Raw genomic sequence first — 72,089 nt, forward strand, 5'->3', positions numbered from 1 at the left:
AAAATTTGTAAAACAACCAATCATGTGTAACCGCACAAAAATGCAACCAATCATGTGTAAGCTCACGAAAATGCAACCAATCATGTGTAACCACGGGAAAATTCCTCCCTTTCCCCACCCTGTGCTATAAGAAAAGCCTTTCAGCTTGCTGGCCTTTTGTCAAAATTCTGTTCCTGAGTGGACGAGCAGTTTTGACTTTGGCTAGCCAACTCTCCCCAATAAACCTCTGCTGATTGCATCCAGGTATGGTTTCTTATGATTTTTGGGTGACTGTGATTTTCTGAGACTTGAGGAAGGGTCTCCTGAGTTTGGAGTTCTGCAGAGCTAGGTCAGGGAAGCTGGCCCAGATGTTTTGGTCATCCTGGTAAGCCCTTAGAAACAGTGATCACATGAGTGTTCACATAATTAAGTTTGGTGCCTTGCTTGTTCTTTGATTATTTGTGTTTATTGTCTTGCTTGTTACTGGAATATTTGTATCTATTGTATTGCTAGTTCCTCAACCTAGTAGTGACCTTAATACTTACATGTAATTAAAATTGTATAAAAGCCAAATGAAAGAGGGGAATGTGATAGGGGGCTCTAGGGAGAAGAAATAGGGAAAGAGGATGGCATCTGAAATGTAAATAAATGAAATATCCAATAAAAAAGCTCCTTAAAGGCAGCATCTGCTGTCTTCTCCTCCATGTTGTCTCTACATTCTTAAATATACTTACTGATTTTTCCCAGATAAACTATTCTAACATTTTAATGCAAATTTTACTTAGTTCTCAGTTTTTTCTTTCTGAACCAGATACTTCATTATAAGAAGTAGTTTGTGCTGTCTTATTTAATATGCTAAGCATATAACATATCCCTTAATATAAGGTACACAAATATTATGCATGATTTGATTATGTGTATTTATTGAATTAGTAAAACTATAAATAATGTGAAAGTATATGTTGGGGTTGTTGAAATCACCATTCAAATCAAACAAATGTTGATCCCAGCTAAGCAAGAACAGTTTATTGAATGCACACCATAATACTTGATATACAGGCCTGCAAAAAAGGAATCACGAGCTGTAGGATTTTAGGTCTCAGTTTAAACTTAAAATTGAAATCCCACTGTTCCGGAACACATTCCTGAAGCAGCACATTCCTTAGACAGAGGACACTTGCTGCATTAACATTCAGAGAAAGAAGGGAGAGGCTGATTAACATTCCTCAGACCACAGGGTAGGGAACCCACCTGCAGGTGAGGAAGGCCTAGAGCATGTAGACACATTCCAGGAGAGGGGCTCAGGATCGAAGGTGGTCAGGAAGCTGGGCCCTTAATTTAATAAGCCTGGGCAAATGGAAGACACTCATTGTCATAAAAATAATGTGCAAATCTGAGTCACCTAGAGACTGGACCTGGGAAGGTCAGCCTTTGTGGTTGCCCTCATGAACTCTTTATATAAACTGCTCTCAACTTTGGTTTGGGTTTCCTCTTGTCTGTGTACAGGGAAGCCCCAGTGCACTGGTTATAATTATCATTAAACCTCATATTTTTGCTGTGAATCTCTGTCTGTGAGTGTTTATGTGGGAGCTCACCTCCTGGTTTTGGATCCTTGGGTCCAACAGAGCCTAATTATAGTTTTAGTCTGCTTTCAATGTAGACTTTTTATAGGAAAAAAATAGGCTCAAAAGTTTAAAGGGAAAGAGGAGAACAGTTGGCTTACTAGCAAAATGTTATCAGCTAACCTTTAAGCTGATTGGTCCTGAATACAGTAAGGAGATTGGTTCATGGGTAGTGAACAGGGGAATTTCAGAACATTGAGATAACAGAGCATGAGTATTATAATCACAGCTTTTTTGGCTTATTAGTATCATTCTGTAGAGTCAGTCACAAGAACTATGGTGAACTCATAAGTAGCTGCAGGAAAAGCTGACTGGTGGTCAACTCTGACTCAAGCCATTTAGACATAATCGTTCATATTGACTTTTGCTTTGATGGGTCCTTTGTAAAGCTTTATGGAATTTCTTAAAATTAGCAAATATCATACAGATCATTCAGAATATAGGATGAGGATTTTATCCCCAAATTTGAGGTATTCCTAATAAATTCATTACTTATTAAACCCATAAGGCTATCAGACCACAGACCACAACTTGAGCTGTAAGGATAGAGACATCACTAGAATAATTGGAATCATGTGGGATTACACAATAGAAAAAATGGATTGTAACTAATAAGCTATAACAAACACTGAAACTTGCCTTATGATGTCACAAAGGCATTAGCTTTGCAAGCAAGAAGCACTTTATCCAGCAACTGAGAAGAGTGTGGTATTACAAATCTTTCCAGCTATACAGCTTCATATATGTTCATTGCCCTTCCTAAGTACCCACGTTCAGTTACAACACCAGGTATTATGGAACAGAGTTTAACAGAATCATATATCCAACCAGTTTTGATCTAAGATACTGTATTATAAAAGCTGAAAATATCCTGTATGATCCTCAGTTCACTTTGAACAACTTTAAGAATCTTATTAAGAATGTAGAGATATTTTCAAAAGCGGATTCTTAGTAAGGCCTTCTTTTTTATTTTGTCACTAAAATTTTAAAGCATTCATAATGTGAATAAGTATAAATTGCTTTAGTATTATAAACAAATGAAAATGAAGAATAAAATTTTATTGTATTTATAATCTACAGTATACAACCAGAAAGAAAATCATGTATCAATTTGCTTTTTTATAAAGAAAAAAATATTCAGAAGCAAAGTAACAATTCAAACCCTGTTTCTTATATATGCCTACTTTGTTACCCAGAGTCTCATGTAGTATATGAAAAATGACATAAAATGAAAACAAATTGGCTTCCCATGAGGGCAACTTAATGTATGTGAAGTCTCAGCACAAAACACATTCAAAATATGTTTGTATCCCCAAGTATATGCTCAGTTTCCAAAATCTTTAAGGTACAAAGTATATGACAGGGGGGAAAGTATTTACTTTAGCTTGAGTGAATTGGATGTGAATGGAGAAGAATCAGGCAAAATATTGAGCAGTATACTTGAAATCTAGAGAATCTAACATGTCTCGTTTAGGTGGTGTTATTTTAATTATAGCTGAAGAAGGTACATTTATAAAAATCATGATATTAACTATTTAGCAGAAATTGGATATGGGTTTTATACAGAGAGAAGATTTTCAAAAGAGCCTCTTTAAGGAAACTGTGTCTGAGTACTCAGGAACCAGAAAACAAAAAGATATTGAAGATCTGAACAAAAATCATAATACACAGAATACAGGAGCCTGGGAACAAATAAAATGAAGTATTTGCATCTATCTATCTGTCAACTATCTTTTACATCTATTACATTATGCATTATCTATCATTCATATGTCAACTGTCTGAAGGCAAAGATGCCTTCGTCATCTATGTCTTTATGTATCTACCTATTTATCATTAATATACCATCTATTATCTATTTCTTAATAACACATCAGAAGACTTCAACAAATAATATAGATTTGTAAGTATTGACATGCCTGTCTTTTGTGTATTTATTAAGGAGGGATTATTTGGATGGGAAATTTGTGGACTCTTCTGAATTCTATTAAAAAATATTAAGGATTATGAAAAAAGAAATCAATGTAAGAGTATGTTAAGAGAGTCACTCTATTTTTATATAAATTGTATTGTACTGGTTTCTGATGTATTATATAAAAACATTAATGAGAGCTTTATATATGACTTACCAACTTCTTTATAGCTATCAGCATGAACTGTTTGTTGCTGAGTATAATTTCAAATACTAGCAATTATTTTTATAATTCCTAATTTCAAAAAACTAAATTAAAGATTAAAAAGGTAATTTAAAGAAGTAAAGCAAAGATTAGGGCTTTTACCAAGATTTTTCAGCTTTTTGAAAGGACACAGTTATTAGTATTTTTGTTTACTGTCATTGTTTATATAAGCTGACAGTGAGCCTTACCTTTATTCATGAGTGATTATTGTCATGGCTAGTCTTGTACAAGCCCAATAAGTTGAGTTAAAAACAGCTATTGTTAACTGATAATAGCAATAGCTGTGTTATGCATAAATAATGCCAGATCTTTCCTTTATCTTTCAAAGTTTACATTTGTTCTGCTTAGATATATTTTCAGTTTTTTTTTATTATTTCCATATCATTTTTTAATTTATTTATTTTTCAGAATTTTTCATTGGTGTCAGGGAGGCTAATAATTTAGCTGTGACAATTTTATATCTTTCCAATTTATTTTAAGTGTTTACTACTTTTGTGTAAAGTACAACTGCAAATCTTACTAAACTGAGCATACCATCCACCTATTACCTGAATTGGAATTTTTGTTGTTTATTTTTTTATTGTATTTGATTTAGTTTTGTCTTTTCATAATTATCTTTTATTGATTATTTTGTTTATTCATATTTTAAAGGTTATGCTTGTTAGTTGTTAGAAGTCTGACCGCAGTTCAGAAAAGACCACACAGTTCCGGGGGGGGTGGAGTTTATTCAGGAGCTAGGGCAAAGGTGGGGGGAAGAAGATGGAAGAAGAGAGAATAAGAGGAAGAAGAGAAGTAGAGGCCAGCCATGACCACATGGAGAGAGAGGAAGAGAAGGGGGGAGGGGACAGAGAGGCAAAAGAGTAAGGTAGTAAGAGTAAGAGATTAAGAGAGTAAAGGTAAGAGATTAAGAGAGTAAGAGAGAGAGGAGGGGGCAAGCAGTCCCTTTTATAGTGGACCAGGCCTACCTGGCTATTGCCAGATAACTGTGGGGAGGAGCATACCTGGCTATTGCCAGGTAACTGTGGAGGTGGAGTTTAGACAGAATACTAACAATGCCCATTCCCTGTTTCCCCTCCACAAGCCATGCCCCTACACTCTGCTTCTATGAGGGTGCTCTCTCACCCACCCACTCACTCCCAGCTCACTGCCCTGACATTCTTTTATGTTGGAGCATCAGGCATCTACAAGACCAAAGGCCTCCCCTTCCATTAATGACATATATGCTCATTCTTTGCTACATATGTTGCTTGGGCTAAGGGTCCTCCTTGTGTACTTTTTGGTTGGTGGTTTAATCTCTTGGAGCTCTGGAGGTTCTGGTTTGTTGAAATAATTGTTTTTCCTGCGGAGTTCCAAACCTCTTCAGCTCCTTCATTCCTTCCCCTAACTCCTCCATTGGGATCCCTTTGCTTAGTCTGATTGTTGGATGTAAGCATCCATATCAGTATTGGCCAATCTCTAGCAGAGCCTTTCAAGGAACAACTATACCAAGCAAATACTTCTTGGCATCAGTAATAGTGTCTGGGTTTGGTGCCAGCAGATGGAATGGATTCTCTGTGGGGGCAGGGAAAGGGGCAGTCTCAGGATGATCTTTCCTTCAATCTCTGTTCCACTCTTTGTCCCTGTACTTATTTTAGGCAGAAGACATTCTGGGTTAATATTTTTGAGATGGATGGATCACCCCATTCCTCAACTCCATGCCTAACCTCTGTATATGGTCTCTACAGGTTCTCCCTCCCCTTTTTGGGTATTTCATCTAATCTCATCACCACTGGGTCCTGGGAGCCTCTTGTTCTCCTGGCATCTTGGACTATCTAGTGGCTACTCCCAGTTCCTCAACTCTCATTGCTACCCACCTCTGTTCAATTTCCTGACCCTCTGTACTCCCCCATCTCTTCCCACACCTCGTCCTGTCTCCTTTTTTTTCTCCCACTCATCTCTCTTTCCCAGGACCCTCCCTCCCTTTACCTCCTATGATTATTTTGTTCCCCATTTTAAATGAGACTGAAGCATCCACACTTTGGTCTTCCTTTTTTTTAAGCTTCATATGGTCTGTGAGTTGTATCATGTATAGTCCAAGCATTTTTCCTAAAAGACCTCAGATGATAGAAAGATCTCTCATGCACGTGGATCAGCAGTATTAATATAGTTTTTACTCTTTAAATTTTTTATGGGCAGTTTACCAAAAGCAATCTATGAATTCAATGTAATCCCCATCAAAATTCCACCTCAATTTTTTACAGAGATAGAAAGAGCAATTCTCAAATTCATCTGAAAAAAAAATATAGGATAGCAAAAAACTATTCTCAACAATAAAAGAACTTTTGGGGAAATCACCATTTCTGTCCTCAAGCTCTACTACAGAGTAGTACTTACAAAAACTGCCTAATATTGGTACAGAGACAGAAAGGTAGATCAATGGAATAGCACTGAAGATCCAGAATTAAGTCCACACACATAGGGCCACTTGATATTTGAGAAAAAAGCTAAAACCATACAGTGGAAAAAAGACAGCATATTCAACAAATGTCGCTGTCTCAAGTGATGGTTGGCATGTAAAGGAAGATAAATTGATACATTCTTATCTCCTTGTATAAAGCTCAAGTCTAAGTAGATAAAATACCTCCATATAAAACCAGATACAATGAAACTAATAGAAGAGAGAGTGGAAAAAAAACCCTCAAACATATTAGCACAGGAGAAATTTTCCTGTAAAGAATACCAATGTCTCAGAATCTAAGGTCAACTATAGACAAATGGGATCTCATAAGACTGAAAAGTTTCTGTAAGGCAAAGGAAAAAAACAAGAGAAAATAATGCTAGCCTAGTGTTTGGGAAAAGATCTTTACCAATCCTATATCTGATAGAGGGCTAATATTTAATATACACAAAGAACTCATGAAGTTAGACTCCAGATAACCAAATAACCCTATTAAAATGGAGTACAAAGCTAAATTCATACAACTGAGGAATACTGAATGGCCCAGAAGCACCTAAAGAAATGTTCAACATTCTTAGTCATCAGAGAAATGCAAATCAAAATAACCCTGAGATTCCACCTCACACCAGTCAGAATAGCTAAGATCAAAAACTCAGGTGATAGCAGATGCTGGTGAGGATGTGGAGAAAGAGAAATACTCCTCCATTTTTGGTGTGTTTGCAAGCTAGTGCAACCACTCTGGAAATCAGTCTGGTGGTTCCTCAGAAAATTGGACATAGTATTACCTGAGGACCCAGCTATACCAGTCCTGGGCATATACCCAAAAGATTCTCCAATATACAACAAGGACAGATGCCCCCCTGTGTTCATAGCAGCCTTATATATAATAGGCAGAAGCTGGAAAACACCCAGACATACTACAACAGAGGAATGGATACAGAAAATGTTGTACATTTACACAGTGGAGTACTACTCAGCTATTAAAAACAATGAATTCGTGAAATTCACAGGCAAATGGATGGAAGTATTAAAAATCATCCTGATTGTGGTAATCCAGTCAGAAAAGAAAATACATGGTATATACTCACCGATAAGTGGATATTAGGAAAAGTCTTAGAATACCCAAATTATCATCTTTATAGACCTTTATATATAGAATCAAATCAAAGGGAAATAAAATAATCACAGAAATATCTTTTATCATCCCATGTTCATGTGTTTTTATGTCTTCCTCTTTATTTCTTGCTTTAGCTAAGCCTTCAAACATTATATTAAATAGTGTATTAAATAAACAGTATTGTCATGTCTCTGATATTTGTGTTAGTGTTTTAATGTTTTTTCCATTTGGCATTATATTACTTGTAGCTTTTTATAAGTAACTTTTATATGTTGAAGAAACTCCTCCTTCCCTTGTCTTTCCATTACCTTTACTTGATGAAATTAATAGAAAAGTTTTCAAACTTATTTATTATGATAATTACATAATTGATTGCTCTGAGCACATATGTGTGACAAGTTATAATTCAGGAAAACTTTTTTCAAAATCTCATAATAAAGCAACTTGAATATGACAAATTATTTTAACTTGTTCTCAAATTTTATTTGAAATTGCTGCACTAGATATGTTTACATTTGGGATTTCCTCTTATATCTTACCTTCCCTGGTTGGTGAGACCTCTGTGGGCACCTGTGGCCAGTTTGCTTTGCCCAGCTGGCCTTCATTCTCCTGCCACTTCTCCAACCACCACCATCAGAACTGTGGCTATCAAAGCACACAGACCAACTGACCTAGAGTCACAGAGTGCAAGGATACCTATCAGAATCCTGCCATACCCGGACAATCAAGGTTAACCCCCCTCCCAATACCTACTATAACAGGAACTTTCAGTGACTAAAGTCAACCAGATGGCTAAAGGTTCTTCAAATATTAACATAATAAAAAAATCCAGGGTGCTATTTCACCTTCAGAGCACAGCCACCCTACTGTTGAAAGGCCTGTATGTCCTAGTACAACTTAAACCCAGGATATTGACCGTAGTTCCAACCTTATAAAGATGTTAAAGACCTTTAAAGAATAAATGAAGAAACTCTTAAACCTATAAGTCTTTAAAGATGAATCAAAAGAAATACTAAAAAAATGCAATTAAACAGATGAAGGAAATAAAACAGCTCACAACCTGAAAATGGAAATGGAAGCAACAAAGAAAACACAAACTGAGGGCATCCTAGATGTGAAAAATCTAGGGAAGAGAATAGGAACTATGGATGTAAGCATCACCAACAGAACATAAGAGAAAGAAGAGATTGTCTCAGAAACAAAAGACACAAAAATATAAATTAACACATCAGTCAAAGAAAATGTTAAATAGAAAAAAAAAAAAAAAACCTGACACAAAACACTTAGAAAATTTGGAATACTATAAAATGACCTTACCTGAGAATAATAGGAATACAAAAATGTTGAGAATCCAAAGTCCAAAAAAAAAAAAAAAAAAGAAAAAAGAAAGAAAGAAAATATTTTAACACAATCATAAAAGAAAACGTATTTAACCTAGAAAAAAAGTCTATAAACATACAAGAAATATACATAACACCAATTAGATTGGAACAGAAAAGAAAATGTCTCTAATACATGAAACTCAAAACACAAAATCTGCCAAAAAAAAAAAAAAAGAATATTAATGGCAACAAGGAATAAAGGCCAGGTAATACACAAAGGCAGACCTATCAGAATTACACCCAACTTCTTAACATAGATTATAAAATATAGCATGACCTAGATAGATATCTTATAATCTCAAAAATAGCAGAGATGTAATCTAAACTGCACTATAAACAGCAAAATTCTCAATCACATAAATAGAGAAAATAAAATATTTCAAAACAAATCAAAATTTAAACAATATATATCCAGAAATCTAATACTGCAGAAATTATTAAAAGGAAAACTCCAAACCAAGTAGAATAAATATATCCAAAAACACAAGAAATAAGTAAAACAAGCAAAAACAAGGGAAACACACACACACACACACACACACACACACACACACAGAGAGAGAGAGAGAGAGAGAGAGAGAGAGAGAGAGAGAGAGAGAGAAACACCATAAATAACAAAATAACAGAAAAAAACAATCACTTGACATTAATATCTCTTAGCATCATTGAACTCAATTCTTTAATAAAAAGACATAGGCTAACTGAACAAATATGAAAACAGGATTTCATCATTCTGCTACATAAAAGAAGCACACCTCAGCATTAAAGATAGACATTCTGTCAATGTAAATGGCTTGAAAGTGTTTTTTAAGCAAACAGATCAAAGAATTATAATAGCAATTATAATATCTAATAAAATAAAAGTCAAACAAAAATTAATCAAAAGATACAGGGGAGGACACTTAATACTCATCAAAGGAAAAATCTACCAAGATGTTACCTCATTTCTGAACATCTATGTTCCAGACACAAAGGCACTTCTATTTGTAAAAGAAACATTACTAAAGCTTAAAACACACATCAAGTCCCACTCATAAATAGTGGAATACTTCAACACTACACTCACAGCATTTAACCTAGACAAAAATCAAACAAAGAAATAATGAAACTGGCTGACAAACGGATCTAACAGACCTTTACAGATTATTTCACCCAAACAGAAAAGAATATATTTTTTTTTCTCAGCACCTTGTTTATCCTCCTTAAAAATTGTCTTTATAGCTGTTCACAAAGCAGGATACAAGAAAATTAAAATAACAACTTGTGTCTTACTAGACCATTATGGATTAAAGGTAGATCTCAAAAGCAACAGAAACAACAAAATGTCTATTCACACATAGAAACTGATTAACTTTCTACTCGATGATCTCTGAGCCAGGGAAGAAATAAATAAAGAAATTAAAGAATTTCTACACTTCACTGAAAATGAAGGCACAACATATCCAAATGTTTCAGACACAGTGAAAGCAATGCTAAAAGTTTTTAGCACTAAGTGCTTTTATAAAGAAATTAGAAAGTTCTCACACCAGGATTATAAATGTATACCTGAAGGCTCTAGAAAGAAGAAGAAGAAGAAGAAGAAGAAGAAGAAGAAGGAGGAGGAGGAGGAGGAGGAGGAGGAGGAGGAGGAGGAGGAGGAGGAGGAGGAGGAGGAGGAGGTAAAGGAGGATAAGGATGAGAAGAAGGAGAAGAAGGAGGAGGAGGAGGAAGAGGAAGTAGAAGAGAAGGAGGAGGAAGAGGAAGTAGAAGAGAAGGAGGAAGATGAAGAAGAGGAGGAGGAGGAAGAGGAAGAGAAGGAGGAGGAAGAGGAGGAGGAGGAAGGAGAGGAGGAGGAGGAGAAAAAAGGAGGAAGAAGAAAACAGAGCAAAAGAGAAAAGGCATGAAATAATCAAAATCATGGCTGAAAATAATCAGTTAGAGACAGAACAATAAAAAGAATCAATAAAATCAAGGGCTTCTTCTTTAAGAAATTAAACAAGACAGACAAACTAATCAAAACACACAGAGACCATATTAAAATAAACAAAATCAGAAATGAAAAGGGAGACATAACAGACACTGAGGAAATTCAAAGAATCATTACACCAACACTATATATTTGACAAAATTGGAAAATCTCAATGAAATAGATGATTTCCAAGACTGATACCACTTATCAAAATTAAACCAGGATGAGGTAAAGTATTTAAATAGTTCTATAAAACCTACAGAAATAGTCCTATAGAAATAGTAGTCATTAAATTCCTCTGCCATCCACCCCAAAAAATAGCCCAGGACCAGATATTTTTAATTTAAATTTCTACCAGACTTTCAAAGAAGATGTAAGGTTGGTTTAATGTATTAAAAAAATTATCAACATAATCCACCATATGAACAAACTGAATAAAAACATCACATTATCATCTAATTATATGCTGAAAAGGCCTTTGAAAAAATTGAACACTCCTTCATTTTAAAAGTCTTAGGGAGGTCAGAGACACAAGGCACATACCTAAACTTACAAAAAAGCAATTTATAGCAAGCCAATAGCTAATATTAAATTAAATGGAGAGAACTTAAAAATAATCATACTAAAATCAATTACAAGATAATGCTGCCCACCCTCTTCCTATCTAGTAAATATGGTACTTGAAGTTCTGGCCAGAACAATAAGACAATTAAATTGTATCAAGGGATGCAATGTTAAAAATGAAGTCAAGGTATAGCTATTGCAGATGATAAATTAGTTGACATAGCGATCCCAAATATTACCACTGAACTTCTATCACTGATAAATATCTTCAACAAAGTGGCTGGCTATAAAATTAACTCTAAGGAAAGGCTTCTGAGCCTTTTATTATACACATAATAACTGGTCTGGGAAAGAAAACATGGAAAGAACAGAATTTATAATACCCATGAATAATATATAATACCTTGGTTTAACTTTAACAAACAAATGAAGGGCCTATATGACAAGAACTTCAAGTCACTGAAGGAAAACTTTGAGGAAGATATCAGAAGATGAAAAGATCCCTATGCTCATGGATCTGAAAGATTAAGATATTCAAAATGATCATTTTACCAAAGGTATTTTACAGATTCAACAAAATTCCTATCAAAATTCCAACACAATTCTTTTTTTGTTTTGTTTTGTTTTGTTTGTTTTTTTCAAGACAGAGTTTCTCTGTGTAGTCCTGGCTGTCCTGGACTCACTCTGTAGACCAGGCTGGCCTCGATCTCAGAAATCCACTTGCCTCTGCCTCCCAAGTGCTGTGATTAAAGGCATGCACCACCACTGACTGGCCCAACACAATTCTTTACAGACAATGACAGAGAAATTATCCAATTTTCTATGGAACAACAACAATCAACCAAACAAAAAAAGATAGCTAAAAGAATCCTGAACAATTGAAAGAACTTCTGAAAATATCACCATCCCTGACCTGCAATGCAACTGAAATTGAATTTAAGACCCTGAAATAAACCCACACACTTATGGATACATGATTTTTGACAAAGAAGATAAAACCACACAATTGTAAAAAGAAAGCATCTTCAAAAAATTGTTCTGGTCTAACTGAAAGTCTACACATAGAAGAATGAAAATAAATCTATGTCTATTACCCTGTCCAATACTCAAGTCCACGTGGATCAAAGACCTCAATGGAAAAGCAGAGATACCAAACCTAATAGAAGAGAAACTGGAGAATAGTCTTGAATTCCTTGGTACAGGCCTCAACTTTCTGAACAGAAGTCCAATGGCTCAGGCCCAGGACCAACAATTGGACCACATGAGACTGAAAAGCTTCTGTAAGATGAAAGACACTGTCAAAAACAGCCTAGAGGTAGGGAGGAGGGATTCTTCTTGAGTACATAGGGGAAGGTCACAATAAACAATGGGATTAACATTAGTTGTGACTCACAGCATTGGAGACTTGAATTGACCATCCCTGAAGCCAGGCAGAAACTTCATTGGGGCAACTGGGAAACCAAAGTTTCTACCGAAAATCTATCCTGTGTACAAGAAGTGCATGAATGAGGAATGGAGCAGAGACTGAGTGAATGGCCAACCAATAACCCACCCAACTCATTCCATGGGCAAACACCAATCTCTGACAGTATTAGTGAAATTCTGATATGCATACAGACAGGAGTCTAGCAAGTCTGTCCTCTGAGAGGCTCCACCTAACAGCTGACTCAGACAGATGTAGGAACACACAGCCAAATATTGGTTGGAACTTTAGAACTCTTAAGAAAAAGTTGGGAAAAGGAATAATTACGTGGAAGGGTATGGGTACTCCACAGGAAAACCAACAAAATCAACTAACCTGGACCTTGAGGTTGTCAGAGACTTAACCACGAACCAAAGACCATACATGAGCTGGACCTAGGCCCCCCCACAAATATGTGGCAGACCTGCAGCTAGGTCTTCATGTAGGTCCCGAGCAACTGGAGTAAGGAATCTCTAAAAAGCTGTCAGCTGACTATGGTATGGCTTCAGAAGTAGAGGATTCACCTAGTTCTACAGGTTCTTGATGTTCAGGGATTGGGAGATACCCACTGGGGCCTCCATCATGTCATGGGAGAAGAGAGGGGAGGGATTATCGGAAAGAGTAACTGGGAGTGGGATCAGGAATTAGGATGAAGGAAATTTAAAAAAGGAAAAGAAAGGAAAACTCACTGAGATGGTAAAAAAGTAAGAGTAACCAGAATGTAGTATATCTAGTTTTATAACATTATTAAGGAGCACATTTGGTGAGAATAATGAAATTTAAAAAAATGTTTGTATCTATATTTAGAAAAAATTAGTCTGTAATCTTCAGTTTAGTATTCCTGTCAATAAAACAGTTTGGAAGATTTTTTTCATGATGGAAAAAAAATGAACAATTATTATTTTTGATTCTTTGAATTTCTGGGAGAATTTTGAAGTTAAACCCATGTGATGCTTAGTAGTTTTAGGGCAATTTTTTAATACTCAGTCCTTTGACTAGGCATTGAACTGTTTAATACATATAATATTGTGGTTTAATTTTATTATATCATATGAATGTCGAACTTCATACTCTACTTTTAGATTTTCCAGTTATAGAGAATGCACACTTTTAAGATGTCACTGTGATTTTTCTGTATTTCCATGCTTTTTGTTCTAATGGCTATAATTTCATCTCTAAATCTGCTAATTTTATTTCTATTCTTTTGTTTTATTTGCCTGAGGATATTGTAATCATATTTATTGTTTCAAAAATTCAACTCTGTCTCATTGACTATTTGTGTAGTTATATTTGTTTTATATCCTTTATTTCTATCCTTATATTAAATATGAATTTCAATCTATTACTATTGGGCTAGTTTTATTATTTTCTCAAGTTCTTAAGCCATTACAGCATTAATCTATTAATTTTAATTCCTCTTAATTAATCAATTAAATTTAAATTTAAGCACTTAGTACTATTAATTTTTGTCTGTTTATCTTCCTAGATGATGTGTAGTATTTGCACTTTCATTAAATTCTAAAATTTTAAAAATTTTTTCTTGATTTTTTTCACTATATTTTTCATTAGATTTCCTGAATTTGTATACTTTTGACAATTCTCTTTATGTTATAAATTTGCTTTACTACATTATGAAAAATATAATACAAGACATTATTTTAATTTTTATATATGTTTAAAATTTCTTTGTCTTATATGTTTAATTATGGAGGACATTCTATGGTTTTTGATAGCAATATTTATTCTTTTGTGCTTGTAGAAATGTAAATATCTATAGGTTTATTTTAAGGATGACGACAATTCCAATATTTCTTTTATTATTTATTTTTCACAGGATATTTATACATTAAATATGTTTATATACTAAGTGGATAAATATTACTGTTTTGTGTGTAATCCATAGCTTTTTGTTGAATAATATGGTTTTTATAAATTGGGTTTACTTGATTTAGATGCTTGTGTCAGTATAATTTGAGTAGGTTTATGGTTAATTTTACCTTTGATGGGTATAAAGTAATCTTTTTATCACTTCTGACTAATTTAGCTGTGCATATGTCTTGTCAAATATAAATCTATTTATACCCGTTCACTTTTTACTTCCATTTTATCCATGTAGCTTTTTTCATATCCTTATAATGAAGTGGTGTTTACCTTTGATAGTGAAGCTTATCTGATAGAGACCATAAAAAGTGAATCTAGTTTTCTAACTCTATCTGCTAGTATATCTTTTTGTTGGAAATTAATAGTATTCATATTAATTTAGTATTTGAAAATAATAAGAATTTAAATCACGTAGCTGGATTTAATAATATTTTCTTATCTCTGTTCTTATTAAGTATCTTGGTATTGTTTTTTTCCTCTGAGGAATTTTGAGTATTATGGCCTTTTTCTTTAGTCTAAGATTTATTCTATTATCTATTTTATTATCCCCTGTAGAGCTATACTAATGCACAAGCTTTTCTTCAGTCTCTTTTCTCTTGTGGAGAACTGTTATTTAGTCTTCAGTTATAATGGTTTCTAAATAGAGTATTGTTGGTTGTCTCTTGAAATTTCTGAGAATTTAAAATACAACTTGTGACATTTTTGCCTTTCTAAAATTTGTATCAAATAATAAGTTTTTATTATTATAGGCCTACATTCATATGTGACTTGTCTCTGAGATCCTCTTTTGTGTTGGCAGCCTTCAATATTTGTAATAGTTTTTTTCCCTTGATAAAATGCCATGAAGAAATGCAATTTATAGAAGAAAATGGTTTATTTTTATCCCAGACTGCTCTGCTGCTCCGTTCCACAGGTCAGGGTCTAGCAAGAGAGAGAATGGGGGAAGGAAAGAGACGTGACGAATGGAAACAAACCAGAGTGTGTGACCAAGTCTCATTTCTCATTTATTGTCTCCCTCTTATTGTCTCTCTCTCATATCTCCTCCTTGCAAGGAAATCCTGAGTATTTTTAAGCACAAGCAGGGGAACACAGCTGAAGACTCTTTACCATGTGCACCATGCAGCTGGGGTCACTAAACAGCAAAACAAGATATGTGGGATAAACAAGATGTTTATCAGAGTGTGCTCAGCTGTTGTAGGCTGTTGAAAAACAAGTCTTTTGTCAGGGTATGTGGCTCGAGATGGCTGCAAAGTTGATAGCCACTTTCTTCTAAAAGTTGGCTCCCAACAGGCCCCCCTTTTTAATTTTTTTTAAAAAGGGAAGGCTGGGAAAACTTATGGAAATCATGCCTGCCTTAGGTCAGAACAAATGACCCCAGCCTCCCTTAAGATAGTGAGGCCTCCCAGAGTTATGGGCAAGGGTCTTGAAGTGTTCTCCTACCTGTCATTGACTATCCGGCTTCTTGCGTAAATTAGGGGTTAATCCTCATCAGTCTTGATGACAGAGGTTTTAAAGTCCCCTACTTCCAGCCTGTGATAACAGACCTGTATGGGTTTCATTTGATCTGTTGTTGTACAAAAGCCATCAGTCTGTTGAACAGCATGAACCTGAGAGACAAGAGACTTAATGCCTAAATAGATGGTATAAAAGCAACACTCTTTTTTAAGGGTAGCACACAAGCCCTCTGTTGGAGAAGTAAAAGTTCTAAGCCTTGTACACACAAATTTTTCATAGAAGGAATTATACCAATCAAATCCTTGAATTTGCATCAGCTTAGTAACAATTATATAGATTTCTACCATTAGGTTATGGCTGTGTAATCAGTTTTAGCTCTTCCTCCCTGTTCCAACAAAACCATTACTTTTCCATAGAAAGACAGCCTAATATTAACCAGCTCAGTCCTCAAGTCCAGGGAATTGGGCATTGACTCTTCATTAACTTCTTCAAGCTGAATATGGGCATTGAGATATCAGAAGAGGGATGAGGGGAGGGGTAAATTGATAAGCCTCTGATGTCTGTCTTAACTGCATCCAGCTGGAAGTCCAGGGCATCAGTGAACATGCAGCTAATAAGAGGATTCATTCACCAAGGCTGTGTATTCTATAATATACAAATCTCAAAACAAATTTTAGTATCAAGATAATTATTTTGTTTGATTCTCTGGAATCTAGTCTGCTGGAGGCCTACCTCTGTCATGTCTGATCCATATAATTCTGGAAGATATGACTACTACCTTAATGACCTCTTCTGAAAACACATAGGAAAGCATTTTTTTTCCAAATCTGTCTATCCTTTGGCCAGTAACCAGAAAACCTTTACATTGACCTTTTATCCAGAGGAAAAATATAACTTGACAATTCAGAATCATACCCATTTTAAAAGTTAAATCAATCTAATACAACTGATTAACACTATCTTTCTGTTCAGCTCTCTACCTAGAGCAACCTTCTATTTTTCCATTTATCTGTTTGGCTCTCTTGACTCATAGCAGCCTGCAATTTACTCCTCGAATCTTTAAAGCCTTTTTCATCTGTTTCTGTTCGCTTATTTCTTGCCCCATTTTCATTACTATAACCTTTATCTATTTATCTGTTTGGCTCTCTTGACTCAGAGCAGCCTGCAATTTACTCCTCACATCTTTAAAGCCTTTTTCATCTGTTTCTGCTCACTTATTTCTTGCCACATTTTTATTACTATGACCTACTGGTCTCACTGCAATCACCTTTGTTTCACTTTTGGATTTTCAGCAGACCCTCCTTCCAGTAATGTCTCTCACTGGGTCTCTTGTTCTTGCTGTCTCAAGTCAAGCACCACTGCCAAGCCAGCTCTGTCATTCGACAGGTTCTCCAGCACAGGAGTGAGGGTGCCCACTTCCAATTTCTGTGGTGTCCTTCACTGTATCCCGCTTACTGGAGCTCAAAGGTTGAGGCTCTGTCAATCAACAGGTTCTCCAGCTCAGGAGCTAGGATGCTCGATTCCAATTCCCGAGGTGTGCTTCATTGTATCCTGCTTACTGGAGTTCCCATGTTGAGGTGCCACTATGTTGACAACTGCACAGCTCCATGCTTTGGGGCTAAGTGCTCTGGTCAAGAGAGAGAGTGGGGATGGAGGTGAAGAGATGTGAAGAATGGAAACAAACCAGAATGTGTGACCAAGTCTCATTTCTCGTTTATTGTCTCCCTCTTATTGTCTCTCTCTTATTGTCTTCTCCTTGCAAGGAAATTCTGAATATTTTTAAGCACAAGCAGAGGAACACAGCTGAAGACTCTTTACCATGTGCACCATGCTGCTAGAGTTACTAAACAGCAAAACAAGATGTGTGGGATAAACAAGATGTTTATCAGAGTGTGCTTAGCTGTTGTAGGCTATTGAAAAACAAGTCTCTTGTCAGGGTATATGGCTCGAGATGGCTGCAAAGTTGATAGCTGCTTTCTGCTAAAAGTCAGCTCCCAACATATTTTATCTTAAATATCAGAGAAAATACATTCCACATGGAAGTGAAGACATATCACTCAGGAATAGTCAGATTATATTACATGTCCACCATGAATCAGAAAGGAGAGGTTTCAAGACTTTAAATCCCACCCTTGGGTATGTACTTACTTTAATAAGAGCTCATCTGCCAAAAATTTCATAAACTTTCAAATCAGCACCTGCAAATTAAGACAGAATCAGATTACAATATCATAGGTGGCTTTCCTTTTCTAGTTTTAATGCCTGTATCATGTTTCTCTCTTAAATATTTCACTCGCTATCTAAAATTCTACTTTGAATATGGATGATACCTCTGTCATTACAAGAAGTTGAAATTTTATGCAAGCCAAGTTCTAATTTAAAGTTCCATTCAATGGGTTTTCAGGTCTTCCTTATAAAAATCCCAGTCCTGCCATGTTATCTAGTTCGCCATATTTCTAAAACTATGGAGGAAGAATCCATGACCCCTTTCAATCTTGTATGCCTCCAAATTCAGGGATTCCTCGTAAACTGGTGCCCTATTCTCAATATTTAATTATAGTTTTGAGTAATAATATGATACTCAAGATAGCTTTCTCTTATTATTTTAAACATAGGTTGTGTTTAGTTCCAATAATCCTTAAAATGATAATATGTTGAAATTAAATTTAGGGTTGTTACTTAAGAAACTGTATGCTTCTGTGTTTTTTGTTGATGATGTACACTATTTGAGAAACTTTTGGAAGATTTGGAACATTTGACCATTGTATCCAAAGACAATTACCAGGGAGGCAGAGATCCTACACCTCTAGTGATATGGCACTTGTAGGAACTGAGTAGATCCAAGACAGCAGCTCTGCCCCAAATCACACAGAACCCAGAGGAAGCAGAGCTCCCAAGAACTCTAATCCAGGCAGTATGTTAGGCAAGCAATATTCAGATTTAAAATCACTTCTAATGATGATGATAGAGGACTTTAAGAAGGACATAAATAACATTCTCAAAAAATTTGAGGAGAACACAGGTAAACAAGTAGAAGCCCTTAAAGAGGAAACATAAAAATCCCTTAAAGAATTACAAGAGAACATAACCAAACAGGTGAAGGAATTGAACAAAACCATTTAGGACATAAAAATGGAAGTAGAAACAATCAAGAAATCACAAAGGGAGACTACGTTGGAGATAGAAAACCTAGGAAAGAAATCAGGAGTCATAAACACAAGCATAACCGACAGAATCCAAGAGATAGAAGAGAGAATCTCAGGTGCAGAAGATACCATAGAAAATATCAACACAACTGTCAAAGAAAATGCAAAATGCAAAAAGTTCTTAACACAAAATATCCAGGAAATCCAGGACACAATGATGAGACCAAACCTAAGGATAATAGGTATAGATGAGAGTTAAGATTCCCAACTTAAAGGACCAATAAATATCTTCAACAAAATTATAGAAGAAAACTTCCCTAATCTAAAGAAAGAGATGCCCATAAACATACAAGAAGCCTATAGAACGCCAAATAGACTAGACCAGAAAAAAAAATACCTCAAGTCACATAATAACCAAAACACCAAGTACACAAAAACAAAGAAAGAATATTAAATGCAGTAAGGGAGAAAGGCCAAGTAACATATAAAGGCAGACCAATCAGAATTACACCAGACTTCTCACCAGATCATATAAAAGCTAGAAGATGCTGGACAGAAGTCATACAGACCCTAAGAGAACACAAATGCCAGCCCAGGCTACTATACCCAGCAAAGCTCTCAATTACCATGGATGGAGAAATCAAGATATTCCATGACAAAACCAAATTTACACAATATCTTTCTACAAACCCAGCATTACAAAGGATAATAGAAGGAAAGCTCCAATAAAAGGAGGGAAATTATACCCTAGAAGAGAAAGAAAGTAACCCTCTTCCAACAAATCCAAAAGAAGATAGCCACACAAAGATAACTTCACCTCTAATAACAAAAGTAACAGGAGACAACAATCACTGTTCCTTAATAACTCTTAACATCAATGGACTCAGTTCCCCAATTAAGAGACATAGGCTAATGGACTGGATACATAAACGGGACCCAGCATTTTGCTGCATACAGGAAATCCACCTCAGTGCAAAGACAGACTCTACCTTAGAGTAAAAGGCTAGAAAACATTTTTTTCAAGCAAATGGTCCTAAGAAACAAGCTGGAGTAGCCATTCTAAACTCTCCAGCCCGAGAACACAAAAGGGGACTTGTGGCTCCACCTGTATAGGTAGTTGAGGGTGGCCTTGCCAGGCATCAGTGGAAGTGGGCAGCCTTGGTACCTGAAAGTTTGGATTCCCTAGTGTTGGGAAATTGCAAGAGCAGGGAGGCAGGAATGAGAGGATGGTGGGAGCACACCCTCATAGTAATTGGAGGGGGGAATCAGGTAAGGGGCTAGGCATCAGTGAAAGTTTGGATTCCCTGATGTTGGGAAATTTGAGAGCAGAAAGGTAAAGATGGGAGGATGGTGGGAGCACACCCTCATATAAATTCCCAGAATTATATGGATTAGACATGACAGAGGCAGGCCACCATAAGACTAGATTTCAGAGTTCAAACAAACAATTATCTTGATACTAAAATTTGTTTTGAGAATTGTATATTGCAGAATACATAGCCTTGGTGTATCTACTCATCAGGCAAGCTGAGCAGACCGTCTTGAACCTCAGATGTCCTGGAATTCCAGCTGGATGCAGTGAAGACACAGTGTCAGAGTCTTATCAATTTACTCTTTTTCCTGCCCTTCTTCTGTTGGGCCTTGGACTAGGTAACTCCATTTAACCTACCACCTTCAGTCATGTAGGACATAGGTAGAGGGCATGATTAACAAGTCTCCACCTCCAGAGATTTAAATATTAATGAATTATCAAAAGGCCAGGGGCATAGCTAATTAAGTTTTTCCCTCCCCTTTCCCCCCTCCCTTTAAAATTAATCTCCCCTGGCTTTTGTCAGTGGAAGCATGTACCATCTACATCCATTTACCATGCCATGAACAATAAAAGCTTTGGAAAACTGGACTCCACGTGTCACCTGATCTGCCACCGCCAGGTTCCCAGCCTTTGGAAACTTGAGCCACCCACTGCCAGGCCACTGTGCCTGTATCAATGTGGGATCCTCCACTGCTGGTGTGGGAAGCCCGCCTGGGACCCTGATGCCAGACTGCCATGGAACCTGGACTCCCTGTTCCCCCCGCCCGCGAGATTTCTTCCCTACATTCTTCTAATATCTCAACACCCATAATCAGCTTGAAGAAATTAATGAAGAGTCAGTGCCCCTATTCCCTGGGCTTGGGGACTGAGGTGGTTAATATTGGGCTGTCTTTCTAGGGAAAAGTAGTGGTTTTGGTGAAACAGGGAGGATTAGCTAGGATTTATTGCATAGCCATAACATACTGGTAGAAATATGTACAATTGTTATTAAGATGAAGTTATAATTTCTTAAATGGTACAACATTTACTTTGATTTCAAACTTAAGGTTTTCATTGGTACAAGCTTCTCATTAATATAAAAGTGAGATAAATATGGTTACTATCATAGGCATTGTGCCTGTATAACATATTTAGGAATACAAGGCTTAGACCCAGTCCTTCTTTAACTTTTTCAACTTATTTGAGATGGTTAGCCTGTGAGTTAAGGGCCTATAGCAAATTCATGGCTTTGAGTTTATTGTTAGTGTGTTTTCTACATTTTCTTTAGAAACAGCTAAGAGGAGTTAGCAGACAACAGTCCAGATTGCCTTACATAAATAGTTGGTTTTCAAAACCTCAGAAATCCACAGAATTGATGTTACAAACATCTCTGTATTAATGTTCATTTTGATTAGACATCTGTCTGCTCCTGACAGCTTCCTGTCTTGGATTCTAAGAAGAAATTGAGCATCTTTGGAGTTATTCCAATTGTGGTGAGTTGGCTACTAGGCAAGAATTGCCTCTTTCCTTCTACAGACAAATCACTGTCCAGAAAAGGGCATATTTGCAGAATAGTCAACTGATTATATCTGCCAAGACAGAGTAATCAGCCCTTAATAATTCTGCATCACTAGGTCTGTCAGATGATCCTGGGCCAGAAGGCTGAAGATCGGATGCTCCAATGTTCTGTAGTATAGGGACTGTCCAGGTGTTCATCGGTCTCTTTAAATTGGCTATGTTTTAGAAGCTATGCTTTGTGCTTCCCATAATTTCAGTTAACTCAGTCATTCTGGATTTCTGATGGGGTTGAAAACTTATAGTCTAATAGCCAATCCTTACTATTTACTTTGAGAGAAAAGATTTGAGAGGATGGTTTTCAGCTGACATTCATTCTAAAGCCAAGAAAAAAAAAGTCAGGTTCAGAACTAAGTGTTTTAATTAGGAGAGATGACAGAGGTTCTGCTTAGTCAACAAAATGATGGACTGGGTATTAAGTCTATCTTGCACCTTACTGACATAAATTGGTATAGTTATGCTCTAACTGCATTTTGAGAAAAATTTTTTAATTGAAGGGTGATATGTAGGAGGAGCTAAGGTGGGAGGAGTAAGGAGAGGAGGAGGAAAAGGAAAGGAGGAGCTGGGTGATGAGAGAGAAAGAGAGAGGGGGGTCAGACATGGAGGCAGATGTTCACATGTCTCCACCAGTCAAAGATAGTTGATATATCTAGGTTGGGTATTAGGTTACACTTGCGATTGATATTGAGCATTACCAAATTTATAAAGCCATTGGTTAACATTAAAAAAAAATGTATAAAAGCAAAAAGGAGAAGGGGGTATGGGATAGGGGTTTTCTAGTGAGGGGAAATGGGGCAAGGGGATGGCATCTGAAATATAAATAAAATATCCTATAAAAAAGTATGTACTAAGGGTGTATCTGTATTCATACCAGAGAGACTAAAGGTGGGTGCTAAAGGCTGAGCCATACCACCACGAGAAATATTTTTTCAGTAATTAGTACAGTCTTGGAGTTTATAGTGTGATCAAATATGCTCCATCAACAATTTAGCAAAAACAAATTACAAACACATTTCTCATCATTAGTATGTCTAAAAAAACAAATTAGTAAGCTTATATCTTTATATATAAGCATACTGTACAATTCCTGTATATCATGTATATCACATGAAAATCTAACATTTTCCTGATGTATCTTTCATGTGTAGGTTTCAGTGCATAATATCAAGTACAAAAATCTCATAAATGCAAGCATATAACCAGATAAAATAAATAATAAATATTTTAAGGATTGTTTAATTGTGAACAGCAGATAAACATTTAGGAGATTTTCCTTTTGTTGTTGTTTGTTCTCTGAATATTTTATGCATTTATGTAATATAACCTAATCATATCTGCAATTAACACCCTTCTCCACCAGAACCCAGAACTCCTCTCACATTATATTTTTCCAAACATCATGTCCTCCATAATTAATAAAATGACTAATTAATTTTTAACCCATTAAATTTAACTTGTGTACTTCAAATGTGCATGGTGTTATGACATCCACTGAGACTTGGTAAATCTGGCAGAGGCCACATTAGGCGTAATGGTAACTTTTATTCTTCAAGCAGCCATCAATTACGAAGTAATCAATTAATTAGTTTCTCAACTATCAAAGGGAACTCGGAAGCCATTTCATCTCTATGCTGTGATTTTTTTTAACTTACTTGTTTTTTGAAGGGAACTTCAGATGATACAATTTCACATGTATAAATGTCATTCCTTGTCCAAAATATATTTTACAGTTCTCCTCACAAACTTCTAGCCTTTGTATTCTTTCTGTCCTCTCTCTTGCAATGTTTCCCAAGCCTTGAGCATAGTGGTGCAGTGATAAAGAAATAATAAACGTGTCCCATTTATGGCTGTGACCTCATGGTCTCTTATATTCAGCTTTGAGCAGTGGTGAGTCTCTAATCACTATTTATTACTCTGATGAAGCGTCTCTGACCAAGCTGGAATCAACACCCATCTAACATCAGTTTTTTGAGCAACGAACTCAACTTCAGTAGAAGAAACAAGAATTTGGAGTCCCTTACTTAAAACACAGGTTTTATTCATGTGAACTGGGCTCATGGAACAAAATTTTCAGGCAGCAAAAGTGGTCTCAGTTCTGCAATTTAGAACACTATTTGGAAAGACACAAGCAAAAGATAAACAGTAAACTTTATTAATGTGTGAAATAAATGTAAGACTTTTTCTTTAATGTAACAAGCAAACAATACTTGTGTAAAAGAATCCAGTCATTTTAAGCTGGAATTACTTGTTAAAGGAAACTTAATCCCATACCTTTAAGCCACTGCTATCAATAGCTTCCCCAAATAGACAGTGTAGAAGATATAAGTCACATTTACTTCCAGTATATTGATTAATAAGTGCCAAGTCCTTGAATTTACCCTACGTTCCCATTTTTCATGCATTGATTTGAAATAGAAATGTTGAGAGGTTTTTGAATATATATTCCTATTTTGTACGCAGTAACATAGAGCCTCATTTTTTACCTTCAACTCTGCAAGCACAGAGGAAAAAATAAAATAGAGTTGTTTTACCCCCCAAAATAATTTCAGCATATTTTTAAATAAATTGTATGGATGCACCAAAGTTTTCTATACTGTGACAATTTGCTTCCTGAGTGAAATGCTTTTAATAAAAATATTTTTATGCAATTGGTACCTTAGTAGATTAATGTGCAGTACTATGTGCTTTTTTTTTTTTTTAGATAAATGAAAGGATGCACAAAACTCATATTCAGGTCATCAAGAAATGTTCTTGCTCATGTTTAATGCTAGTCACTCTTTCAAGCACTATAGATCCATAAGAGAACACAGGACACACTGATAATGCCTATCTACATTTAAATAAAAGCACATACACTTGGTGCAAAGCCAGCATAACAAAACATACTCTTGGAAATATAAGAGGATATTTACCTATGTTACAGAAAGTCATTTATTAAAATAGTAAAATTAAGTGATGAATACAAATATTGAAGTGATGTTTTCTAAGGTCAGAAATAGATGATTCAGCCAACCCTGTTTTCTTCCACATTGAATACAACATTCATACAAGTTAGAAAGTCAAGAACAAATGAGAAAGCTTTCAAAATACAAAAATAAAAGAAGAAGAAGAGGAAGAGGAAGAGGAAGGGGAAGGGGAAGGGGAAGGGGAAGGGGAAGGGGAAGGGGAAGGGGAAGCGGAAGAAGAAGAAGAAGAAGAAGAAGAAGAAGAAGAAGAAGAAGAAGAAGAAGAAGAAGAAGAAGAAGAAGAAGAAGAAGAAGAAGAAGAAGAGATAGCCAGTCAATTCTGAACATAGTTTGATGTGTGTAAATATTCATAAGTATTTGGAAACTAATAAACAAATTTAGCATGAAATGGCAGATTATTCAAAGTTCTCTAGAGTTGCAATATTTATAGAATGAATTTTCTTTGTGTGTGTGTGTGTGCGTGTGTGTGTGTGTGTGTTTTACAGCAGTCAGTAATAGGCTATGATTCAACTACTAATACAAAAATGCTCCTATAACCTGCTTACTCCACAAGGATGGACAACTCAGCTGTTCTTTAGTAGATGCTGAAATTCCAAAGAAGCAGATTCTAATGCTCGTGGAAGAATAAACTTGCTAGCAAGGCTAAAGCAAGCAAGTAAAGAGCAAAAGCTTATATCTTCCATGTCTTTTTATAGACTTCCAGAAGAAGGGGTGGTCCAGCTTAAAGGTGTATCTTCCTGGATGAAAGTATAATTTTCTCCCAGGTATGTCTTTTATTTATGAATGCTGTTTCTTTCAGTTGCAGCACAGCTGACAACAAGGAATAGGTGGATATAAAAGAAATAAGTAAATTCGGTTATACTTTGGCATATTAATTACTAGATATCCAGGACATAAAAATTTAGAAATAATATTTTAGTTTCATAAAAACTACAAAATAGCTTTAAGAAAATGTAAGTAAATGCACAAAAATGAAATGTAATAAAGACTCTTTATTGATAAATATGTTTAAATTTGAAAATTCTTAGTTTTCCTTCACAATTGATCCTATAATTTTAGCTATATATCAGTCCAATTCTTAATATTTTCAGGGGTAGCAAAATGATGACTACAGAGGTGATACTTTTTAAATTTGTATAGAAGACAAACATATCAGCTATAATTTCCCAGAAGCAACAATAAACATGGTGAATCTTATCTTATTTGATAAATATAATTATTCTCAATTATGTTTCATTATTTACCTTTTTGCACAAGACTAGAAATTATAAATCACTGCATCCAAAAAAATGCAAATAGAAGATCACAGATAGATAATAAATATATAGTAGAAATATAGGCACACAGGTGATAGGTAAATAATACATACATATACATGTGTATGCACAGAAGATAGGTGATAAATACATAAATGATAGATACTAAATGGGTGGAATATGTATGATGTGTAGAGATAGATAGATAAATTGATAGACAAGAAATGATAGATTATTAAATATATGATAGATTGACAGATGATTGATAATGATAAGGATAAGTAGACTCATGAGATAGATAGATAGATAGATAGATAGATAGATAGATAGATAATTGATAGATGATGGGTAGATAATGATACATAAGTTCATGTTGGTAAAAAGATGATAGAGAATTGGTAAATAGATACATGATAGATAAATTTAGTACAGCAGAATTAGATAAAAATCTCTCTGTGACTCACTTGATTATCATAGCTTCACAACAGAAGTATAGACACATTATGTTGTGCTTATATATATTTTCAAATGTGTTATAAATTATTTTGAAATGAAATAATGTTTCCTTATGACAAAAGGATCCATCTACTTGATAATACAAGGAGTAAAGATTATACATCTTCCTTTAGCTAGAGAGAAGTGTTTCCTTAATATTTCCCACTAAGTTCCAAGTCCCTCACCTGACAGTAAGATCTACTATAGGAACAAATTTGTTGCAGCATCTGAGCTTACCCTGTGGGTTTGCAATAGGATACTAAGGACAAGAAAGTTGTGCCATCAATAATATACAAATGGGACCCTATCCTATGTATCTACAAAACTACGAGAGGCTGACTTGATTCTCTGCAAGCAGATGTTTTGGTCCTTCTCATAAAGTGTAAATATCAATTAAAAAAAGAGAAGAATGCAATCACAGATGTCACAGTGAAGGCTTCCTTAAGGAAAACATGTGATTTCTTGTATTTATTGTAGAAATTCACACAAATATAAAGTGTACTTTAATTTATACTTCCTAATATAAAGAAGAACAAACCCAAATTAAAATTTAAAAAAGGTTTCCAGTTTTATAAGATCTCATTTATCAATTCTTCATATTAAAGCATGAGCCATTGGAGTTCTATATAGGAAATTTCCCCCTGTGCCAATGACTTTAAGATTCTTTCCCACTTTCTCTTTTATTAGATTGAGTGAGTCTGGTTTTATGTTGAGGTTCTTGATCAAGTTAGACTTGAGCTCTTTGTAAAGTGACAAATATGGGCCTATTTTCATTTTTCTACAAACAGACATTCAGTTAAACCAGCACCACTTATTGAAGAGACTTTTTTTTCTCCATCATATATTTTTGGCTTCTTTTCCAAGATGATGTGTGCATAAGTGTATAGATTTATTTCCAGGTTTTCAATTCTATTCCAATGATCAACATGTCTGTTTCTGTACAAATATCATATAGTTTGTTTGTTTGTTTGTTTTTTCCACTATTGCTCTGAAATAGAGCTTGAGATCAGGTATGGTGATTCCCCAGCTTTTTTTTTTTTTTTTTTTTTTTGCCTTTCCACATGAATCTGAAAATTGCTTTTTCCATGTCCTTGAAGAACTGTGTGGAGATTTTAATGGGGATTTCATTAAATCTATAGATTGTCTTTGAAAGGATGACCATTTTTACTATGTTAATTCTGTCAATCCATGAGCATGGGCAATCACACCATTTTCTGAGATCTTTGATTTTTTTTCTTGAGAGACTTGAAATTATTGTCGTACAGATCTTTCACTAGTTTGGTTAGAGTTACCCCAAGACATTTTATATTTTTGTGGTTATTGTTTTCCTAATTTCTTTCTCAGCCTGTTTTTCATTTTATAAAGGAAGGCTTCTGATTTATTTGAATTAATTTTACATTCTGCCACTTTGCTGAAGTTTTTTAGCAGCTGGAGAATTTCTCTGGTAGGGTTTTTGGGGATACTATCATATTATCTGCACATAGTGTTACCTTTACTACTTTGACAATTTGCATCACTTGATCTTTTCTTGCCATCTTATTGTTCTAGCTAGCACTTTGAGCACTATGTTGAATAGATATGGGGAGAGGGAGCATTTTTTTTCTTGTCCCAGGTTTTAGTAGAATTTTTTCAAGTATCTCTCCATTTTATTTGATATTGTCTGTTAGTTTGCAGTAAATTGCTTTTTATTATATTTAGGCATGAGCCTTCAATTCCTGATGTCTCCAGTACTTTTAACATGAAGGGGTGTTATATTTTGTCAAATGCTTTTTGTGTATCTAAGGAGATAATCATGTGATTTTTTTCTTTGAGTTAATTTATATAGTGGATTATGTTAATGGATTTTCATATATTGAACCAACCTTGCATTCCAAGGATAAAGCCTACTGGAACAAGGTGAATGATGGTTTCAATGTGGTTTTGGATTCAGTTTGCAGAAATTTTACTGAGTTTTTTTTTTTTTTTTTAATCGATATTCATAAGTGAGGTTGGTCTAAAGTTCTCTGTTTTGGTTGGGTCCTTGTGTGCTTTACGTATCAGAGTAATTGCGACTTTATAGACTGAATTAGGTAGTAGTCCTTCTGTTACTGTTTCTATTTTATGGAATACTTTGAGGACTATTGGTATCAGGTCTTCTTTGATTGTCTGCCAGAATTCTACAATAAATTCATCTGTTCCTGGGCTTTTTTTGGTTTGGAGGTTCTTAACAATTTCTTCTATATCCTTATGGGATATGGGCCTATTTAGGTAGTTTATCTGCTCTTGATTTAACTTTGGTATGTGGTATCTTTGGAGGGGAATAAAATCTGGAGTGTAAAAAAAAGAAAAATAAATAATAAAAAAGAAAAGGATTATCAGGAAGATAAAATATTGTAAAAAATAGTTTCTACTACAATCATAATTAATATATAAATTGTAGTTTGATAGTGTTTGCATAAAATATATATATATTGTATGCACACAAATTTATGCATTCTCATATTTTATAAAGTTGATATTTCATATTATTTTGAAGTATTATTTTAGAACTTCTTTTATACTTTTCATATTTAAATAAAGAACATTTTATCTACATAATTGTAAAATGTTTTATTATATGGATAGAGTATAATTCATTGAAATTACTAAAGTCTTTTAATTAGAAGTGTGGCAGCTTTTATCTTTGAGTTATGGGTTCTAATCTTTCTAGTAAAATCTATGGTAGCTCCCCTGTTCTCATATGCTGCTTCAGAGCTTACATCACATCTATCACCTTGTTATAATATTTAAAAAACAACTCCAGCATGATTCATACAAAAAATAATGAAACCAAGAAAAGTGAGGTTCAAAAAATTTAAAAATAATTGCTTATCATAACAGTTTTCATTATATACACAATTTATCTAGAGAGAAATTCCTGATTGAACAAATATATATTGCTTTGCTTCTGAGAAGATGATGATAAATGCTTATGACAAGTGTGATAGCCACACATATCATTCATAGTTTTATATTTCATTTCTTTTGGTACTTTGCATATCCATGTGCTGAAGAAAACAAAAGCACAGAAAATCATTAGGAGGGCTGAAATGGAGTTTCAAATGTTTTAATAAGCAGTGCTGTTTAGATTTACTCTTGACATGTCAGAGGAAGAATCATGATAGTTTTTCCTTGTAGGAATATTGATAAAGTGCTTGGAGCAGTGTCATATAAAATTGACTATTAAATCATAGCCTTACATGTTCTAGTTAGCTAATGGTTTGTATAGACATTACTTCGGAATATGTTAATATATTTTTACAGGTAAGTCTCCTATTGTTTTAAACAGGCAACCATGAAAATATAAATAATAAGGAATACAGGTATGTAAAACGGTTAAAAAATCAGAATCTCTCCTGCTTTAATGCACCTTATTATTTTATTAGTAATATATTTACTTATTAAAAAATACTTTTTTAGTGGAAGTCAAAATGCTTTTACAAAATATTGAGAGCTTGGTATAATAGAACTATTCTGAATTTTTCATACTAAAAAGATAACACCTGTATTGAACATTATAAAAAAAACTCTTGTCTTCTATGAAAGCCTTTCATAACTTATCATCAAACTACTGCTGTACTGAAGCATGTGAGGAGTTACATCAAAGTGAAACGGGAAAATGTACAGACCTAATATTTTTATTTCAAGTTTGCTATTAAAAGAGTATGCTGCATAATTATAAGCAAATTTTGTTTATAATATTTCTTAGGTTTGGAAGTGATATAGAGTAAGTACTTTTCAGTGTGCTATGATACATAATTTTATTAAACACAAAATATAATGTAAGGCAGTTATATGCTCTGTAGTTAACATTCAATACAGTTTTAAAATCTGCTATATGATCCATCTGACAAAGTATGTATACCTAATTTAAAACATTCTATTCAGTCTAGAGGATACATCACAAAGTGGTAGGTCAGATCCATATGTTTATATGTCATTTAATAAATGTGTTCATTATTTTATTTTTATTTCATATTTTATTTATTTACATTTTAGACAACATTCCCTTTCCCTATTTGCTCTCCATAGAAAACCTTTATCCCATACCCCCTCCTCCTTTTTGCTTTTATACCACTTTAATTGAATGTAAATATTAAGGTCAGTTCTAGGTTTAGGAACTAGCAAAACGATAGATGCAAGTAAAACAATAAACATAGTCAAAAAAGAAGCAAAGCAATAAACAAAGTTCTATGAACACTCCTGTACTCACTGTTTCTAAAGGGCTTATCTGGATGGCTAAAATAACTGAACCTACTTCCCTGTACTATCCCAAAGTCATTTTTATGTATAAAGCCTACTTCCTTGTTCTAGTCTAAAATGTGTATTCCTTCCTAAAATTATTTCTTTGGTCTAGCCTAGTGTCAGATTTCCACCTAAAGCCTACTTCCTTGTTCTTGGCTAATGTTATAGTCCTGCCAAGCAGCCCATTTCCTTGTCTTTGGCCCATATCAGATTCTTGTCAAGTGGCCCCAAAATCTCTCCTCCTCTTTCCCTTTTTTATTTTATAAACAACACTGAGCCTATCTTAGGTCATTGTGATAAAAAATGCCTTTCTTACCTGTCATGGAGTATACATTATTAAAAACACTGCACTTTTATCATAGGTTGGTAAGGCTCTGTGCAGATTCTTACCCATCCTTGGCTAGCCAGCCTGATAATTTAATAACTCTTTCTGGGGGTGCATTTTTAGATTTAAGCCATGTATTTTGGCTGTCAACAATTTTAACATGATGGGCAGAAATAAAAGTATTCTCATGACAAAAAGGGCTTTGGATGATCAAGCTATATATGCCATTCTTGAAGCTTGACCAAAATAGAAATACTAACCTCAGGCCATGGGTAATTTTATCAGCAGAATCTGCCGAATATATGCCCAGCAAAGCACCATTCTTTAAATTCATAAACTCACTATGCAAATTTAAATCATCCAGAGAGGTGTTAGAATCGTGCCAAATACACTGCAAGTGCCTTTAAACTTTTTCTTAATCAGAATGACAACCACTATAAATTTTTTAACTAACATGAATCCAATGTTATTTGGCATGACACTTGAGATTGCTACTTACTCTTAAACTCTGAACCTCCTTCCAATAATTTGAATAGGATAAAGAGCATCAATCCATTGTTCCAAATGCCTGTCTAAATCCTCTTATATATAACATTTTTTGCTAAATGACTAACAAAAGTAGCTATTTTTCAAACAGGTGTTAGTATATGTGTTAAAGTTCTTTTAATTGTTAAGTTAAAAATAATTTTGTTTTTTCTTCTGTATTTAATGTAAATTACATTGATTGTACACTTTCTACTTGTGTTAATGTGTTGAAATATGGCATGTCACTTATAGATGTCTATCAACCAGCTTTGGTTTTATTGCATTGAATATCACAGAACCTTGTTCTTCCGAAAGAAGCTTGTAAGTACTGGAAGAAGTGAGTCAGGTTTTACCAGAAGCCAGAGGGTAGTGGGTTTGATTATTGCAGGTATAACAGCTTTAATTACATTAAATGCTAGTACCACTGCATCTACAATTGCTTTGACACAAGAAGTTAAGACAGCTACTTTTGTTCATGATTTTAATTTAAGAACAATATAATTTAATATCTTTAATCCTGAAGAAAAATATTTTGCCTCATGGTCCACTCAAATAAAGAAATCTTCTCAAGTTTGGATTTATCTTTTATGTGCTCAACTTCTCCAAAGTCAGAACATGTTAATAAGTGCAAACAAAATACTAGGAAACTTACACTCAGTAAGTTAAAACTAGAAGCCTCAACTTGAGACTTGGAAGATTTAGTACCTTGAATGCTGGTTTAGATGTATCTGTCACTACCAGAATAGATTGTCAGGTAGTTTATTGAACTACCCCTATGCACAGAAAATTATCTTTGTGTGACACTTGATAGTTAAGTAAATAATCAGGATATGTTTATAGAAAACTATTGGTATCTGTGGTTTATATGTAAAGAATATTAACTAAAATAACAAAATTTAAATCATCATTGTACAGGTAATAAGAAAATTCAGTTTTAAAAGTGCCTATTTTATGTGACCAGTGTTACAATTAAAATTTAATATGGTGGCACCCAATCTGGCTTGTTGTTATAGGGCTGCCATGTTCCCAACCAGGCAAGGCTTGAGGCCTTGTGTGGCTCATATTGCAATCTTAGGTGGGCCAGGACCACTTGCTCTTGCACCCACTAGATGCCAGTATGGGAGATGGCTCTGCCAATCTACCATGCTGTCTCTTCAATGCTTGGCTGAGCCCAGACCATCTTGCCATCCACGCGGTACCCGGCAGAAATGAGACTCTAATGCTTAATGATTATCCAAAGGCTTCATATATTTAGAAATGCTCAATTAATGATTTGACCACACAATTAATGTTGTTTCTCAATATCTAACCTTATAATATAAATTTTTACCCAGGACCATCCTGGACACATGTGTGGTTCTCCATGGCTTCTATATCTCTCCCACTCCTCCAACTCCTCCTCTTTCTTCTCCTGTACCTCTTTTAACTACTCCCACATTAGCTCCTCTCAAACTACCAGGTTTATTGTAAAATGTAAGGGGGGGGGGAATATACTGCTACAACCACAAATATGTGTAGTGGAACACAGCAAATTTCCTCTCTCTGTTTTATCTTGGATATTGAAAGTTGAAGTTCTTTTGTCAACAGATTATAAAATTATTAGGGACAGAACTTAATGTCTATTTCTTCTGAATACTTGGGAAAAGTTAATCTACTGAAAAGGAATAATTACTAGAGTCATTCTTCCTTTCCAAAGGCAATAGGGAAGAATGCTTCCTCCTCATTTTTCTAAGATTTACATTTAAATATTCTAAGTAATAAGTACATTTTTGAGATAATCTGATATCAGATTAAAAAAAATAAAGTTTCAAGGAGTGAAATAATTATGATGTAACATAAAGAAGTAATGAATAAAAATTATGCCAATCTAATTTACAATCTTTTACATCCAGTAATCTATATAATATGTTTATAGGTAAATAAATATTAATTGTTCCAACTTTTACATATAATATTTTAAGATACAAATAATTTCTTAACTCTCTGGCTTAAATTTATACTAACATTCCAGTATGTACAAAAATACTGCAGTGACACACATTGACAAAGTTTGTTAGTCTAAACAGATAAACGGTATAAGGTGCTTTCAGTGATTTAAATAAGAAGCAATCCTTTATATGAACACTAAATCAAATTTCTTTTTTTTCCAATTAACACTTTCATTTATTAGAGTTACCTTGGTCATAATGTCTTTTCACAGCACTAGAACAATAACTAGGGAGGGGGGTGTATGAGTGAGTGTGTGTGTGTGCTTATGTACACATGCCACACCACATGTGTGGAAGTTGATTGACTACTTGCAGGAGTCTGTTTTTTCTGTCTAAGATGTGGGTCCCTCATTTGAACTCAAGTCATCAAGGTTGACAACACCCACTGAAGCCATCTCACCAGTCAGGCCTACTTGCTTTTTTTTTTTGGCCCTTGCTTTGCTGTCCATTAATGTAGCTTAGGCTGGCCTCAAACTTAAATCCCCTTACCTCAGCCTCAAAAGGCTTAAGATTGTAGGCATGAACAATCAAAGGCAGCTAAGATTTTAAATGCCTTATAGTAACTCATTTCATTCTATGTTGATCCCACAGCTAAAACTAGAATGTTGGGAATACTGTGTCTTATACATACTTATGTATTTATAGTAACTATTACTTCTAATCATCTCCTCTCACTATTTCAGATAATTCCTAAGATTCTAAAAAAAATTTGTTTCTGCTTCTGCTCTGTTCAAATTTTCAAAAAATTTACTTTTATTTTTTTATTGGATATTTTATTTACACTTCAGATGCCATCCCCTTTCCCCATTTCCCCTCTCTAGAAAACCCCTATCCCATACCCCCTTCTCCTTTTTGCTTTTATACAATTTTTTTAAATGTTAACCAATGGCTTTATAAATTTGGTAATGCTCAATATCAATCAGAAGTGTAACCTAATACCCAACCTAGATATATCAATTATCTTTGACTGGTGGAGACATGTGAACATCTGCCTCCATGTCTGGCACTCCTCTCTCTTTCTCTCTCATCACCCAGCTCCTCCTCTTCTTCTCCTCCTCCTCTCCTTACTCCTCCTCTCCTCCCTCCTTAGCTCCTCCTACATATCACACTTCCTGTTAAAACGTTTTTCACAAAATGCAGTTAGAGCATAACTATACCAATTTATGTCAGTAAGGTGCAAGATAAACTTGATACCCAGTCAATCATTTTGTTGACTAAGCAGAACCTCTGTCATCTCTCCTAATTAAAAAACTTAGTTCTGAACCTGGCTTTTTTTCTTGGCTTTAGAATGAATGTCAGCTGAAAACCATCCTCTCAAATCTTTTCTCTCAAAGTAAATAGTAAGGATTGGCTATTAGACTATAAGTTTTCAACCCCATCAGAAATCCAGAATGACTGAGTTAACTGAAATTATGGGAAGCACAAAGCATAGCTTCTAAAACATAGCCAATTTAAAGAGACCGATGAACACCTGGACAGTCCCTATACTACAGAACATTGGAGCATCCGATCTTCAGCCTTCTGGCCCAGGATCATCTGACAGACCTAGTGATGCAGAATTATTAAGGGCTGATTACTCTGTCTTGGCAGATATAATATAGAGACCGATGAACACCTGGACAGTCCCTATACTATAGAACGTTGGAACATCCGATCTTCAGCCTTCTGGCCCAGGATCATTTGACAGACCTAGTGATGCAGAATTATTAAGGGCTGATTACTCTGTCTTGGCAGACATAATCAGTCGACTATTCTGCAAGTGTGCCCTTTTCTGGACAGTGATTTGCCTGTAGATGGAAAGAGGCAATTCTTGTCTAGTGGCCAACTCACTGTGAGGAGCCGCCCTCACATTCACCGTTGCAAGATGGCGCTGACATCCGTTCGACCAACTGACAAATGGTTTGCGCATGTGCTAGTGCACTGCCTCACCTGTGACACAATACCGGCCAACGGGCTACAGCCAACCATTGGGTGCCACGTCCTAGGCGGGGAGCAGTTTCCTATATAAGGGCTGGGATTTTGCCCCCTCGGGGTCCTCTTCATCTGTAAGCTTATGCTCTCCCTCTCAAGACGCATAAAAGCTTTACTGCAGAAGGATCCTGTGTGTGCCGCGTCGTTCCTGCTGGCAGGAGGTTGCGCGGGCCATCTGGTGCCGAAACCCGGGAGATCTCGACCTCGTCATCGTCAGCACCTCAGAGGACCCCTCGATTCAGAGGAGGATTCAGAACTGCAGGGAGGTACATTCGGAGAGGTATGTCTGCCCCTGAAATTTATGGCCTGATCTTCACTGTGATTTTCATGGTCCTTGTTCTAGTTGTTAAAAACTGTTTAGGAGATGAAAACTATAAGGAAGCAGTAAGTGAAGGGCAGGTTACTCTCGAGGGAGTTCAGGACAGCATGTCAGAAACCGAATGGAGTGAGAGGTTGGGCGCGCGCAAGAAAAAGGACGTCCCAAAAAAGAAGGATAGGCACCCTCCTAAGACAGGAGAGATACCCCCGATGGAGTCCAGTATCCCTCGTAAGGAGAGAAAGGGTGGGCTCTACCCCTCTTTGGAGCTGGAGGCACTGACCCTCGACAGTTCGGAAAGCTCCAGTGATGATGACACCTCTGGTAAGGATACTCTTAACTCGGAGGAGGAGGCTGAGTTAGATGAAGAAGCAGCTAGATATGAGGCAGAGAGATATCACCCAGATGATAACAAGAAATATAAAAAATTACCTAGAATTCCTCCTCAAAAGACGGTGCCCTCTGCACCTCCGCCTTATGAGGCGCATCCTCCATCAGGTTACTCGCTTGTACCAGAAAAGGTGAGGAGAAAGATCAGGACTGTATTCCCTGTTTTTGAAACAGAAAATGGAGGGCGAATTCATGTGCCAGTAGATTTCAACCAGCTTAAGGAACTGGCCGAATCTGTTCGCAAGTATGGGACCAATGCTAATTTTACCCTAGTACAGCTTGATAGACTTGCCAATTCAGCATTAACACCAGCCGATTGGCAAATGATTGCAAAAGCCGCCCTCCCTAATATGGGCCAATATATAGAATGGAAAGCACTGTGGTATGAGGCCGCACAAGCACAAGCCCGGGTCAACGCTACTGCCTTGATCCCGGAACAGAGAGATTGGACTTTAGACCTGTTAACAGGTCAAGGGGCTTATACTGCTGATCAAGCTAACTATCATTGGGGAGCCTATACCCAGGTCTCTGCCACGGCCATTAGGGCATGGAAGGCACTTTCCCGAAAAGGGGAAGCGAGTGGACAACTCACAAAGATAATTCAGGGACCCCAAGAGTCCTTTTCAGATTTTGTGGCCAGAATGACAGAGGCAGCTGGGCGTATTTTCGGAGACATAGGTCCAGTCGAGCCCCTAATCCAACAGATAATTTTTGAACAAGCCACTCAGGAGTGCCGAGCAGCCATTGCTCCACGTAAAAACAAGGGCTTACAAGATTGGCTTAGGGTCTGCCGAGAGCTCGGAGGGCCCCTTACTAATGCTGGGCTGGCGGCTGCTATTCTTCAATCACAGAGGCGTCCCCTGATGAGACCCGGTCCAAAGGTCTGCTATAATTGTGGCAAGCCCGGTCATTTTAAAAAGGATTGTACAAATTTGAATAGAAAGGTAGAGACTCCCACTCTTTGTGACAGATGCGGCAAGGGATATCATAAAGCTAGTGCATGCCGTTCAGTAAGAGATATTAGGGGCAGACTCCTCCCCCCGCTGGATAATCAGTCAGACGAGATGCCAAAAAACGGGACATCGGGCCCCCGGTCCCAGGGCCCTCAAAGATATGGGAACCGACTAGTCAGAACCCAGGAAGCCAACAGAAAGAGAAATCAGGAAATAACCCAGGAAGACCCACAAGGGTGGATTTGCGAGCCGCCTCCAACTTCTTACTAATGCCACAAATGAATATTCAGCCAATTCCGGTGGAGCCTATAACACCCTTGCTTCCTGGAATCATGGGCCTTATCCTCGGCCGAGGATCACTCACCCTGCAAGGTTTAATAGTGTACCCCGGGGTAGTAGATGGCCAGCATTCTCCTGAAATACAAGTCTTATGTTCTAGCCCTAGAGGAGTTTTTTCTATTACAAAGGGAGATCGAATAGCCCAGTTGCTATTCCTCCCTGAGGTGGGAAGGGTCAATAGAATGGGAACAGAACAGATGGGCTCCTCAGGTAGTGATCTAGCTTACTTAATGATTCCCTTGAATGAAAGGCCTAAACTGTGTTTAAAAGTAAAAGGAAAAGATTTTGAGGGTATTCTAGATACTGGGGCTGATAAGAGTATCATCTCCTCACACTGGTGGCCCAAAGCATGGCCCACCATTGAGTCATCACATTCGTTACAAGGCCTAGGATATCAGTCTTGCCCCACCATCAGCTCCACAACCTTGACCTGGGAATCCCCCGAAGGACAGCAGGGAAAATTTATACCTTATATTCTTCCTCTTCCTGTTAACCTCTGGGGAAGAGATGTCTTGCAGGGTATGGGTCTCACCCTGTCAAATGAACCTATTCTTAAAAAACCATATTCGGACCAGGCAAGAGACATGATGATTAAGATGGGCTACAGGGAAGGAAAAGGACTGGGAAAGTTGGAACAGGGCAGGGTGGAGCCTATATCCCCTAGTAGAAAACAAGATAGAAAAGGGTTGGGTTTTTCCTAGGGGCCGTTGGGGTAGTACAGCCTATACCGTGGAAAACAGAGGACCCGGTGTGGGTTCCCCAATGGCCTTTATCCTCTGAAAAACTAGAAGCTGTAACAAAATTGGTAAAGGAACAATTAGAGCTCGATCACATTGAGTCTTCTACCTCACCTTGGAATACTCCCATCTTCGTGATCAAAAAGAAGTCGGGAAAATGGAGATTACTCCATGACCTCAGAGCTATTAATGAACAGATGAAATTGTTGGGCCCAGTCCAGAGGGGCCTTCCTGTGCTCTCTGCTCTCCCTTGTGGCTGGAAGCTCCTCATTATAGATATTAAAGATTGCTTTTTCTCCATACCCTTGTGCCCTAAAGATAGGCCTAGATTTGCTTTTACTATTCCTTCCATTAATCATATGGAACCAGACAAGAGGTATCAATGGAAAGTCTTACCCCAGGGCATGGCCAATAGCCCCACCATGTGTCAAATTTTTGTTCAAACAGCCTTGGGACCGCTAAGACAACGATTTCCCACCTTACTTGTCATCCATTATATGGATGACATACTTTTGTCACATAAAGAGTTAAAAATATTACAAGAAGCCTACCCCTGTTTGATACAAACTTTGGCACAATGGGGGTTACAAATAGCAGTGGAGAAGGTTCAGATCTCTGAGGTGGGCACCTTCTTGGGGACTGTTATTTCTCCTACCAATGTAATTCCCCAAAAATTGGAAATCTGTAGAGACCATCTGCACACCCTCAATGATTTTCAGAAATTATTGGGAGATATAAATTGGCTCAGACCCTTTTTGAAAATTTCTTCAGCTGAGTTGAAACCTTTATTTGATGTTTTAGAAGGAGACCCCCATATCTCCTCTCCTAGGGCCCTTACTCCTGCCGCAAGTCAGGCCTTAAAGAAGGTAGAGGATGCCTTGCAAAGAGCTCAGCTGCAGCGCATTGATGAATCACAACCTTTTATCCTGTGTGTTATGAAAACCATTCGGCTGCCAACTGCCGTGTTGTGGCAGAAAGGGCCCTTATTATGGGTTCATCCGAACGCCTCTCCTGCCAAAATTATAGACTGGTATCCCAATGCAATTGCCCAGCTTGCGCTTCGAGGAATAAAGGCAGCCATTACTCATTTTGGACGAGAGCCTAACTCTCTCATTACACCTTATACTGCTGCGCAAGTACAAGTTCTGGTGGCCACCTCTAATGATTGGGCAATCTTGGTTACCTCCTTTTCAGGACAGATTGATAATCATTATCCTAAACATCCTGTTTTACAATTTGCATTGAATCAGGCTATAGTATTTCCACAAATTACAGCTAGGCAACCTCTTAAGGATGGGATTGTTGTATATACAGATGGGTCAAAGACTGGTCTGGGTGCTTATGTAGTAAATAATAAAGTGGTGTCAAAACAGTTCAGTGAAACATCACCTCAACTTGTAGAATGTTTGGTGGTACTGGAGGTCCTTAAAACCTTTCCAGGGCCTCTTAACATTGTGTCAGATTCCTTTTACGTGGTTAACGCAGTTAACCTTCTTGAAGTAGCTGGAATCATAAAGCCCTCTAGCAGAGTTCATGGCACCTTTCAACAAATACAGCTTGCTTTATTGAATAGAAGATCTCCTATGTATATTACTCATATCAGAGCCCATTCAGGACTCCCTGGCCCTATGACTTTGGGAAATGAGCTAGCAGATAAAGCTACCAAGCTTGTGGCTGTTGCGTTATCATCTCAAACAGAAGCAGCAAGGGAGTTCCACAAACATTTTCATGTGACGGCGGAGACCTTGCGTCGCCGTTACTCACTTACCAGAAAAGAAGACAGGGAGATTGTTATTCAATGCCAAAATTGCTGTGAATTCTTGCCTGCTCCTCATGTGGGAATAAACCCACGTGGCATAAGGCCTTTACAGGTCTGGCAGATGGATGTTACTCATGTCCCTTCCTTTGGAAGGCTTCAATACTTACATGTCTCTATTGATACATGTTCTGGTATCATTGTTGCCACACCTCTAACAGGTGAAAAGGCCTCACATGTGATCCAACATTGTCTGGAAGCATGGAGTGCCTGGGGGAAACCCAAACTCCTCAAAACAGACAATGGACCAGCTTATACCTCTCAAAAATTTCAACAGTTCTGTCACCAAATGGCAGTAACTCACTTGACTGGACTTCCATACAACCCTCAAGGACAAGGCATTGTAGAACGTGCCCATCGCACACTTAAATCATATTTAATAAAACAGAAAGGGGGAGTTGAGGAGGCTCTCCCCCCAGTACCAAGAGTAGCTGTTTCCATGGCACTCTTTACCCTTAATTTTTTAAATCTTGATGCTCAAGGCCACACTGCGGCTGAGCGTCATTGTATAGAGCCTGACAGGCCAAAAGAAATGGTAAAATGGAAAGATGTGCTAACAGGAAAATGGAAAGGCCAGGATCCTATTTTGATAAGATCCAGGGGAGCTGTTTGTGTCTTCCCACAGGAGGACGAGAATCCCTTCTGGGTACCAGAGAGACTGACCCGCAAGATCTTTGAACATGAAAAACCGATGCTGCCAAAGTCTACAGTTGATCATCATGATGAAGATGTTGATAAGCCTGAGGATGGTAACAGGGACACCATGGTGGGGGATTATGACAACCTTCCCAATTCCCATGCCGGTGACCAATAAGTCTTTGGGCTTGGCCTATATCCCTTATGATGATCAGATTCAGAGCGTGCCCACCAATAACAGCTATCGCTTGCTAGGAAGTTTATGTTTTATATTTTACTTTCTCCCCAGATATTAGCACATATTATAATGATACCTTTATGGGATTTAATTTCACATACATGAATCCGAGAAAGGCAGATGTGAATCCGTTTGACCAATGGCTCCTTTGTGGGGTAAACGGAAGTTGCACCGATCTGTCACCCCTTGTTATGCTAGGGAAGGGGGCCACCGCTAAGGGACAATTGTCATTTGACTGGACGGGTACCCTTGGTGGTTCCCTTGGTAAAAGAAAATCGGGGGGTAGCTTTAGTTGGCAATCTGCTAACACCAAGTATACTGAGTTTAAGAGCATCACATTTGGACCTACTCTGGTCTGTGTATGGCCACCTTTTGTTTGGATAGTGAGCAATGATAGTTTTATCTGGAATGAGACCTTGACATGCACACCTAATACCTGCTTTTTTGTTCTCTGCTGGAATGCTACAATGTTCCCTTTTGCCATGGTTACCCGCTTGCAGAGATTTGTTCTTGTGCCAGTAGAGGCACCCAACACTTTAGCCCATTTTAGAATTAGGAGAGATTTTGGAATTTCTGCCATTATAGTGGGCATTATTGCAGGGGCCGCTGTAATAGGATCGGTTACAGCCTCTGCCCTTGCATTATCCTCCTCGGTGCAGGCGGCAGATTCTATAAACCAACTGTCTGCATCAGTCACTCCAGCATTGGATGTACAAGCCTCTGCCAATTCACAAATCATGGGGGGATTGATGCTAGTGAATCAGAGGATTGACCTGGTTCAAGAGCAAATTGATATTTTATGGCAGTTGGCTCAATTGGGATGCGAACAGAAGATGCCTGGGTTATGTATAACATCCATACCTTATGATAATTATACCCGCACCACTAATTTGTCAAAAGTTTTTTCTCAGTTTTTATTGCAGAATTGGACCCTAGAATTCGAAGAAACGCTTCATAAATTGCGCTTTGCCATAATTGAGGTGAATTTGACCCGCCTTGATTTATTCTTGACCGAGGGATTGTCGTCATGGATCCATTCAGCCATCTCCTTCTTCAAAGAGTGGGTGGGGGTTGGCCTGTTCAGAGCTGCACTCTGCTGTGGGGGTGTGTTACTCCTCTGGTTGGTTTGCAAGCTTAAGGCACAAACGAAAAGAGACAAGGTGGTTGTCACCCAGGCACTCACGGCACTAGAACAAGGTGCCTCCCCCGATATTTGGCTCTCTATGCTTAGGCAATAGATCGCTGGCCACTCAGCTCTTGCACCCCAAGAGGCTGCCCTCACTGCACTGGGTAGAGTGAGTGTGCTTCAGCAGCCCAGGAGAGTTGCATGGCTAAGCACTGCAGCAGAATGGCCCTGCGGTGTTAAATGGGCCTATTCTGGGGAGATATGTCATCTTGCATGAAGGTTGAGTGCCTAAAATAACCTTCCCCCAGGAAAAATGGCACAGAGAGAGTTGTAGGCTATATCAGCCCTTGCACATCGCTGGGCGTTGCCCATTGCACGCGATAGGGTGATCTTGCCTTACTCTAATTTGCTTACTGGGGATTTGACCTCTATCTCTGCTCTCAGCATTGGGTGGTCTATTGCTTGATGATTAAAAGAAAAGGGGGAGATGTGAGGAGCCGCCCTCACATTCACCGTTGCAAGATGGCGCTGACATCCGTTCGACCAACTGACAAATGGTTTGCGCGTGTGCTAGTGCACTGCCTCACCTGTGACACAATACCGGCCAACGGGCTACAGCCAACCATTGGGTGCCACGTCCTAGGCGGGGAGCAGTTTCCTATATAAGGGCTGGGATTTTGCCCCCTCGGGGTCCTCTTCATCTGTAAGCTTATGCTCTCCCTCTCAAGACGCATAAAAGCTTTACTGCAGAAGGATCCTGTGTGTGCCGCGTCGTTCCTGCTGGCGGGAGGTTGCGCGGGCCATCTCACCACAATTGGAATAATCCCAAAGATGCTCAATTTCTTCTTAGAATCCAAGACAAGAAGCTGTCAGGAGCAGACAGGTCTCTAATCAAAATGAACATTAATACAGAAATGTTTGTAACATCAATTCTGTAGATTTCTGAGGTTTTGAAAACCAACTATTTATGTAAGGCAATCTGGACTGTTGTCTGCTAACTCCTCTTAGCTATTTCTAAAGAAAATGTAGAAAACACCCTAACAATAGACTCCAAGCCATGAATTTGCTATAGGCCCTTAACTCACAGGCTAACCATCTCAAATAAGTTAAAAAAGTTAAAGAAGGACTGGGTCTAAGCCTTGTATTTCTAAATGTGTTATACAGGCTCAATGCCTATGATAGTAACCATATTTATCTCACTTTTATATTAATGAGAAGCTTGTACCAATGAAAACCTTAAGTTTGAAATCAAAGTAAATGTTGTACCATTTAAGAAATTATAACTTCATCTTAATAACAATTGTACATATTTCTACCAGTATGTTATGGCTATGCAATAAATCCTAGCTAATCCTCCCTGTTCCACCAAAACCACTACTTTTCCCTAGAAAGACAGCCCAATATTAACCACCTCAGTCCCCAAGCCCAGGGAATAGGGGCACTGACTCTTCATTAACTTCTTCAAGCTGATTATGGGTGTTGAGATATTAGAAGAGGGGTTGGGGGAAGAGTAAATTGATAAGTCTCTGACACTGTGTCTTCACTGCATCCAGCTGGAATTCCAGGACATCTGAGGTTCGAGACGGTCTGCTCAGCTTGCCTGATGAGTAGATACACCAAGGCTATGTATTCTGCAATATACAATTTTCAAAACAAATTTTAGTATCAAGATAATTGTTAGTTTGAACTCTGAAATCTAGTCTTCTGGTGGCCTGCCTCTGTCATGTCTAATCCATATAATTCTGGGAACTTATATGAGGGTGTGCTCCCACCATCCTCCCATTTTTACCTTTCTGCTCTCAAATTTGCCAACATCAGGGAATCCAAACTTTCACTGATGCCTATCCCCTTACCCCATTCTCCCCTCCAATTACTATGAGGGTGTGCTCCCACCATCCTCTCATTCCTGCCTCCCTGCTCTTGCAATTCCCCAACACTAGGGAATCCAAACATTCAGGTACCAAGGCTGCCCACTTCCACTGATGCCTGGCAAGGCCACCCTCAACTACCTATACAGGTGTAGCCATGAGTCCCCTTTTGTGTTCTCGGGCTGGAGAGTTTAGAATGGCTACTCCAGCTTGTTTCTTAGGACCATTTGCTTGAAAAAATGTTTTCCAGCCTTTTACTCTAAGGTAGAGTCTGTCTTTGCACTGAGGTGGATTTCCTGTATGCAGCAAAATGCTGGGTCCCGTTTATGTATCCAGTCCATTAGCCTATGTCTCTTAATTGGGGAACTGAGTCCATTGATGTTAAGAGTTATTAAGGAACAGTGATTGTTGTCTCCTGTTATTTTTGTTATTAGAGGTGAAGTTATCTTTGTGTGGCTATCTTCTTTTGGGTTTGTTAGAAGAGCAGTACTTTCTTGCTCTTTCTAGTGTATAATTTCCCTCCTTTTATTAGAGCTTTCCTGCTATTATCCTTTGTAATGCTGGGTTTGTGGAAAGATATTGTGTAAATTTGGTTTTGTCATGGAATATCTTGATTTCTCCATCTATGGTAATTGAGAGTTTTGCTGGGTATAGTAGCCTGGGCTTGCATTTGTGTTCTCTTAGGGTCTGTATGACATCTGTCCAGCATCTTCTAGCTTTTATACAATCTGATGAGAATTCTGGTGTAATTCTGATAGGTCTGCCTTTATATGTTACTTGGCCTTTCTCCCTTACTGCATTTAATATTTTCTTTGTTTTGTGCATTTGGTGTTTTGATTATTATGTGACTTGAGGTATTTTTTTTTTCTGGTCTAGTTTATTTTGCATTCTATATGCTTCTTGTATGTTTATAGGTGTCTCTTTCTTTAGCAAAGTTTTCTTCTATAATTTTATTAAAGATATTTATTGGCCCTTTAAGTTGGGAATCTTAACTCTCATCTATACCTATTATCGTTAGGTTTGGTCTCCTCATTGTGTCCTGGATTTCCTGGATATTTTGTGTTAAGAACTTTTTGCATTTTGCATTTTCTTTGACAGTTGTGTTGATATTTTCTATGGTATCTTCTGCACCTGAGACTCTCTCTTCTGTCTCTTGTATTCTGTTTGTGATGCTTGTGTCTATGACTCCTGATTTCTTTCCTATGTTTTCTATCTCCAACATAGTCTCCCTATGTGATTTCTTGATTGTTTCTACTTCCATTTTTATGTCCTGGATGGTTTTGTTCAATTCCTTCACCTGTTTGGTTGTGTTCTCTTGTAATTCTTTAAGGGAGTTTTGTGTTTCCTCTTTAATGGCTTCTACCTTTTTATCTGTGTTCTCCTCAAATTCTTTGAGAGTGTTATTTATTTCTTTCTTAAAGTCCTCTATCATCATCATTAGAAGTGATTTTAAATCTGAATGTTGCTTTCCTGGTGATATGGGGAATTCAGGACTTTCTAGTGTGGGAGAACTAGGTTTTTATGATGCCAAGTACCCTGGGTTACTGATGCTTATGTTCTTTAGCTTGCCTTTTGCCTTCTGTATCTCCTTAGTGGTACCTGTCCTGTCCCTGACTGAAACCTGTCTTTCCTATTATCTTGGTTGTATCAGAATTTTGTGGGGTGGGTGTAACTACTGGGGTAAGCGCTAGGGCCCAAAATCTGCTCAGTGCTCAAGAGCAGACAGGATGCTGCCCTGGTCAGAGTTCTGGGATCCCCGTTTCCTCTGGGTTCTTAGGGATTGGGGGCAGAGTTGCTGCCCAAGATCTGCTCAGTGCTTGGCTCAGACCAAAGGTAAACAGTGCTCAGGCCCGGGAGTAAGTTACTGGGTCCTTGTGGGTCCCAGTTACTCCCTGTTTGGGGTGGGCCTTGTTGTCTGCTTACCTAAGATCCTGTCTGGTTTAAAGTTCCTTTGAACTCTGCTTCCTCTGTGTTCTGTGTGATTGGGGGCAGAGCTTCTGTCTTGGATCTGCTCATTTCCTGGGCCCAGACTGGAAGGGAGTACATACTTTTCATCACAAATGATGTAGGTACAGTTAATTGGTAGAAAAAAGCACCCATGTTTGGAAGTAATGTCTAATTGAGTAGAAAACTAAGTGATGAAATAAAGGAAGATTTGACATAACACAATATGCCCAACTCTCACAAGAAGATTGAAGAAAGGGAAGCTACTTAAAGGGCAGTGAGGAAAGAGGAAAAAGGCAGTTTTATATAGAGTTTTACATATACTCATTGAGAACACAGCAATTTAGACACAAGTGAAGATAGAATAAGCCAGAATGAGACAGAGTCAGAAGACTAAAACAGATTACCAGATGTTAGTTTGTGGACAAACAGGGCAATTCAGTCAGGATCTGAAAGAAACTAGATGGAATCAGTCAGTTTGAATAGGAGTTTGAGCTAGAAAAGCTGAGTTACATTAGCCAGCCAGAATAGTTATAGTTCAAGTTTCAGAAGCTGAAAACATTCTAGGCACAGAAAAGATTATGGATGCTAGAAGCTTCCAGGAATAGGCCTTGCTTAGCAGATAGAGGCAGTATGTAAAATTAAATAAAATTTAATAAACAAATGTCAGCAGCTGGTTCCCTACCCACCTCAATGGTTTGTTTTCCCAAATCAAGGACACATATACAGCTTTTATATTTTAAAATGCCTAAAACAACACAATGGCTGGCCCATACCCTAACCTCCATTACCTCCTGCTTATAATTATGAGCTACTACTTACTAAACTTTGTGCTCTATCTTGGCTGCCCCAGACACAGTTGAGCAGCCCTCTGGTCCATGATCTCCCCTCTTTTTCACGTGGTGGTCATGCCTCTCTGTCCCTCCACTCTTCTCAGGCATAGCACCTCTTCTCTTCTTCACACTCTCTTGGCCTGGTGGATCTCCCTCCTTCCTCCTCCTCCCAATCTCAAGCCTGGAAATTCTTTCTGCCCTCTCCTGCTATTGGCTGTTGTTATCTTTTATTTGCCAATCAGAACCAACTGGGGACATGTTTCCAGAAGCTATGTGCAGACATTCTCATGTAATCAGTTTTTTGGAGAACAAAATTGGAGTTAGAACACAAGCAAATATAGCACTGAACCTCCAAAATGACAATCACTTCAGGGGATTATAAAATTTTTTGACAAATTGCATCTACTTCTCATAAAATAAAATATATGATTTTATTGTAATGTTCAGAATAACAAATCTGACTTCTGTAGGAGAAATTAAAGTCATTAACAAAAAAGTTATTAGGGTACTTTGATGTAGCTTTCACTTCTGCTTGTTCTTACTTTCTTTTGAGTTGTTATTTTCTCTTGCTGACTTATTTTCTACTTCCTGTGGAAGGGATTATTATGGTCTCTACTGATGATTCATTAAGGTCACATCAGTGACATATAATTACTTTTATTAACATTGTTTAGTTATAGTACAACCAGAATACACATGCCATCACTTCTTTTTAAATGGCATGCACAAATTGTATGTGTGTATGATGATGATAACTAATGTTGTAAGAACTATACCTGGTGTTTTTCAATCCTACTTTCAGAGTGAATACAAATTTGAAAATGCACAAAAAAAAACAGCCCACAACATGATACTGCAAGCCATTCATCCTTAATGTGATCTGTCTCTGTCTGTCTCTCTCTCTCTCTCTCTCTCTCTCTCTCTCTCTCTCTTTCTCTGTGTTTGTGTGTGTATTATAATCTGTGATCCTTTTGTTGCTCTCTCTGGGGTCCCAATCTCCTCCTACAGTCACCTACTTCTACCCACCCTGGTGCTTGGCTCTTGTTGTTTTCAATACAGGGTAGGATGTGCAGGCCTGTTTTCTATTTTGCGTTGGCTAGGCAGAGTCTATTTCAAGGCACATTGAGCTTGCTGCCATCCCTAGTCACTGGCAAGAACTTGGAAGGTTAATATGCAGAAACAGATAGCATCCTTAGAAACATTTCAAGCTGAACAAAAATGACAAGGACATTTTTGATATTTCTTGTTTGAAAGAAGTGAATACTGATGATGTGGGACCTTTAAAATATTTCATTGTCAGTTTCATTTGTCAGGCCATGAAATGTAATTTATTTGTCTCTTCCCTAGGAACAACATCATTAAGAGAATAACTTCTTTCACATTACCAATTAAGAGTGTCTCCCTGAATGCTATCCTCACGGGTGGCAGTACTGAATATGTATTGGTATACTGAGAAGAGAATATGCTAATTGATTCTTTCAGTTTTTCCTTTGAGAGTCACATTTAAAGCATGGTATTCAAGTTTTTATCAGTATTACTGATGACTCTTGCCATTGTCCACCACATAAAGTTAAAATTTGTGTGAATGTATGTGCATATTGCAGCTGCTCGTTAGTTGCTGCTTACAGTGTCTCCAGCTACTGTGGTGGATTTATTGTGTCCTATGTGCTAGAATATATGTATATATATATATATATGATTGTAAAATGTTTACTTAATTAGACATAGAATGAAAGTACAGTTTATTTTTCCTACTAAAGTATAAAAGTTTACAAAGAAGCTAGTGATTAAACATACATAAGTGTGCAAATAGATTGTCCAGTATATATCTTAACTGTTATTATACAAAACAAAGAACCATAAAAGTAGTGGTTTGGCTTTCCATGATTAAGATTCTGTAAAAAGATCTTGTGAGAAATAGAAACTTTATTTTTTCATTATAAATTATTTTTGTTGGATATTTTTATGTGTTTACATTTCAAATGTTATCCACTTTTCTGGTTTCCCCTCCAGAAAATCTCTATCCAGTACCTTCTCCCATGGCTTCTATAAAGGTGTTCTCCACCCACCAACTCACTCTCACCTTCCTACCTGGCATTCCCTTACACTGGGACATCTAGCATACACAGGACCAAGGTCCTCTTCATCATCCTCTGCTATATATGTGGCTAGAGTCATGGGGTCTCTGCATGTGTACTTTTGGTTGGTGGTTTCTTCCCTGGAAGCTCTGGGTGGTCTGGATGGTTGATATTGTTGTTCTTCCTATGGGGTTGCAAATTCCTTCAGCTTTTTCAATCCTCCATTGGGGACCCCATGATCAGTCCAATGGTTGGCTGTGAACATCTACCTATGTATTTGTCAGGCTCCAGCAGACCCTCTCAGGCCTCTCAGGAGACAGCTATATCAGGCTCCTGTCAGCAAGCACATCTTGGCATCCACAATAGTGTCTCGGTTTGGTGTCTGTGTATTGGATAGAGCCTCAGGTGGGGCAATCTCATAATAGCTTCACCTTTATTCTCTGTTCCACATTTTGTCTCGGTATTTTCTTTCATGAATATTTTGTTCCCCTTTCTAAAAAAGACTGAAGGATTCACACTTTGGTCTTCTTTTTTCCTGAACTTCATGAGGTCTGTGATTTGTATTTTGGGTATTCTCATCATTTGGGTTAATAGCCACCAGTCAGTGAGTGCATACCATGGGTTTTTGTTGTTGTTGTTTTTGAGGTGGGGGGGACTGGGTTACCTCACTCAGGATAACATTCTCTACTTCCATCCATTTGCCTAAGAATATCATGAGGTCATTGTTTTGAATAGCTGAGTAGTGCTCTATTGTGTAAATGTACTACATTTTCTATATCCATTACTCTGAAGAAGGACATTTGGGTTATTTCTAGCTTCTGGCTATTATAAATAAAAGTGCTATGAACATAGTGGAGCATGTGTCTTTGTTAAATGTTGGAGCATCTTTTGGGTATATGCCCAAGAATGGTATAGCTGTGTCCTCAGGTAATACTATGCCTAGCTTTCTGAGGAACCACCAGACTGATTTCCAGAGTGGCTGCACCAGCTTGCAATTTTGCCAGCAATGTGTTCGTTCTTCTTTCACCACATAGTTGTCAGCATCTTCTATCACCTGAATATTTTTTTAGTGATTCTGAGTGGTTTGAGGTGGAATCTCAGGATTGTTTTGATTTATATTTCCCTAATGACTAAGGATGTTGAACATTTCTTTAGGTGCTTGTCATCCATTAGGTATTCCTCAGTTGAGAATTCTTTGTTTAGCTTTGTATCTCATTTTTTTTTTTTGCTTTTAAAATTATGTTTTACTTATAAAATTATATACTTTTATATGTGCATTTTGTAATTAAAAACTAAAATGGTCATGTTTCTATGACTCATTTTTAAGAAGCCCATATTGATACTCAGGTCTCTCTCTCTCTCTCTCTCTCTCTCTCTCTCTCTCTCTCTCTCTCTGTCTCTCTCTCTCTTGTTTCTCTGTCTCTCCCTGTCTCTGTCTCTCTCTCACTTTGTGTGTGTGTTTTATTATTGGATATTTTATTTATTTACATTTCAAATGTTATTCCTTTTCTTACTTTCTCCTCTAGAATCACTCTATCCCATCCTTCGTCGCCCTGCTTCTATGAGGATGCACACTAACCCACCTTTCCTGCATCCCCACTCTTGCATTTACTACACTGAGTCATCAAGCTTTCCCAGAACCAAGAGACTCTGCTCCCATTGATATCCAACAAGGCCATCCTCTGATACATATGTGGCTGAAGACATGGGACCTTCCATGTGTACTCTGGTTGATGGTTTAGTACCTGGGAGTACAGGGATGTCTGGTTGGTTGATACTGATGTTCTCCCTATGAGTTGTAAACCCCTTTACAACTTCAATATTTTTTCTATCTTATCCATTGGAAACCCCATACTCAGTCCAATTGTTGGTTGCAAGTTTCTGCCTCTGTGTTTGCCAGGCTCTGAAAGAGCCTCTCAGGAGACAGCTACATCAGGATCCTGTCAGCAAGGACATCTAAGCATCCACAATAGTGTCTGGGTTTGGTGTCAGTATATGGGATAGAGCCTCAGGTGGGGCACTCTGAATGACCTCACCTTCAATCTCTGCTCCACATTTTGTCTCTGTATTTTCTCCCATGAGTACTTTGTCCCCCTTCTAAGAAGGACAGAAGCATACACATTTTGATCTACCTTCTTTTGAGCTTCATATGGTCTATGAATTGTTGTGCCCTTCCCCCAGGCCTGAGAAGGCCTGCAAAGTCATTTACCACAATAGACCAAATAACAATAGGACCTAGGAGAGGCATTGCATTACCAGCCTTGGAGCCTGCTACCTGAGCTAAGAAGAATGGACTGCCTACTGAGCTAGCCTTGACACCTTCTGAACTGCTATCTCCTTGCCCAGCCCCTGGGCTGAACTGAGAAGAGACTGGGGGGGGGGCTTCCCCTTTATATGTGAAAGCAAATTATTAAACTTCGAGCCCTGATCAGAGAACTTTGTCTTGGCTTCATCTCTTCCCACCCGTTTCCCTACTCTCAGCCTCTCTTACAGGTGAACCAGTTCAGCTGTTGCTGCAGGCTGCAACAGAATGGCGCCTTGAACAGGGACGGACCTGAGGATAAGAGGTCAGCTGAGGGACGTTGTCTTGTGTAGAGCTCTACAGAAAATGGAAGGAGAAGAAGACTACCTCACACACTTAGTAAGTAGCAAACGATTTTGATACTAGTGCTAGTTATGGTTAATTGTTGAAGGCCGTGTTTGTAGGAAGTGTGTTTGTCAGGGATAGGGTCTAGGAAATAGGCATTGGCCCGGCGTTGAATTTACATAGGTGTTGACAACAAATTATGGGTCAGGAGAATTCAAAATGGGCATTTGCCTGTAGCTTATAAGAATTGCTCCAGGTGGGAGGATCAGGGGTTTCAAATAGTATGTTAGAAAAATTTTTGGCAGAGATAAATTCATACTGCCCATGGTTCCCACAGGAAGGAACCTTGAATAAGAAAACCTGGGAAACAGTTGGACAGGTTTTAGGAACTACAAAGGCAGATCCTAACACCTTTGGGAGCTTGTAAAAGATGCTATTGATAATCGAATAGGGTGTGACAGTTAGCTGGGGAAAGAAGAGTATTTGGTAGGCCCAAGAGAGGCAGCCTTAGATGAGAGGAACTGGGTTTAAAAGAATTTGAAAAGCAAAAAAGGACAGAGCACTGAGCAGTATCCATAATTCTGCTTTCTTTGTCCTTTGCCGCGCCAATGTCCATGTGTCTCATTGTTTTTCTGTCTACGTGTCTCAATGTCTCATTGTATGAATGATTGGTAGTCTATGTTTTATGTTCTATGTTTAATGTTCAAAAGATCGTTAAAATTGCTTAATCCAGTGCTTGGTCTAGTTTAACTTGGTTTTCAAATGCAGTTTTAATATGCAGAGTAGCAGCTGATAAGTTTGCTTAACACCTGTAGCTAAGAGTCAAGCTGAGCTAGAAAAGCTACTTTTAAAGGGACCAGCGGGTTTTTGGGATTCAATAAGGAAGCTAAGAGTTGTTTGTCATAGAAAAGTCTCTGTGACAAGGTGCTTTTATCTTAAAATTACAGCTAGAGAAAGCGAGAAATTTTGTTTGGTTTAAATATATAAGATGTGTTGTCACTTCATTTTTGTTTCTAATTGGTTTTAAAGTATAAATATGTTCTACATGTGTTGGTTATAGATTATTGGCCTAAAGTTACTGGATATGATAAAAAAAGTTTACAACCTTGGTAACAAAGGTTGGCTTAAGATTGGTAACTCAGGGTTAGAGTCATTTAGAAACCAGATGTATAAAGATAAGATTTAAAAACAATGTCTTTTTAGTGAGATATTAAAAGCTGCACTATCATGCATTCATATATAAGAATTGGCAGCAAAACTGTATAGCATAAAGGTAATCTACTTGGTGTTGATTTTAGAGAAAATAGATTGCTTACATCGTTAAAGATTGGTTTTGTTTCTCAAAATTATGGTTATACTCTAATGTTGCATAATAGGCTTAAAAACATAGTTAAACTGCCAATATTCCATTGGCTACAGTTGTTAGTTCTATCATGATTTTGTGATTTTTTGATTTACCCATGTTTATAGAGAAAAGATACAACACTTATCTTTTAAAGTTTAAAGTTTAAATTTAAAGTTTAAAAAAAAAAAAAAAGCTCAGTTCAGGCCTAGGCCTAGTCAGGCCTCAGAGAATTAAGACAATGCAGACTGAGCTCTGCAGCTCATGTGCGAAGAGTTCCTTTTGTCCTGGGCCTTCACGACCAGGTCCTAGAAATTTGTTTACAGGAATTTTTCTTTTGCCTTCCTTCTTTCTTGGAGGAGGGGTAATTCTAAGACCCAAAGACTTTACAACAGTCTGTGGGCCGAGAGTTATAATTATGCTGGAGACATTAACATCATGCCTACTTCCCTCCATGAGTTATAACTGTACCTGCTGATAAAATATTGTTTAATTTGTTTTAATTCCTTTATATCCAAAGTTGTTTAAAATGAGATGCTTTGGATTCCTCTAATGTATGTAACAATTATTAGAGGATAAGGTTGGTCCTTATCTGATAGTCTCACTCAGCTAAAAACGATTGGTTATTAAATTAATCCAAAATAAAGTTCAAATTTAAGATTTATACAGCCTAACTTGCCTACTCCAGCTGCCATTTCAGTACATACTTATAGAATTATTATAGATATAAAAGATGTCTTTATAGCATCCCTTTACCTTTCTGGTAAAGGTGTGAGGTTTACATTCAGTAAATTTATTCATAATTTTTAAGAGTCTATGAAGTGATATTGTTAGAAATGATTGCTTCAAAGAATGGTTAATTGTTTTAATATATATATATATATATATATATATATATATATATATATATATATATATATGGAGAGAGAGAGAATTGTTATTTTGATACAAAATATTAAGAGAGTTTAAATCTTTTAGTGTATATTATTCATTGTATGATACTTTATTAGCAGATTTCTCTAAAGAAGTTTTTCTGCAAGCCTTTGCTCCAATATAACGAGCTTTAAAAATTTTTTGGAGTACTTGTTGCTCCAGAAAAGATTCAAAGTCAGTATCTTTTCAATATTTGAGACCTCAGTTATATCCTAAGCATATTGTGACACAGAAAATTCTAATAAAAATAGATACTTGGTGCTAGAGAGATGGCTCAGCCGTTAAAGGCTAGACTTATAGTTAAAAGTATAAAAATTGAATTCCCAGCAACAACATGATGGCTCACAAACATTTGTGGTGAGATCTAGCGCCATCTTCTGGCTTGTAAGTGTACATGCAAAAAGAAAATGGTTTCCTTTTAATCTTGATTTGCGTTTAGTGATTTTAAAAAGTTGTTAAGAGATATTAATTGGCTAAAACCTCATCTTAAGCTTACCATAGGAGGATTTAAACCTCTGTTTGATATTTTCAAAGGGATACAAGTCCTAATTCCCTTTGACAATTAACTATAAAGGAGAGATAGCTTTGCTTAAAATAGAGTAAGCTGTTAGTTATCAACAGATAAATTATATAGACTATGATAAATTGTTGGCTGTTTGTGTTGTTACTACTCATATGTCCACAGCAGCCCTTTGACAAAAGAAACCATTAATGTAGATTTATTTTTCTATATCTACAAATAAAGTTTAAACATCCTATTATAAAATTATTATTGTGTTAATACAAGATTATATGATTAAGTCCTAAAAGCATTTTGGATAAAAGGTTTATTCCTTATTCCAAATAGCAATTAAATTGGTTATTGAAAAATAATGATATTTGGCCTATTACATGGCAAACATTTTAGACAAATTTGATAGTCATATGTTACAGTTTTTCTCTATGCATGCTTTTATATTACCTAAAATTTACTATGCATGCAGCCCATAGAAAAGATGTTTGCTATATTTACTATATTTACAGATGCCTCATCTATTGAGAAGACAGTATATGTAATTAAATCACATGTTTATTTTCTTGAGTTTCCTCTGCTTCAACACAAATAATTAAATTATGTGTTGTAGCCACTGTTTGAAATGCTAAAAATCAAGCTTTCAATTGATATACTCATAGCCAGTATATGGCTCATGATTTATAATTGCTTAAAATTGTTTCTTTTTTAGATATAGCTAATTCTCAAATTTTATTTATAAAAATACAGCTTAATTTATGAAACATGTACTGTTTCTTACCTTTATAAGACATTTAAAAGCTCTTTGGATTGCCTGAACCACAGGACAATGCCAGAGCAGATTTATATACTAGACATATTCTTGACCTTTCAAAAATAATTGGCCATACAATCTTACTCTTTACAACATCAAAATAATAATAGCTTAAGAGAACAATTTGGCATTTCTAGAAAGTGTGCAAGTTAAATTGCAAAAACTTGTTCTCAATATCTTCAATTTTTTCATAATGGTCTTAAGCCTTGAGGACTTATATGTAATCAATTTTGGCAAATAGTTGTTACTCATTTTTGACTAAAAAATTAAAATATGTACATGTGACTTGACACCTTTTAGACCTTTTAGTTGCAACTACTTTAACAAGAGAGCAACTAAAAATATAATTATTTGTTGCCTATATTATTTTCCTGTGCTTGGTGTTCCATATCAGACTAAAATAGGTAATGGAACTGGCTATTACAGTTATTTGGCTACAGTCAAACATTTGAGATGTTTTGTTGACAATTTAATATTAATGATATTTCCTTATTATCCTCAAGGACAAGAAATTGTTAAAGAGATAATGAAACTTTAAAATAATATTTTTATGGCTCTCTAAATATGGGAAAAGCAGCTAATGGTGCTTCTTCCCTGGTTTTACAAGTTATTCTAAAAAATTGGCTTTTTGAAACTAGAAAGGGGGAATTATACCCCAAGGTCACCAAAAGCACACCTTGCTTTTGTTTTGTTTTAAATTTTCTGCAAACTGATGCTAAAGGTCAGTCTGCAGTGGACTGCCACTGGCATTCAGTTACTTCTAACTCATTTGCCAGGGTCTTGTGGAGATACCCTTAACTAATACTTGGTGTGGTCCTGATCCTGTTTTAATTTAGGGTTGTGGGTCAGTCTACATTTTTCAGAAAAAGAAATCGAAACCTGATGGCTGCCTAAAAGACTGGTCCTCAAGTGGACACAGATCTTGAGCCTAATAATTATGATTCTAATGATGAAGATGGCTCAAAATCATTATCTACCAGCTTATTTAATTTGGTATATAGTCTCCACTCTTACTGGAGAGTAAGTAATTTTTACTAAGCTACCCACCTGGTGGCCAGACTTTGTGTCTGATCCCTGCTAATTAGCAGTTGGATTAGATACTGAAATACTTCCACTTCCAACCTTATTTTCTACATTGCTTTGATAATCATGTTGCTTTTAACCTTTGAACCTTATATCTTAAGCAGATTGGTTGCCCTCACACAGGATCGTTCTCAGCAAGCTCAGCTATTCATCATAGCAGTTACACATTGCTGTGAAGAATTGCATCTAGTGCATGCCCACAGGTCCTTTGGTCTGAATGTGGTCTTAGTCTAAAGAGTGTGCCAATGATGGCCAGTTAGTCAATGACGGGTAAGAGTGTTTTGAGCTCCTATAAACCTAAGACAGAGGCATACATCATTATGCTATGTATGTTTTCCTCCATGACAGGTAATTATAGGAGTAATTTTTAGCTCCCATAAACCTAAGGCAGAGGCATACATCAATATGCTATGTATGATTTCCTCAATGACGGGTAATATAGGAGTAATATAAACGCCAACCTAAGCCTGGCACAGTTGCCCAGCCACTCAAGACTTGAGACGGGATGAAATTGTGCCCCTTCCAGATATTGGCATTGCTATCTTAAAAAATTAAGGGGGGAACTGTCTCCTTCCTCCAGGCCTGAGCAGGCCTGCAAAGCCATTTACCACAATAGACCAAATAACATAGGACCTAGGAGAGGCATTGCATTACCAGCCTTGGCACCTTGGAGCCTGATACCTGAGCTAAGAAGAATGGACTGCCTGCTGAGCTAGCCTTGACACCTTCCGGACTGCTATCTTCTTGCCCAGCCCCTGGGCTGAACTGAGAAGAGACTCTGGGGCGTAGGGCTTCCCCTTTATATGTGAAAGCAAATTATTAAACTTCGAGCCTTGATCAGAGAACTTTGTCTTGGCTTCATCTCTTCCCACCTGTTTCCCTATTCTCAGCCTCCCTTAGAGGTGAACCCATTCAGCTGTTGCTGCAGGTGGCAACAAGTTGTATCTTGGGTATCCCGAGCCTTTAGGCTAATATTCACTTATCAATGAGTGCATACCATGTGTGTTCTTTTGTGACTGAGTTACCTCACTCAGGATGATATTTTCTAGTTCCATCCACTTACCTAAGAATTTCATAAATTTATTATTTTTAATAGCTTGATAGGTCTCCATTTTGAAAATATACCACATTCTCTATCCATTCCACTCTTGAAGGGAATCTGGGTTCTTTCCAGCTACTGGATATTATAAATAAGACAGTTACAATCATAGTGGAACATGTGTCCTTGTTATATGTTGGAACATCTTTTGGGTACATGCCCAAGAGTGGTATAGCTGGGCTCTCAGATAGTACTATGTCCCGTTTTCTGAGGAACCTCCAGACTGATTTCCAGAGTGGTCATACCAGGTTGCAATCCCCCAAAAAACTGGAGGAGTGTTCCTCATTCTCTACATCTTCACCAGCATCTGTGTCACTTGAATTTTTGACCTTACCCATTGTAATTGTTGTGAGGTGGAATGTCAGTGTATTGATTTGCATTTTTCTGGTGATTTAGGATGTTGAACATTTTTATATGCTTCTCAACCATTCTGTATTCCTCATTTGAGAATTCTATGATTAGCTCTGTACCCCATTCTTAATAAGGTTATTTGATTATCTGGAGTCTAACTTCTTGAGTTCTTTGTATATATTGAATATTAACCATCCATTGGATTTAGAGTTGGTAAAGACCTTTTCCCAATCTGCTCATTGCCATTTTGTCCTATTGTTAGTGTTCTTTTCCTTACAGAAGCTTTGAAATTTTATGAGATCGTCTTTGTAGATTTTTGATCTTGAAGCATAAGTCATTGGTGTTCTGTTCAAAAAAATTTCCCCTGTGACCATGAGTTCTAAGCTCTCCCCACTTTCTCTTCTATTAATTTTAATATATATGGTTTTATGTGGAGGTCCTTGATCCACTGGGACTTGAGCTTTGTACATGGAGATAAAAATTGTTTGATTTGAGTTTTTCTACAAGCTGAATGCCAGTTGATCCAGCACCATTTTTTTTTTTTCTGAAAAAGCTGAGGTTTTTTTCCACTGGATGTTTTTAGCTCCTTTGTCAAAGATCCAGTGACCATAGGTTTGTGTGTGTATGTGTGTGTGTGTGTGTGTGTGTGTGTGTGTTTATTTCAAGCCTTCAATTCTATTCCATTGATCTACATTCAATTTTTATCACAATTACTCTATAATACATCTTAAGGTCAGGAATTGTGATTTGCCCAGAAGTTCTTTTATTGTTGAGAATGGTTTTCACTATCCTGGGTTTTTGTTTATTCCAATGAATTTGCAATTTTCTCTTTCTAACTCTATGAAGGATTGAGTTGGAATTTGGATGGGAATTGCATTAAATCTGTAGATTGCTTTTTGCAAGATGGCCATTTTTTACTATGTTATTCCTGCTAAGCCATGAGCATGGAAGATTTTTCCATGTTCTGAAATCTTCTTTGATTTCTTTCTTCAGAGACTTAAAGTTCTTGTCATACAGATATTTCTTTTGTTTGCTTTGAGTCACTCCAAGTTTTTTTCTATTATTTGTGACTACTGTGAAGGACGCTGTTTCCCTAATATCTTCCTCTGTCTGTTTATTCTTTGAGTATAGGAAGGGTACAGACTTGTTTGAGTTAATTTTATATGCATCCACTTTGCTGAAGTTGTTTATTAGGTTTAGGAATTCTCTGGTGGAATCTTTTTGGTTCACTTAATTGTATTATCATATCGTCTGCAAATAGTGATTTTCTGCCTTCTTCCTTTCCAAATTATATTTCTTTGACTTCTTTGTTGTCTAATTGCTCTGGCTAGAACTTTGAGTACTATGCTGAACAGGTAGGGAGAGAGTGGCCAGCAAAAAATCCAAACAAAACAAAGCCAAAAAACAAAACAAAAAGACCAAAAAACAAAAAACAAAACAAAAAAAACCCACAAAAAAATAACAAAACAAAAAACTGGACAAAGCATACAATAACAGCTTGACAACACATATGAAAGCTTTAGAACAAAATGAAGCAAATACACCCAAGAGGAATAGATGGCAGGAAATAATTAATCTCAATGCTGAAATCAACCAAAGATTAAAAAAAAAATACAAAGAATCAAGAAAACCAAGAGCTGGTTCTTCTAGAAAATAAACAAGATAGATAAACTTTAACTAGACTTACCAGAGTGCACAGAGACAGTATCCATCTTAACAAAATAAGAAATGAAAAGGGAGACATAACAATAGAATCCAAAGAATTTCAAAAAATTATCAGATCTAACTACAAAGCTTATACCCAACGAAACTGAAAAATATGGACAAAGTGTGCAATTTTCTAGACAGATACCAGGTACCAAGGTTAAATCAGGATCAGATATGCCATCTAAACAATCCCATAATCCTTAAAGAAAAAGAAGCAGTTATTAAAATTCTCCCAACCAAAACAAGTCCAGGATCAGATGGCTTTAGTGTAGAATTCCATCAGACCTTCAAAGAAGACCTAACATCTATACTCTTCAAACTATTCTGCAAACTAGAAACAGAAAGAACACTACCCAATTCATTCTATGAAGCCACCATTATTCTCACACCTAAAACACTCAAAGACCAAAACAAAAAACTATAACTTCAGACCAATTTTACTTATGAATATCAATGCAAGAATACTCAATAAATTTTTTTCAAACCAATCCAAGAAAACATGAAAACAATCATGTATTATGATCAAGTATGCTTCATCTTGGGGATGCAGGGATGGCTCAATATATTGAAATCCATCAACATAATCCAGTACATGAGCAAACTCAAAGAAAAAAAAAAATCATGATCATCTCATTAGATGTTAAAAATTGACAATGTTCAACTCCCCTTTATGGTAAAAGTCTTGGAAAGATCAGGAATTCAAGGTTTATACCTAAACATAATAAAAACAACATACAGCAAACTAGTAGTAACAATCAAACTAAATGGAGGGAAACTTGAAGCAATCATACTAATATTATTTAGAAACTTTGTAAAGTGAAGCCTAAATGGAAGAACATAGGCCACTTGCTTATGCACTTGAAAGGTTCATGACCATCTTCCTCTGTTTACTATGTTGACATTATGAGTTGAGCTATCATCTCTATCACAAGTTTTCTATTATGATGTGCTATTTACTACAGGTCCAAAGAATTGTTCCAAGTACTTATGGACTTAAAATTCCTCAAAATTTGAAATAAAACACTAATTTGTTACTTATTGATTGTTTTGTTCCTTATCTTGCTTTTTAGAAATTATAAAATAATTTCTTCCCTCCAATCTGTAAGTAGTCAAGATACCCTTCCTTGTAATGGATTACTTATAGCACTTTGCTATACAGAGAAAAAAATTGCTAATAAATATATAATGTTTGCTGAGACCCTTTGATTTGGTAAACTAGAATTAAATTTGCAAGAACTGTCTCTTGGTGGGATTTTGGTTCTCATACTAACTCTTTGATACTACTAGAATATTTTATTTAATGAGCTTTATAAATAATTATGATTCAGAAAATTAACCTGCCCTGTGAAAACAACTCATTTATTCTTCATAGCATGCCATATTAGGATTCCTAGAGCCAAGGGTACTTTTTTATTGAGTATTTCATAGCTTAATAGTTTGTTCTCAAGAAAAAAAAATAGTTTTGGATTTTTTTTCAGATACTACTTCTTGCCTCTCTTCTGGCTTGTCATTTCATTGTTTCTTTGTTGCATATCTATATCTTATGTTGGCAGGCAAGATTTGTCATCTTTTGCTGTTAGTTAAGATGGCTCTTTACCAGTTACTTCCTGTTAAAACCTATGTGTAATGCTAAATTTAAATTTGTAAGAACTTTCTCTAAGGTGTAACCAAGAAAAAAAAATGCACTTCATATCACTAAGTACATGAAAAACTGGTTTTCTCTACAGAGTACCACTGGGGAAACTGATCACTTTTAAGGGTAAGTAGTTGCTGTAAAAAAAATAATGCATGCTAATGCACATTTCAAATGTCACTTATTTTCTTTTTTATTGGTAAGAAGTAAGGAAATATATTTAACAGGTCATACAGTATGAAAGGCATATTAGGTTTCATGTCCCTTCAAATTTCACTCAATCTGACTTTTTAAGAGATGCAGAATTACAACTATGTTTTCATGCATGTAAAGTTGTAGGGTATAAGTAGGAAACTTTTTTCTTTCTAAAAGTTCTTAATTACTATATACTAACTTCTTACAAAAATTTATAAATTCATTATTACTTGTACAAATAAAAATAAAATAAGATTTCACCATGATGTATCATAAACCACAGAACTCCTATAGCTATGAACCTTTTCTGACAACTTTGATTTCTGAGATTTTCTGCAGAAATGCTGTTAAGAAAACGCCATGATATGCTGTATATTTTCCAAGAGTCTGTTTGTGTGCCAAACATGAGTCTTACATTTGTCCCATGTGTCTGACTCTGTCTTGGATCACAATTATAATTCTGGAAACATACTTAGGAATGATCTCTTCTTCAACATCAGTGTTCTTAGGGTTCTCTGTCCTTGTTAGTTTTATCGTTTGACAGTTTCCTATATTTGTGTAATGAATTTTATTTGTTTTCACACACCATTCTGATTTTCAGCCCTCTCCATTCAAATCCCTTCTTCCAAATAGCTCCCTCCCATTTTTATGCCTCTTTTCACTTTGACCCACTAAGTTAGCTTACTGCCAGAGCTTGGATAGAAGGTTATTTACTGGGACATGGCCAAGCCATCAATTGCCATGGGTCAGCCCCGGCATAGGGAGAGAATCTTCTTTCTTCTTGTCAGTTCTTCTTGAGGCAGCAGAGGGGGAAGTGTATCAGCAGGGGTAAGACTTTGTCTTATGAGATTCAGAGGTAAGGCTTTGTCTTATGAAATATTTAGGGTTGCTGTATAATAAAAGTTTACTTACGTAAGTTACTATGCTACTGTAGCTGACCTGACTTCTGTGATCCTCTGAGGACAGAAACTGCAGTTTCTGGCACTTAGCACCTTATCCTAAAAACAGCAAAGAATTAAGTAAATAGACTTTGTACTATATCAGAAGGAATTACTTGACTCTAACTTAGCCTGCTAGTCTGAGGTATACGGAAGAAAAGACATTTAGAGAAGTTATTATAGAGTTTATTACTAAGTGTATAAAGTTTCCTATGAAAGCTATCTAGGGGAAAAAGCAGAAAAGTCCTAAGTGTGGAAAGTGAAAATATTCTAATAAGGGAACAATTCTATGGGAAAATATTCTCCTAGGGAGGGAAAAGGAAAAGAAAGAAGAAACAAACAACCCTATCTTTATCTTCAGTACTTATCTATCTTTCAGAATGCATGATCACATATTATAAAGTTCATCACAAGTTCACACCAAAAATAAAATCATAAATTGAACTAGACGTTTACAACAGAGAATGTTTACATGCATATCCATTAGAAGTAATTATCTGGCTAAACATCTGTCACCGGTCTAACTCCTTAAGTTCACTCAAGGTTTAAAACTATAACTAACTTATTAGTGAAGTTTTTTCTAGATAAACCCAAACAATAATTTATCTTCTGTCCTAGCACATATAATAAATTGTTAGTTCCCTTTTAATGACCTTTTGTTAATTGTTTTACAACCTCTTGCAAAACAACTCAAACTCAACCTCTGAGTAAGAGAAAGTCTGGTTACTACTTAACAGCAATTAACTGATGGCACTTAGGAGACTGGCAGAGTTCTAATCACAGTTTTGACTATCAGAAAAGGACCTAATAGCAGTCTCATTATAAAAGAGCTTAATAATTATTGATATAATTTTAGGGATTCATATAGGATTATGGTTAAGACTTAAGAAGTAACCTATTTGTCTATATAGTATCAATATATCTTTGTGGATCTCCAGAGATCTGCTCCAAAGAGTGTCTTATTATTTAGTGATTGTTACATCTGTATAATAGTAATAATAATAATAATAGTAATAATAATAGTAATAATTAATAATAATAATATCAAAAGCATATTAATAGCAGGAATTTTTCCTAAAAAATGAGTTCCTCACAGCCTTGCTGAATAAAGGTCCACCTGTCACAGATTATATAATAATCCAAGGCAGGCCTTTTAGAATAATCACCTTCTTGTTACTAGCTTGTCCGATTATGGCTCCTGACTATCAGTGGCTATGCTTTCATATTCTTGTTTTAATCTGTCAGTTTCTGAAGTTTGAATACCATCTCAAACCAATATCTCAGTCATATATCACTGAAACTCCATGTCTTTCCATATGCCATTTAGGTCAATTTTGCAGAATTATTAATTTTTTGTAAGTATTAACCATGTGCTACATACTAATTGTAGACTTGGGTCTTTTTAATTATTGCAGGAAGCCAATCTTTTCTAATTAGATTTATGTAGACTAGTGTTATTTAAGCTCCTGAGGTCAGCTTCTATCAGAAATATTATAAAGTACCTGAAAAATATTTGATGGTTAATTAAATTGGAGTCACTGAGAAAGTGTCAAATTACAAGGAATTTTCATCTCCTAAATGAATTTGGATCCAACTTGACCAAGAATAGAACATTGATTTGATATTTGTGACAATAATTATCACTTGAAGATAAGTTTTTTTTTCTGAGAGTTTTCTAAAGCTGTGATAGGGTCAAATGAATAGTAATATGATTAATTAGTAGGTCTTTCTTTAAGCAAAGAAGTGTGCAAGAATAAGAGTAAAAACCATGTGCATCTAATTAGTATACCTTCTTTGTATTTAAATTTATCAGATAATTAGTGCTTCTTTAAATACAAGAAAGTCAAATTATAAATTAGGTAAATGAAAAATAAAATATAAGCAAATTACTTTCCAGCATATCTTTAGTAATTTAATCTATTTGCTTAATATTTTGGTTGTTTTTTCAGTATTGGGATTGAACAGAAGGTAACAAGCACACCAGACTAATACTTATATACTGAGCAGTACCCCAGCTGGATGAGAAAGTACTTTTTAAGTCATATTTCTTTTAAACTCAGAAATAAATGCCAATACAGTACTAATCTGTATATGACAGATTCAAATGTTTTTTTTTCATTCTCTCTATTTGGAAGAATAGTAAGTTGTTGATTTCTCAATATAATAGATAAGATATAAACATATGTTTCTAGTCATAATCTTTCTTTTCTTATCAAGTTACCATATTATTGTGTCATTTCATACTTTCATCTAATCTAATCATTCATTCATAGGAGCTCATAAAAAACTTCATTGCCTCATAAGTCAGAAATACACAATTTTCATATTCTTTCAGAACTGACATGTTTTCTTTAGGAATTCTTGGTTCAATTAAGATGGCTTAGCACATCCCAAAGGATCCTTCAAATCCTGTAGCAAAACCAACTGTTTATATCAGAAGTTTTTAATCTGGTTATCAAACATTTTTGTTAATAAAATACTCTATATTTCTTTGAGTTACGTTCAATGTATCCCTCTTTTTGTGATGTATTTGAGAATATGGACTGTAGTATTGAGTTCATTTCATCATTGTAATCATGCAATGAATATTATATTCTGTCATTATAAATATATTTTCCACAGTGAATTGGACTAGAGAAGCAAGCTGAGACCAAAGATAATATCCATTCAACCAAACAACCAAACAAGACTTGGATGTCAATAAAACTTTGCATCAAAATGTGGCTTGTAATTTAAGATTAAGCTTTCTTAGTAAGGCATTATAACACACTCTTCTAATTCTAGCTAATCCAGAACAATCACATGTTCAACACCAGCCAGCACTCAGGATGATTTACACGTTATCAAGTGTATCTAAAGGGAGCTCTCACCCTCTCAGAGGAAAAGGGGAAGGGATAGAAGGGGGAATGATTGTAGGAAGAAGTAACTGGGAGAGGAGCACTGATTGGAATATAAAGCGAATAAATAACAATTTAAAGAAAAACATGTAACAATTTATCTGTGGTGACTATCAGCACACCAAAGTACATGCTGGCCACCAGGCTCACTTAACACTTCTGGTTATTCTCAGCTCTTCTCCTTCTGTCTCCTACTCTAAACTTTTTCAGCTCATTGATGGATTCTCATCCTCTACCTTCTGATTTTTTATAACCCTACTTTTTATGCCATGCTCCTCTTTGGCTCTCTCTCTCTTTGCACTCACTCCTCTTTGGCCTCTCTTACCCTTCCTTTTTCTCTTGCTATCCTCTTATTCCTATCTTCTTTTGTCCTTTTTGAGTCTACTGACCATGTTTAGTCTACTACTATGCTTTAGACACCTCCAGATGTCTCTGGATCTACTTCTTATATCTACAATAAAAAACTTTTCCTTAGCCATCCTTGGAGAAGTCATGTCTTTAGTTTATACATTGGGTGCAGAAACTCTCACTTTACACGTATCAGAAATTATGTCTTTCTGATTGCTTTGATAACAATCTATACATATGAATTGTCACATATATAAAAATTTGTGCTTATTAGTTAACTATGTAAATAAATTTTTTCATCCATATTTGAATTCTTAATATCTGTCATAATGATATAGTAGGATCTACCTATGTTTACAAAATAATAGTAAAGATAAGTTTGAGACCATAACTAAATATGTAATTTATTTTCATGTCACTGAATTACAACAATACAGTATAAACTAAGATTTTCATTGTTATAATGATACTAAAATTTTACAGGCACAGAACTAGTTTTCATTACTAGAATACTTCTAATAATTCCACATATTTTACAACAAATGCTATGCCATTTTAATTACAATTGTTTGATGGACAAAAAATACTTTACTGATAATTTTCTTTCATACACCAGAGAATACTGAAGTTGAGAAAAACCTGTGAGACTATGTAAACTTCTTTTTGACAAATGAGAGTAGAAATTACATAACATCAGGTATTGCTAGGTCTTATAATGGCTATTTATGGTATAAAGAAACAAAAAAAATTTGGAGGCCATGGAGATGTTCATTGAGTACTTGATTTACAAGCAGAAGGACATAAGTTTAGAGCCAAGTACCTATATAAGTAGCCAGTCAGGTGTGTCTCCACATGTCTGTTCACTCTGCAGTGAAGAGAGGAGCATTGCTTGCTTCTGCCACCTGCTACCAACTTAGATGAAAATAAGTAATTTCCAGGCTCAACGGGAGATGCTGTCTCAAAGGCATAGAGCAAAGAAAAATATAGCAGGACACTCATGTCATCCTCTGAGTCTGTATGTACTCTAATGGTGTATACTCCTGGATTCTTATTCATAAACACACACAGTAAAAACTTATATTTCAGGTGTAATTAATTACTATGTATTTCCTAACTCTCTACTTGTTCTCCACCTTTTCAAAGGGAAATAGTTCCAGAAAGAAAGCTTACCTATGAAAAATTGTATCTGTCCAGTCTACAACAGTATGCACTAGGAAGTGACTGGTTATTCAGAAAAGACATATAATAGGGTTTCTAGGTATATGCCTGCTAGATAGATTTTTAAGGACATTCTCATTTGTGGAAAACTGTAAATAATACTTACAAATTCACTTGACCTTACTTTTTCTCCAAGTGTATTAACATGAAACATACCCTAAAAGACAATAAAGATATTTATTTGTCAGGAATGTCATTCAGTCAAGTGACCTGATGCATGACATGGTGGACATTTCCCTGTAATTTGCCCCCAAACTATCATGGTTTATATACTAATCTAGTTCAAATATTAGTAAGAAATATATATAAATATTACATATATATGTATATATGTGTATATGTTTACATATATATATATATATATATATATATATATATATATATATATATAATTTTTTTTTCATGTGAAAGAGGTCTTGGGTTTTGGTAGAAGTCCTGGCTGAAAGTAGCCCAGGGACCCTGCAAGGGACAGGCATCTCTTCCACCGTGCTCCCAGAATCTAGGCTCCTAACATGTGGTGTGGAACTCCATTAACTTACGCTGTTCAGTCACATAGGATACAGTTCCTCCCAAAGAGGTGTCACCCTACACAGGTAGAGGACTTGCACATTCAGACCATCTACCATCTGTCATGTCAATAAAGCTCATGGAACTCCCAACTTTCTTGGGGCCTGCCATTGTGCTGCCATCATGGAGGACTTCTCTGTGCTCTAGCCATAGGAGGCACCATTCATGCCAAGCAAGTATAACAAGCAAGCACTTCCCACTCGTCTCTTCCCCCGTTTTCTCTCCCAATGCATGGGCCAGCCGTGCATGCACACATTTCTCATCTCTGTTCTGCTGCCCCTCCCAGTATCTGGGGGGCCCTGAATGGAGACACCAACCTCTGGGTCCACCCAAGAGCCCTGCGCCACCTGCGGAATCAGGCTGAGTTCACTCCTTGACGGGGGCACCCTGGTGGCCTCTCATGGCTCAGCGCCCACCCAGTGTCACACAGAATGAAATCAGTCAAGGTTTCTGCCCTCCAGTCTCTTTGGAGCAGTGGGAATCACCAACAGCCCAAAGCAACAGAGATTCATGCTTGCACGTTATGTAAGCGGCTCTCAGGCCTTCAGCTTTTTCATATATATATATATATATGTGTGTGTGTGTGTGTGTGTGTGTGTTAATATGACATATTGTAGTTTTCAGAGCAATTTACAGACAGATTTATTGTTATCAAAGTAAAAAGTACAGGTTTATCTGACTAAGTAAAATAAATTTTACAATGAAAAAATTTAAAGAAACATGGATGATCATTGCAGACAGAAAGAATAACATGCTCACAGTCTTGAGTGATAGAGGAAATAGTCTTAAGTAACTGAAAGATGGACAACAAATGTGGGGTTTTACAAGATGAAAAAAAGGAGAGGTAGAAGAGTGCTTTGCACAGGTGCAGACTATCTGAGTTTTGTTTTTGTTGCAATAATAAACAGCTGTTGAGTTGTTTGGAAGCACGCCAATTGTAGTATGTGAGAGGAATCAGTGTTTTCCAGACTGGATCAAATATAGAATAGTCAGGATGTGACAGTAATACTTTACCTAAGTGATATTGATACTTGAAGAGTATCAGGAGTGAAGAATGGCATTTATGGAATTACAGGTCCAGAACTCTAAGCCTTTTATGCTTTTTGAGTAAAATTGAAGCTATTTTTTAAGTTTCAATGATGCAATGTTAGATGGTTAAGATCTAAGTAGTCAGATACTGGGATCCAGAATAGCTATATGACTTTGCTAGTACTTTTCTATAATACCTATGTTTCTATAAGCTTTTTGGTCAAAAGTCCCTCAATTGGTATGCTATTGAATTTGGTTCACAAGAAACTCAGGAATACAATTATGAAAACTGAAAAAAAAAAAAAACAGTTTTAAGAAATGCTCAGAGATATACAGAGTGGTATGAAAAGGAATTTGTAGATAGTGGATGTATAAGACACATTGCATGTGTGTGCATCATGACTGTGTACAGCATATATATCTAAGAGCCCAATCGAGTGAGTCTAGAAAACAGATGACCAAAACTGGTGTTTTAGATGGTTGGACATGCCATTTAGGTTTGGGGGTACAAATCCTGGTTCTCTGCAAGAACAGCACTTTTAAATGCTAGGCAGTATCTCCAGCCACAAAATCTTTACTAATATTGATACAACAAACTATAGATTCTGATACTCGATTTACCCACAGAAATAGAATATAGCAGAAATCACTTCTTCATTTAAAAACCTTTCATGACAAAGTAATCCTAGTCCATAGCTGTCTTGTACATCTCCGTGCTAATGATTTTAATGTTAATGTTATAGAGATTAATAGTTCAAAATTTAGAATTTAATTTACACATCCAAAACATCAGACATTATTTTGCTATCACTAGTTTGGCTGCTATTATGTTTTTATTATAGGATACCTCAAAGAATCTTGCATTTCTTATTTACTTACTTCAACTATACTGTCATTTTGCTCCTCTCAAGGTGAGAAAATTATTCAGGTGTTCCACTGTTCCTTAATTTACTGTTAAGTACTGTCAATTATGCTTTCAACTTTTTAATTATTTGAGAACTTCACACATAAATACAATGGGTTTTCATCAAGTCTCCCCTCCACTTTCTTTTCCTTCAATCCCTCCTGTCCCAGGCCCATGGGGCATTGAACTGGGATCAGAAGACCTGGAAGAGAGAACTGGAGGACAGGGGATGCAAAGAAGGGCAGCTTTTCTATAGTCTGATTAAACCGCTGATTTTAATTTTTTCACACAGGAGTTATATACACATAGAGGAAGGATGTGGGGAAGGGGATAATGCAGGAGCGTAGGTGTTCTCGGGGGGGGGGTGCAGATATCTTCCAGAACAGTGTATCAGCTTGGTGAAGGAGCAGGGAACAGGTCACTGTGACTCTGTCTATGATTCACTCATTCTTATCTAAGCTAGTACTTTCCACCAAGCTTACCTATCAACAAGACCTATGACTGCATTCCCACTCTTACCTGGAGAGGGGGAGACCTATGACAGACAGCATGTTCTTATCCAGGCCAGTAGTTTTTCACTAAGGCTGCACTAACTTAGGCCTACAATAGTCTGACTTTAGGCCTTCAGTGTATAAGCAAGGTTGTTTCTGACACCTTTCCACATAACATGACTGGGTTTTTAGGAAAACCAAAATTCTCACTACACACCTCTCCATCATCTGTGTTTTGGTAACTTTGATCTTGTGTAGTCTTGTGCTTGTAGTCAAGCATTGTAAGTTTATGTGCTCAAATGTCTCTGTTGTGTCTGCCAAATACTGTCTTACAATTTTTCTTTTTTAAAAAAAATTTCTTTTTTTTACATATTTATATTACATCATATCCACTGCCTCTCTCCTCCTTACCCCATACCACAATCCTTCCCCTAACCTGCTTCCCCTTCTTCTCTGAGAGGCTACTACCCCCATGAATATCCCCTCATCCCGGCACTATATAATCTCTTCGAGGCTAGGCAGTTTTTCTTCCATTGAGGCTAGACAAAGCAGCTCAGCTAGAAAAACATACTTGATGTACAGTCAAGAGCTTTGGTGTAATTCCCTTTCCAGTTGTCTGGGACCCCCATGACAACCAAGCTGCACATCTGCTACATATTTTTCTGGAGTCCTAGGTCCAGTTCTTTTGTTGGTGTCTCAGACTAGGACAGCTCCAAGAGTCCAGGTAAATTGACTCTGATGTTCTTCTTGTGGAGTTCCTATTCCATTGAGGCTCGCAATTCTTCTTCCTCTTATTCCATACTTTTCTCAAGCTCCATGCACTGTTTGGATGTGGGTATTTGTATACAAGTCAGCTGCTTGGTAGATCCTCTTCTGTTCTTGTCTATAAGCACATTTCTTTATTTCTGATGGTAGGGCAAACTTGTGCAACCACGTTGGAAAACAATTTGGTGTTTTTTCAGAAAATGAAATATTTCTATCATAAGAACCAGCTATATAAATCCTGGACTTATACCCAAAAGATGCTTCAACATCCTACAAAGACACTTGCTCATCTATGGTCAGAGCAGCTTTATTCATAATAGCCATAAACTGGAAATAACATAGCTGTCCCTCAACTGAAGAATGGATAAGAAAAATGTGGTGCATTTGCAAATTGAAATTCTACTCAGATATTAAGTGGATGGAACTTGAGAATATTATTCTGAGTAAGGTAACCTAGTCCCCAAAGGAAAAAAGATGGTATATACTCACTTATAAGTGAATAGTAGCAATAAAATAAAGGTACCCTCTTACACTCCACAGACCAAAAGAAGCTAAACAAAAAGGAAGGCTCAAGCAAAAAAGCTTGAATCTCATTTAAAAGGGGAAAAATAGTCATAAGAGGCAGATGGAGGGAGGGAACTGGAAGAGGAAGGGGAAGGAGAATGGGGAGGGTAATGGGGAATACAGTATCAGGTGTGGGGCAAAATAGAAGAGTTGGCTATATGGCCATAAAAATGAATGGAAATCTGTAATTGGCAGTGGTAACAAAGAAGAGGAGTACTTGCAGGATGATACAGAGAACTGGGATAAGGGAGGAAAAGAAGAGTAGATGGGGGTGACCTTAGCTGTAACTCACTATATTGGGAATATATTCTAAGCTTTGTAATCGTCAATGTGTTACATAGGCATAATGTTTATCTAAGAGTAACAATATTAATATCAAATTTTATATCAAAATAAGAAAGTTATACCAATGAAAACCTTAAACTTGTATCAAAATAAATTCTGTACCAAAGTAAGAAATTATCACTTCAATTTGCATCAATTACAAAGATTCTTACCAATTAAGATTCTGACCACAAAATGGTTCAGGGATAATATTTAGTAATCTATCCCAATTATTTCCTTCCTGTTCAAATTTATAACCATATCCAGATTATCCCTAAAATGACAACTTATCTATAATTTGTATATAACAATAATTTGTATATACATGTATATAACAATTACCAGATACGCAAACTCAGGAAATTGGGCTGACTCCGTAGCAGTTTCTGGTGAATAGGGGCAACAATAATTTCTTTAAAGGGTTGGGGAGTAGTGGGAAAATTAGAAAATTTGCTTAGACTGAAGAAATCTAGCTTTAGTATCTATTTTCCAGTCACTGTTTGCTTAGAAGGCTCAGGGCTTGATTGAAGTTCTGACTAGATCCGACTGAATGTTTGAATAAAGCAGGATGAGCTGGAATCAGTGGCAATCCCTGAAGTAGGTTTGGCCAGCTACCAGATGCAGGTGTCCAAGTATGTCAGCTCAGCATCTCTGAGGATGGATCACAGCAAAGCTATACATTCTGTAATA

This window comes from Arvicanthis niloticus, chromosome 11, assembly GCF_011762505.2.
Source record: "Arvicanthis niloticus isolate mArvNil1 chromosome 11, mArvNil1.pat.X, whole genome shotgun sequence".
In the NCBI taxonomy this organism is placed as follows: domain Eukaryota; kingdom Metazoa; phylum Chordata; class Mammalia; order Rodentia; family Muridae; genus Arvicanthis; species Arvicanthis niloticus.